The following is a 65,959-nucleotide window of genomic DNA, read 5'->3' on the forward strand; positions in this document are numbered from 1 at the left end:
GTGGTACAGTACATGCAAACATCTCCAATGTGAATTAGTAGATTATGTTACAGTGAAAGCAGCGACCGTTCGGCCGGCAGGTTTTTATTTGTGAAACAGGAATCTAACCGACCCTACCTCTTTAAAATTAGACATGCCGATTGAATTTCTTGTTTCTTTGCTCTGCAGATTAAGCCCGGTTTGTAAAACAAGAACATTAAATAATCAGTGGTCGATTTTGGCCGTTGAAGAGGAGATCTACACAAAACTCCACCAATCCATAACATCGCATGAAACTCAAACTGACTGGCCGAATGGCTGCCTTTTTAAAACAAGACCACTCTCAGGCCAAAATCATTAGTAAAGTAATCCATCAGCCGAACCCCGACCCAGCGACCCAAACCACAATGTCAGCCAACACAGACGGAGCCATTCACCGTTCACAAGGTAACACAGACCTTATCTGTCGGGATCACGAGAGGATGATCTCACCGCTGCTCAGACAGTGAGTGACAGCGGATGGACTCTCAAGAAAACAAAGTCTAACATCTCAAAGCGATAGGGCGCGTTAACGATGGAGCCGAAAACACTGGGACGGGAACATCTTGCGAAAACTCTGCAACCTTTTCTCCTGCTGCTCTCCGAGCTGCTCGAGGAAACGGCGGTCACACTAAACCGGGTTTTCCTTGGCCAGAACAGAGGAGGCTCGCTGCACACCGACCACTTATTGCACAAGATGCCAGTCATGGGCCGCCGATGTTTTTGTAGAGTAGTTTGGTGAAATGTCAGTCTTCTTCATTTCCCCCCCCCTTCGGTGTATATATATATATATATATGCTAAAAAATTTGCCACTTTGTTAGCCCCTGAACCTCACACGTTTACTGGATGTATGGGATTCATATGTGGGCAACTCAGCCAGGGTGCAGTCAGGACGGATTTACTAAAGTATGGAATCGGAAAAAAAGTTATAAATTGACAAGTTTCACGTCGTCTTTTTATGAAAACTATTGTTAAATATAGTATAAACACCATAATGCATCAAATGTAACGATGGAGGCAAGTTGTTTTTAAATCCAGCATCAAGTTGCATAGAGTAGGTATTTAAAGTGGGAGGAAAAACTTTGCCCCTGCATCTCGCCAAGTATGAAGCTGTGTGGTGTACAAACAAATAAGCCCAAACAAGTCCAAATAAAGCAAAGTACTTTGGCTCCATTTATATAACTGGGCCTCTTACAGTTGGGCCGGCCTCCTCTCCCTGACTGGCTTTGATCCGCGCGGCTCTGTGGCGCAGTCGGATCCCATCAGACACGCAGACACAACGTAGATACAGTGCACCTGAGCTTCTGACGCCGCCGCAGAGAAGAAGTGGGGAGATGTGCTGGTATGCAGGAAAAACCAGCTCTATTTCAAGCCCTTCGAAATCGCTGAGAGGGTTTCCTTGTAATCCCATCTGTCATATTTACTCCAACCCCCACACCCCCCCGAAACATTCACGACGGCCCGAGCCCACCCCCTCTTTAAACAAGCCCTCTGGATCCGAATCAAACATCCCGATACGAAGAGGGTGGGGGGTGAAAAAGGCTGCACGGTGTTGATCAGCGCGCGGAGATCAGCGGAGGGCAAGTACTCTCTCGCCAGCCGTGTGATGTCGCTCTGCAGAGTTTTGGTGAATCAGAGCCGGAGGCCTGCCTCTGCGTCCTCTGGGTCCAGCCAGCTCGGCAGCCTGTCAGCCAGTCAGACTCTTAAAGAGGTATTTAAATGTGTGCCTGCAGCAATGCACTCACTCAATGACCTCTTTATTTGTTAAAATAGATTATTTTAAATAAATTACAGAGCACTTTCGCTGAATAAACAGAGACTTTGGGGCTGCGGCCTGCGTTACATACTTACCACAGCCACAGAGATCCTAAATGACTAGTGAGCTGTGTAATCGCCTTTGATTTCACTGATAGGACTCTGATTCTTTGGGTAAAAGAGATGGAGCCATTGAGGAATCTGAAAAGCGACACCGCTAAATGGGGGGAAGGCAAAGAAGAAAAAAAGTCTCATGTGGGGAATATGAACTTATGATGTTTCTAACCCGGCCATGTCGACAGAGGAGTCCATTAGAAGAACAGAGGGGAGCTTGAGGGAATCCTGTCATTTCTTCCCCCCGCAGCCTGAGAGCTTTAACACTCCTGCAGCCTTGTTTCGGAGCCATAACGGAGACGCCACCCGAGTGAGGAAAAAACCGAGAGGGAAAGAATCAGACCTCGTTTCTTCTTCTTCTTCCTCTTCTTCCTCTCTCAACCTTTCCTTTCTTTTGTTCTGGACCAAGCGGAGGTTAGAGAAGAGCAGTTTCCAGCCTCAGAGACGCAGCATTAGGAGAAAGGTATTTTGCATAATTCAAGGCCATTACAAAACCACCACCCTTCCATTTACTAATTAGTCCATTTCCCCACGTGTAGCTGCACTTTTTTTTTTTTTTTAAAGCAAAAGGTGAGAAACACACACTCTCGCTCTGCTCTACGTCTACATGCAGCTAATTTAGTGTGGCAGGGCCTGGTTACGCCAGGATTACTGTTGCTCAGAAAGAAATCTAGAATAATAAAATGACAGGGAAAATACTGACGGCCCGACGCAGAAGAAAAACCATGAAGAAATTAGGTTTGATTAACCTTATGAGTGCTTGTTTCAATTCTCACAGGTCTATTTATTTTCGAACATGTGGTCGACATTCCTTCAGCTGCACATTTCCCGGCACGTCTATTACATCTAATCTGTAAGTGGTTCCAAAAAAATGAAAAAAAAAGAAAACTGCATGTATGTGCGCATACGTCATGCAGGCAATTTTGAAAATTGACAATTGAAATGGTAAAATGGCTCCGACTGTTGTTCCTCAGGGTGCAAAGATTATACGTAGTGTAAACTTACATGTCTGTATTGTTTCCCTATTTGCTGTCAATCATAAAGAAGGGCTGCTGGTAACGATTGTCATTTATAATAAGTCTGACAGTTATTTTCACGAAAAATCGTTTTGTCTTTCTTTTTGTTACAATAGTGAGATTTTCAAATAACTTGTTTTATGACTAAGTTTCTGAGTTTCACAATCTCTGAAGTTTTTCGAAACTGATTTGAAAATAAACAAAAAACTGATTTAACTTCTTCTCTCATTTATTGTCTGTTAAACTTAATTGTTCCCAAAATGTTTGAATCACCACCACTTTGTCATTTTGACCCCTCGTCATTTAGGGGGTGATTCAAGGTATGATGTGACAAGACAGGATTGTATTTTCCTTTTTTTAATTATCAGCAAGTTTTTTAAGTGAAACCATTTGTAGTAAAAAAGCAAATATTAAACATATTAAAACTGAAAAATCATTGTATGTGGCAGACATAAACTTATTTTTGTTTTATTTTGAAGTGGCATGCAGTAGAGACAGTTGAGCAAGAATGATGAATTAAAAATCTGAGCTACCTGCCAAAGAACAAGAGCAGCTGCTTTAATCATCAGTTTCTACACAGATTGACCAGATACATGAATTCATCTTATGTACTGTGTCTGACCAAATCTATAATCTATAATCTATGGATGGAGGATAGATGGATAGATGGACAGCACACACAGTCAACAGTCCTGTCAACTGAAAATAGTTCACTGAGCTCTTACACCCCATAAAAGTTAGTGGACTCACAGGTTTGGTTCAACTGAGTTTCTCCACTTGTCAGGTTAAGCTCATAAATGTCCCTTTGCATGACGATACACACCTGAAAATCATGTTTTATACATACATGATGCTTTACACATCATAATTGATCCTATTCGTAGTGTCTTTGATTGATAGTGGTGGACTTTCGGCAATTTTCTTTGACCGTGTTTTTTTTTGCAATACCACAAGCGACCACTGAGAAATGACGGACTGATCAGTTAATTTATAAATTGTTGCAGGATTATAATATCAAACCGTGTCAAAGTTCAAATATGTTTAGGTGAAAGTTGAACTACAAGAAAAATGTGTCCGCTGAAACCCAATATGTGATAAGGTCTTGTTTTTTTTTTGTATGCTTGTGTGATTACGAATAATTAGAAGGAAAACTTAATTCAACTTAATTCATAAGCCATTAAGTGTTATGAATAGCAATTTCTGTGACTCTCTCTGTGCTCTTTAAGGCCACTCTGAATCCAGCGCACAGAGCCAGCTCAGTTCTCCCTCTTTCTGGCAGCTATAATTGAGCCTAATAGCTGCAGCACAGACATAGGGAACCTCTTTGACACCTAGACCAAATTTTCTAATGAAACGATCAAATAAGCATCATCCAGCCCCGGCGTATCAAAGCTGCCGGCAGCTGGCAGCACGTCACCGTCTGACATTTGGGCTTTATAAGCGCTGCCAGGCCTGTTTCCCTCCATGTCCTCTGGCCTTGTATTAACACTAATAATAGGGAAAGTAAAAGAGATGTAGTGATGAATGGACGAGACTTTTGCCAGCTGCTGAGGAGGCGACGGAGGCTGGATGCATCTGTAATGGAGTGTGACAAGTCGCAGCATTGAGGCCTGTGTGTGTGTGTGTGTGTGTGTGTGTGTGTGTGTGTGTGTGTGTGTGTGTGTGTGTGTGTGTGTGTGTGTGTGTGTGTGTGTGTGTGTGTGTGTGAGAAAAATGAGGAAGTGGAAATCTAAAGACAATCCGTATTGCGGCATCATTATTTTGTAAAAAGATTTCAGAGATCCACAATGTATTTGGAGTTGAAATAATTACTTGATCATTGATCAATAATTGCTTTGATAACTTAAATCATTTTATAATTTACAGCTACAGTCTCCTGATGTGGCATTTATAATCAGCTTATAAACAATTAGTAAACTGTCAATAAAGACAATTAAACACAGCTACAGTGTATTACTGCATTTACACAGTGATGTAAAACATAGGATGCTAAGAAATACTCTCGACAGCTAGGTGCATACATGATAGTTTATTATAAACCACTTATTAAAAGTCTGTATCCTGCTTGTGAAGGATAAAATGAAATACTTAAAGCCTTTGGGTATTGATCACTAGAATCTGATATTTTACAATCGTTAAAATAAGGAAATAATTGCAACAATCATTGTTTGTCATTAGTCTTACTTTATTGTCATATTTGCTCCTTTATATTTGTTAAAATATATATTAATTATATTTTTTTTACTTAAAAATATTTCCCCTAACTGAAATGTAGTGAAATGGGCCTCACATCTAAGTGACTAACAACAATGATCAGTGTTTCCTTTCCTCAAGGTCGATCTGGTTCAAGAGAAACTATAATAAAGTGATTTCATCGAGGTTCCTCTTCCTAAGTTTGACACTGGGGCTCCAGCAGGAGTGGTTAGACCTTTGCAGGATTCCCCACGGGAGCTCCGGATGTCGTCAGCCCAGCCGCCTGCTTATTTTTCATGCTCCTATTGGGACTGCACACGTGCAGACCGGTGCCCGCTTTCTTTCCCTGCACTTGTTTGGTTACATTTGACTTTCTGCGAGATAAGAACCAGATTTGCCTCTCGTAGCGGGGAGCAGCCACTGGGTGAGAAGACGCTGACTGAGCGAGAGGCTGAAAAGCGTCTTCCAGGGGGGGCGACTGTGTAGTCTGCTCTATCTCTGCGAGCTCGCCCCTATTATGTTACCTTTCAAGTGCTTTGTCACAGGAGAGAGGGTGAGCTATTCTGGTTTGCTTCGCCTGTGGGCCGACTCCAACAGCCCCAGTGTTGTTTTAACAGCCTTATTTTAACGAGTGTGTGTGTGTGTGTGTGTGTGTGTGTGCGTGTGGGGAGAATGTTTCCACACGCTGTTTATCTATGGAATATTTTCTGACACCTACTTACACCATTATCATCCCCTTTTCTTGTAAAGGGTAAAGTGCTGCCTCTGCTGCCTGCTTCACGAAGGACTCGCCACCTTTGTCCAGCGCAGTCAGGACGGACGAGCTACAAGATAAAATGGACAATTAGCTTCTGAAAATACAAGAATATTCTGCTTTAAAATCCAAAACATTTTGTTTCCTCCCGTCGTTAAATCAGCGTCTGATGCTGCCCTGTGTTGTCTGTTCGTGCCACGTTTTAAGAATCTATTCCAACATTGAACGATGTGAAAAAATTACTTTTTTCCACGGCCGTCACTGCAGCGGTAACATCAGTGTAGCAACTCCAGAAACACACACACACACACACACACACACACACACACACACACACACACACACACCCATAATAATAATAGCTGGTGTAACTCATCAAACCACATGATTGATCAAACAGAAAAATTTTACTTTTTTAAAAGTAATCTAACGATTGGTAGAAAATGAAAGTAAAAAATATTAAAAGTTGGTTTGAGAGTTTTAACTCAACTCTAATAGAAACCAAATCCTGTAAGGTTGGACAGGTGGGCCGAGCTGAGGGCGGGGCCTGTTGTGTTGTGACATCACAGCGTTACAGAAGTCCTGACAGCTCAGTTTGAGCCTCAGTGTATGAATACGGCCTGTGTGCATTTTTGTGGATTGTGGGCTTTTCACAGTATTTATACAGAACCTGGAGCTGCTTTATGACAAAATACACATGGAAATTTCCTTTCCTACAATAAGGGACCTTTAAAGTGTGGATGCTGTAGTTGGCACTCACCAAACTAATATAACAACTGTATCTTTAAGTAGTTTAATTGCTACATAAGATTCAGGGTAGAGTCCCGAAAAGTATTTTCCGATAGAAAAACCTACAAATGTGTGTGAGCACCATCTACCTGCTATACTTATTGTTTATCGTCAGTGAGACAAACCAGACGTCCCTGTGTCTAAAGGCATCAAGTAAATCCTCTCGTCCATCATTCATCTATTTCTCTATCTAGTTATTTGTCTTGACTCCTGTTCTTCCAAAGGAAAGTAGTCCCACTCGTCCCTGTTTGGACAAGGCCTCCTGTCCAACACCCTGATTCACCAACAGCTCTGCACAATTAAGCCGTTTTCAGACATAACCTGAAGGTAAAAATCTGGAGAATCCTTTCACACCTGCACAACACAGCGGGAGGTTCTCTGCACAGTCGTGTTCACCACAGCAACAAATCCTCCACATTATTAAGGTGCAGCCGACAGAGACAGGAAGTGATGTATTAACTCCACTGCGGAGATCATGTGGTTTCCTTGACAACACACAGACGCGGGTGTCGGCTCTTATCACCACAAACTCTCTTGATATCTTCGTCGGAGTCCTCCTAGTGCGTGTCACCGCTTTCTCACCATGAGATATTTGTTTTCTTTTTGTTTTTTTAACTCGCTCGCAGGGGATCACATCGATATCTCCTGGATTTCTACAGACTCTATCTGCCTGACCTCCTGGTATAAAGTCTGTAGAAATCACACATGCACCTTCTCCAGTGTCTGAAAGCAGCTATAGTGTTCAAACTGTTTTTTTTAACAGGGAGGGATTTTTCCCCAGGCCCCTGCTGCTAACTTCTGTTGCTGGAGGGGAACTGGTTTGTCAGTGGACAGCTAAAGGCAGGAGAAAAACTCTGATACTCTGACATTGACAGAAGTCGTCTCTCTTCTCCTTTTTCTTTTTTCCTCCTCCACTCCTTCTCTCCTCTCCTCACCATCTGGCGCAGCTGCCAGGAGAGGGCTCGGCTCTGACCCCGTTGTCAAGGACACAGATGGGAATTAGGAAAAGTGGACTTGTTTCAAACAATTATAGAAATTACTTTAATATCTTAAAACAAAAAGACGGAGAATATATATTTATTTGAAATGTTGACTGTCAGCTTGAATTTCCACTGGAGTGTGTGTGTGCGTGTGTGAGTGTTTTCGTGTGACAAACTCCAGTAAAGGATGATGTGGAGATTGTGTCAGCCAGGTGTGTTTTGTATTGGATCTAATCTTTCTGTTTAGTCGCACTTTTTTTAAAAAAATCGAGTCTAACATAAGCACCTGCCTGAGACTTACGGAGGAGCGGGTCCTGACCTCCTGCCTCCAACTCTGAAATGGACACCGGTTAATAGAGACCCGTCTGTTAAATTGTAATTGAATGTTACACGGCACTCTGAACTCAGAATGGTCTTTTTTCTTCCCGTAAGCGTGCAGGATTTAGGCAGACGCTCCAATGACAACTTAATTTCATCACTGAGGAGCACCGCCGAGTGTTTTGGTTCGAGCCTCTCCCTCAAAATGCGGCTCTTATTAATGATAATTGGTAAAAAGGTGACACATGTCTGACTCTTGTTTATCTTACATTTTAGATAATTTGAGGCACACGTTTTTTTCACAAGGACAAATTAAAATTGGAAAAACTCCAGCACTATGTCTTCATTCCTGCAAAAACTAACCGGTGCTTTCTCGTGTTCTGCTGTTATTTCACTTTTAGTTTTTCTGTTTTTACTTGAAATACTACAAACACATGTACAACAGGGAGCAGAGTGCTTAAACACATTCAAACCGAAAAACATTACACATCCAACTTGAGACCAATTCCTCTGCATTTCTGCAAAATCACGAATTAGCTTTGAACAACTGCAGATATCATCTTATTAATAAGGTCACATTTCAAACTGATGTTGTTAAATCAAAGATGTATTCAGGTACTTCATTGTATTGTATTAATACATTCACCAACAGCATTATAAGGTTGTTATTAATAAAGCCCGACTGATATAGATTTTTTGGGGCTGATATATATATATACTTTCAAAACCGATATATAGGTCGACTTTCTTATAAATAACTGTAAATAAAAAGACAACACAAATCCAACCAAACATATAGAGCTTGAATTAAGAAAATAAACATGTTTTTTTTACATAGAAGTTTTCATGTCAGCAAACAAACACTAATACTTTGTGAAAGGCTCATATCAGACTTCAGTATTTATTCCGGGTGCTGCTGCCTCAAACTAAACGGGTCGCGGTTTTAAATCAGTTGATTGTGTAATTGTTTGTTGTGATGATCATTGCAAACTAGCTGAGGCTGTACATACAAATATTATACTAAATATTATAGTACAATAATACTTAAGAGCTCTGAAACTATTGGAACTCACTGTGTAAAAGCTGTATACTTATTACATATCTTAACACTTGATTTTGAGGACCTTTGATTGATTATGGTGAAAGTGTTCTGCTGTCCTGTATATTTTCAATTTGATTCCCAAAATGTTCCTCATACTGTCATTGATAACTTCCCCTCAGGGTTCTTCCGATCAGGACGCCTTAAAAGTCAGAACATTTAAATCTGACAGTTGAATAAATGTTACAATTTACAACTTTGTCTTTTTCAAGATGTAAACACTCGTCTCAATGAACAGTGATGTTGAAAACAAGCAGGGGGAGCTGTGTGTACAGAGGAGAGGCAGCAGAGGGAGTATGGCACTGTCTGTGGGGATTTGTGTGTGTGTGTTTGTGTGTAGTAGATGTCACTGAACAGACTTGATACTCTCACATAGACACATACAGGTCGTCTCGGAGCCAAATCTGCCCTTCATGTTTTCTATTTGGACTCAGTAAATGCTTCTTTTCCCGTCATCCACTGAATTAAGTCTAATACCTTCCTCAAGACGTCACGACTGTTTGACTGATTTCAAAGCCAAAGTCAGGCTCAAAACCAGTGAAGGTTCAAACCTGGGATTGAGCTTGTCTAATGTTTCCAAAACGGCGAACTGTGAAAGGCCCCATAATTGATACGCAGGAACCCAGAGGGCACGACTCCTGTCAGATCAGCAGCAGACAAGAACTGCCAGAGCCACGCACTGCGGGGAATAACAGCTAATTAGCCCCGTTTAAACATTTCCTGGTTTGAAGAACTTAAAGAGCCGGGGCCACAATCACACGAACAATAGCTGCTCACTTAGTGAAAACCCCCCTGAGTATGGATCAGACGGTTGGTAGCATTTAGAGAATCCAAACTGAACCAGATGATCAACAGATCACCTGCGCTCTGTCAAAGAGATTTTTTGAATCAGGTGAATGAGAGGAGAGCCGGACCAGGTAGTATTCACATGCTGCTGTTTGGATGAGAAATGTGAGGACTGGAAACATAATGATAAATCATGTAGAATTTTATGTCCTGCTCGTTAATGGCTAATAAATATCTGGAAAAAAAGGTTTAAAAAGTGTCCATCGCAGGTTTAAGTGTTGGAGCCTTGTTTTAGTTGTTTTTCAGTGTAAGGTTTACTTCTTAAATTTGAACATATACTGTTTAAATAGGAACCTTGACAAACTTCTCACCAATAACATTCAAGATAAAATCAACATACGTTATTGGTCCATTTTATTGGTTTCCCATGAAGTACTCACATATTCCATATTCCATTGAAAAATGTAAAAATAAACATGAATAAGGTAATGAAAGCAGTTTATAAACCAAAACAAAAAACTCACACACAACCAACAATAATATCTATCATGAAATAATGTGTTAAGTTGCATTTTATGACATCATAGCTGCTCTTTGTACTTGCACCCAACATGATTTTATTTTTAAGTCACTGGATAAGATGAATATGAAATGAACCTGGGACCATCCACAGGTGCACGCTGCATTGTGTCATTGTCTGGAAACTAAAGATAAATAATCATAAACCACATAAAACTGTTTGCACTTTATTATTTGATGCAGGTGAAGCTGTCAAAAGTGTTTTTAATAAGTGGTGATGAAACTGAACCAACTGGTTTGTTCGGGGCTGTTTTCTCTGTGTAAACAGATTAAACCCATATTTATGTAGATTCACTGAGTCTGGATTTATTCGTCGTATTCATATTTTATTTCATTCTTTTAAATTGAGCTGCAGTTTTTGAGGCCGTGTCGACAGTTTGAGTATTTTTCATTTTGTAGTTAATCACCTTGTGGATCTGTTCACGCTGAGATGTTTGACGGACTGGTAAGTGTTACCTTCTCACTTCAACAGTGTGTGTTTCCATGCTGTGCCCACAGGACAATGGCTATCAATAAATAATAGACAGCTGTACAGGGAGCTGAATGCCAACTCCACACAATACTCATCCTCCCTCACCCTCCCTCACCCCTCAGCTGTCTGTCACAGATCATCATTAACGCTGTCTTGCTTTGTCTCTCGGCTTAGAAACACACACACACACACACACACACACACACACACACACAGCCCCAAAGCAAATACACCTTTTCATCGTCTGCAGCCAGATTCTCTGTCACAAACATCCCAGAACAATTTACTACCGATATAATGCTGTGGTAATCTGCATCTTAATTAAAGCGGACAGAGACTGTTTACTCAGATGATTGCGTGTCTCTGTGAATTCGAGCTTTGTATTAAACCTTTAAACGTGAAACCTTTGTGATGTAAAGTCACTCAGAGAACATCGTGTGCACAGACACTGAGGAGGGATCTGACGGGCATGTCCCTAAAGGTTATTTTTATAAAATCTCTCAGCAGAGGAATCAATGTGTGTATGTAGATTAAATAAGAATGAAAATCCTCATGACTTTAAAATCATTACTTGTCCTCACTTTTAGTCGTCGTGCCATTACAAAGTTTGTAAAATGATAGTAGGAGAATTAGTGATATTTTATAGTTTCTATATTAAAAGCCTTTGTTTGATCAGATATAAAATCTATTAATACGTTTAGAAGAGTAGATAAATGCTCCTGAAGTGGATAATGGATCAACAGATTAAGAGAAAACAGCAAACACAGTAATATCCAAGACAAATTTGAATCATCACAATCATTAAAACACCACGTTTTATTGCAGTCCAACAATCTTTTTTTTTACTATTAGTCTATGAGGTCAACACCAGTTGGCATTTTTTAACCTTTAAGTCAAACCTCATAACATTTTTTAAAGATATTTTTTGGGCAGGTTTGCTTTTATTGATAGGACAGTGTTAAATGTGGAGATACATCTGTGCCCCTGATACCAATATATAAAGTTTTTTGAATGTAACATTTTCTTTTTACTCTGGTAAAAGGATCTGTCGACTAGTTCATTTAATGTCCGATGGCTCCTTAAAGTTTCATTTGTCTACATGTGAAAGTGACTAAACTGCAGTTTCTAATTCTCCTGTCGCAGGTTACACGTCATCTTTGGTTCTTTCTTCTCTGTTATTTTCATCATCAACACCTTTCACCATATCAGACACGTCTCCTCTGATCTCCATCCTGTTTGGATAATCTTGCTCCAAAGCTGCTTTGTGTTCCCACCTGGCCGCAGGTTAGCAGGTCGCCAGGTAAGCATTTAACAAGCCCTCTGCTGGCTTGTCTGCTCCACTTAACACCTGACATGCCCCCTCCGTGCTGACCTCTGACCCCTGACCCCGGACTGACAACTGTCGGATACTTTCCTTTCTCCGCTGCGCTCCTCTTTTCTTCCCGGCCCCTCACTGAGTGCCACAGAGTGAGACAAGGTGAAAGGTATCCAGGCGTTTTCTGAGAGGGGGGGCCGCACAGGTGTTCATGCCTCCGCACCTCTCAAGTTCAAAAGCCATCGAGTCCTTAGCAACCGGGTAGCAGTCAAACAATGTGTCACCTGCCCCCCCACCCCGAGGCGACAGTGTCTTCTGTTTTACTGTCAGAGCGCCAGGCTTTAAAGAGCCTGATCCACACGCTTCACAGTCAACGTCATCCTCAAGCACTGACAATGAAAATATACACATTAACCCAACTGCATGTGTGACATCATGTGATATTATTCAATCACACCAGTGACAAAAATAACCAGACACAAACATGAGTGAGGCTCGAAACTAAAAACACGGGACAGACAGGCGTGTGCTTATCTAACAACACGCCCCCTGTGTCATGTCTGAGTCTGTCACCTTGTTCAAGATTTCCCAGCTCCTCCGGGTTTATGGGTTAAAAGTGGGAGCCGGTCCAAGCATTACTAGCAACATCAGTGTCAGTAATTTAATGCGCAGGTGTGAATGGATTCTCAAACAAGCCGGGGAGGCCCCCGGCGAGCCCTGCGCAGGGCCGCCAGGGCCAGCGGCAGGTTTAAATAAATACGCTGCTGAGCAGACATGTCGGCAGCTGGGGCCCGATATGGCCGCCGCTGTTTGTGTTGTGGCTTTGAGAGGCACCGAGGAGAAAGCAGCGGGACTCTGGCATGTTTCCTGGGAGAAGAAGAGTTAAACTCAGGAGGAAAATAAGTGGCAGGAGAAGAGTTGAAAAAAAATACTGAGGAAAATAAGTGGAAGCTCGAGACGAGCGTGTGTGTGTGTGTGTGTGTGTGTGTGTGTGTGTGTGTGTGTGTGTGTGTGTGTGTGTCAAGTAAAGTTCATATGATGGTTGAGATATAACGTCTGTAATTCTCAGAAACTCAGCTGCATCATAATTTCCAGTTTGGGCTTGTTTGTTTATTTCTCTTTGTCAATGTTTTTTTAGAGAGTTTATTTATTCCTGATCAATTTACTAATCATTCAACAAAGGATAGACATTTTTAAATATAACATTAAGTATATGAAGACCACATTTTACTTTATTTAAAGCAGTTATGTGTATTTTTTAGATTAATAAATTAGTGAAAGGTCCATCCGTTCTGTGTTAACAGCACCTTTAGGCTGTCTCCATCCCCTCCCCCAGAAAAAGGACTTGGGGTTAATCCATAGAGTGACCAGCTACTGTACCACAGTCCAGTCCCAGTCATCAGGGAATGAGACGCGTGGGCTCGTGCACAATCACACTGGGCCAACCACGTATCTGTTCGCTGCTCAAGCAAAATAAAAAGGATTTCTCAAGGATGCACAATCCTCCCGGTTGCTCTGATTGTCAGGCCGACTACGGTCCGTCCCAGTTGCTCTGATTAGAGGTTGAACCAGAATAATTGAAATCTGAAATGTGTTTGAACAGATGGTTTGTGGGTTTGGTAATATTGTTTGTAGTGTATTTTTTTGTGTCATTCCGTCGTCAGAAAGGCTAATGGGAGGTAATGACCTGCAGTAAATGGTCCACCTGTCAAAGTCGAAACTGGGATCTGCTCATGTGATAAACGCCTTTTACCATTTGAATGTCAAGTCACACTTAAATCTAAACTTTGCCAAAACGTATTCTTTTTGGCAAAGTTTTTTTTATATATGGCTGATTTTGCTTTCAAAAGGAGTAGTTTAATTGTTCAGGTGTCAGTGTCCAAATCTCAAGGATCATATTAGCATTAGTTAGTTAATCGTAGCAGGTAGAGGTGATAGTGGATCTGTCATGTGTGAATAAACTTGCTGATTTTATTATTAAGCCACTGTGATGGAGACATGAGAAAAAAAAGAATCATAAAAGGTTTAAAGATGGACAGCAAAGTGAAATCACAGACACAGGGAGGAAAAGTCCCACGAGCTGAGAGGACAGGGAGGCGATGGGGAGGCGATGGGGAGGCGATGGGGAGGCGATGGGGAGGTGATGGGGAGGCGACCAGATGCCAGACGGGCCCGTTCATTTCAGGTTTATGGATTAAGAGCTGTGCAGAAAAAGGCCAAAAAAAGGAGCAGGATCAGTTTCAGTGTTTCTTTCCAACCTGCCAGAATTCCCTCATGATGTCCTGACAGTCATTAAAAGAAAAGCTGGAGCCATTGATTCCGTCAGGCGCGCTGCCAGAGGTGGTGTGAGGAGAGTGCACCTCTAAGTCCTGCAGTAAATCCCACGGATTCAAGCTGGGCCACAGACGGACACCTGCACGATATATGATACTGTATATTTCATCTCAGCCTTTGAGCTGAGCTACATCACCAGCGTTCAGCATTAGCTCAGCATTAAACCGGCGAAAGACTTTATCATCACCCACTGCCACGATGTGACACCTCCACACAGTGTCACATCTACAGAGCAGCTCTGAAATAAACCTTTAAACCATTAGAAACACTATAAAATACAAATAATCAAAAACAAAGCTGTATACTTTTAATTCTAAATACTCTTTTGCAGCTTATTAGGCATCATTTCTTTTGTGCTGTGGCCTCCTGTTAAACTGCTATAATGATAAGCAAACTGTGAATCTTATTCATTTTCAAATCTCAAACCAATTACTGTATCTACAATTAAACTCATTTTGAATATTACAAACTTTCCCAACACTAACATTTCTAACAAATCTTGTATTTACTACAAATCTTACAGAAAAGACAAAGACCTTTGTATTTTACAAAAAACTTTTTCAAGCAAAGCAACTGAAAGTCAAGATGTTTAAATTCTAGCAGGACTTAATGTTGACTAAATGCTTCAACTTACTGGAAACTTTCTACCAAACTTATTTCCTTATGTTTCTGTAGTAAGTTTCCTATTTTCCCTAAATCAAACTTTTTAAAGAGGAGCATGGGGGAACCTGCAGTATATTAATGTACATTTCTAGTAATATGTGAAGTTTAATATCTGCAGGAAACTTAGCAGAGCCCCCTCTTCCATTCAAACTGTCCATCACTCTGCATTTCAGTTGTGGAGGAGCTCACATGATCGTGAGGAGCAGGGCACAGCGAGCTTTGTTATTGTGACTTCATTGTGTTTTCAGTGAAACTCTCAGAGTGGGAGTGCAGAACCTTATCCTCTATGAATAGCAGGGCAGGACGGGGGGGATAACAATAGCTGAGGGTTTGGGTGTTCCCTGCATCTCACACTGTGACAGACCAACCTTTGGTTCATCCCAAGTCCCTCATCAAATATTAAAGCTGCTGTCAGTCAGCAGCCGCAGCACAGACGGACCAGGACGAGCAACACTTCTCTCAGCCGCTCGTCTGCTGTGAAAAGTGTCGCCCGTCTGCAGCGGAGGTGGTGAACTGAGACGTCTGCTGCAGCGCTGAATACGCTGTTTGAGAAAAAGTAGTTCTCTGCATGTTTTAAAATGCAAGATGTCCAAATTTCATGAAAAATGGAAATCAATGATGATATGAATATTATTTCATTCTTTGAGTCCCACAACAGGGATGTTTGAAAAAAGTAACAAAACACTGACATGCAATCTACATATAAGGAAAAATAAGAACAGTATTGTTATATATACAATATGTGAACAATATGAACTATAAACATATATATATGAGATATAGAAAAGTAATTTATGAATACTTGATGTAAACAGACATATGCGTGTAATAATTAACATGTATAAAATTTAAACATAAAAACTAATTCTTATTTTTTGTTTAAGATCTGGATCAATTCGTAATATACTTGATTAGTTGATTAATCAGCCATTATCTTAATAATAAAATAATCCTTTAAGTCATCTTTTACACAAAAATGTTAACAAATATTCTTGTTGCAGCTTCTCAAATATAAGAAATAGATTTTCTTTTCATTCTCCTACATAAATATGAACTGAATGTATTTGAGGTTTAAACTGTTGAATCTGACAAATTTACAACTTTGACTGTAAGAGATAAAAACAATTTAAACTATGACATCTGAAAGAAAACTCAATTAATTGATTTATCAAGAAAATATTTGGCTGATAACAAAATCAACTGTTATTATCCACTGGTATTTGTGTGTATTTTTCTGTCTTTCTTTTTGTTTTATTTAAATTTATCACTTGTAGCTGGATGTTGTTCGGTTTTCTGACTCTTGGTGATCAACAGGTTTAAGATGCAGTTCATCTAATGACAAGATCCTCCTTTGATTTCCCTTCAGCTTCCTGTCTCAGCTTTCTGATCTCTATCAAAACAAAGTATATCCACCAATCATCATTAAACCCCGTTTCATTGTAGTGGATGATCGGTGTGTGTCTTAAGTTTTATCCCCCACTGGTTTGATTATTGTTTTTGCAGAATTGGTTTAATATTGTTCTTATTCCAAGTGATTAGTTCTGTGCCAGCTGTTTGTTTATACTATTATTTGTTCACAATCTTAATTTTCCTCGTACAAAGAGCCAATCATCCTGCACTACTTATTCCAGTTGTTTGCAGTTAACCACCTTCACACTAGACCTGTATCATCTTTCAGTTTGACTTCCTCAGACTCATTTAATTACTCTTCAGTAATCTAATGAAATACTTTTTAATTTTGCTCATTGTTTTATGAAGGAAAATATTATTTATATAGAAAATGTTGTGTGATATGAAACAAATTGTTCAAATTAAGATTATAGTTAAATCAAGGAGCCGTAGTGGACGTGGTTTAGATCTTTGTTGCAGAATTCATGCACGGCCTTTAAATCAATACTTGCTCTAGAAAAAAATAGACAATTAGATGAAGACTTTTGCATCTCTAAATAAATGAGTGTGTTCTCCTGTGAATTTGTTCTCCTGTGAATGTGCTGAAGGGAAGCAGATGATGAGACGGACACGCTGTAAGACTCCTCTTATAACTCCCCCCCCCCCCCACCCTGTGTCATTGTGCCTGTTTTGGGATTAGTCACAGGATACTGCAGATATTAATGACTCCTGTTAAAATGACTATAACGTGTCATCAAATCCCCTGTTGCATGATTTAATTTCCACACCCCTGCACATAATGGCGGAACGTCTAAGTCCTGGACCCGTCAGAACGCCTGTAAGTGGCGTCAAGTCCTGTCAGGCGAACAAAAAGGAAGAATATATATTTTTTCGCAGGTTCCATCGTGGCGATAGTGTTTCAGCTGACATTCTCTCTCGAAACACCTGAGACAGGTGACTTTTGCGCTGAGGGGATTAACTGTTATGGAGTTTGAAGAGGTTCCTATTGTGCGAGGCCAGGAATATGAATAACCAACGAGCTGGCGTGGCTGAAGGGGGCGCTGACACGGAGACAATATTAGCTCATCAAAATATATGAATTAGTAACAGAGTGAGGACACTTTGGATGGTGCCCTGCAGCCCCGTCATCAGAGACACCTCCGACCATGAAACACAGCGATCGGTCCTGTTTATGAACAAGTGATTGGGTTTCCAAATTTGACTCAATAATTCACAGGATAATTGGCTCAGCTTAATTGGCGGTGGAGCATAAAAGATTCAAGGTGCCTCTTAAGTGCAGCACATGAGGTGCCACTTATAATGATGACAGATGGCTGTTCGATGGCTTGGGTGTCAGATGGGTCGGCTTTGTCATATTCACACTTCCCCTTGTTCGGAGTCGGATCGGGTTTTTCCTCCCAGAGCGTTACATCGTTTCTCTTTTTCATTTGCCAACTGTGGCCGCGGTGAATTATTGAGACGCAGCAAGCTGACGAAGTGCCGACCAGCGCTGCTCTGTCAGCGCGCACAGGACAAATGTTTTGTTTGTGAGCCTTTGAACTAAATCAGCCTCATGAAGCACTTCACGGAAAATGTCTTGTGTTACACACCGAGCTAAGTGGGGCTTTTTTCCTGCTAAATTTGTAGGTTACGCAACGTTTCGGCAACTGCACGTTCAGGTATAAACATGTGGAAACAGAAAGTCTTTGATATTAATCACGTAGGCGAAAGAAAATAAATATCACATGGATAAAATGATCAAATACATTTAATAATACAGCAGTTTCTATTTTTAAATGTTGTTTCTATTTCAACAGGCCCAAACCAGTTTTATTTCATCATCACACATTTCTTCATAGTGTCCTCATGTGTATGTGTGACTCTTCACACAAACTCAGACCAAAGCAACAGACACATAACTGTCTCTTTTCAGTCTGTGGTCATTAAGATGAAATGTAATTCTTAGAAAAATGACGTACACACTTGCAATAAGCTTTATTTCATTGTTATCATGAAGTTGGTTGGTTCATGGTCGTCACATCTGTGTAGCTTCATTCACAAGTCGACACCGGACTTTACTTTCTACAGATCTGACGTCCAAAACTGTACTGTACTGTAATTTCACTTCATATTTGTATCTGTCGGCTCTTGTGTTCCAGATCATTGGTCCTTCTGTTGTTACATAAATTGGATTAACAAACAAAGAGCAAACCTTGTTGTTGTCTTTAGTTTACCGTTGTTTTTTCAATGTGTATTTTTAGAAAGAGTCTGCACACTCCAGGAACTCTAGCAGCTGATGCACGTCTGCAGCCGTCCATTACTAGCATCCATAAGACTACGGCCATACGAATGTCTGCAGGTATTTTGTTGTTCATTTGCATCCATTTGCTAATTAACATTAAACAAAAAGTAGAGCTGAATATATTGAGTCATGACCTGATGATGGTGATATATGGACTCTTTGTTCCCGATGGGACATGAATTTGATGACAGTAATTTCGCCTAAAATAACATTCTGCTGGTCTCATCTGCTGGGAAATGTCTGAAGATCACAAACAACCAACAGATGTATCCTCAGGGGACCACGATTGTCTGTAAAAACTTGTCAAATCACTTCCATCCAATAGTCTTTGAGATATTTCAGTGTTTAACTGACCAGTGAATCACAAGTCGGAGTAAAAATATTTGGTTGTTACATTGTTTCATGGTTACATCACATTTATTATTCATACAATTCATATTCCTGTGATGTTTAAAAGTTTAGTTTCTTCTCAAAGTGACGTTTGAACATCTATCGCCCAACTCAAAGGTTTAAATCACAGCAAGAATAAATCCTCTGTGACACCAAACTCTGACCAATACCAGCGTTTAACTTAAAGACAAAATTAACTTCCTCACAAATGTATTTATTCATCTCCTAACTTTTGCCCTCCAGATGATCACAGCTCTCGCTCCCAGCAGCTTATTTTTATTCATTAGCGCGACGTTAATAAAAGGGTTAATGAACATGAATGAGGCTGTGGTCAGTTTTCCTCAGAACAAACATCATTTTGAACCTTTACACCATCAGTAATGATACATTTAGCATTGAAAACACACAAAAAGAGCTCCGCTGATTTTCCCCCTGAATCACACATGAAGACTCCACATTGCGGGAGTTTGCTTTGCGTGTACACACAACTAATGTCTTCCTGTGTTCAGCGTCTTCTACATTTCCCGTCTCTAATTGCCTAATAATTTAAACACACTTAAGTTGGCTCATTAGCTGTGTATGAAGACTTAAGGGGGGGAAACACCTGTTCATTTACTTAATGAACTCCAAAAAAACATGGCACCGTGATCGGGGGCAAGAAAATAAACCGAGACAGGACAAAGTGGTCTCAGGACATTCAGACCTTATATGGAGCTCCGATAGAAAAAATGTCAATATCTGCATTTATACTTTTGGTAATTTACCTGCTGACAGAGACAGGAGCTGCTTTCTGAGACTTTTAAATCCAGTGTTTCCTCCGTGTGGTCGTCCACTGAGAGATTAATGAAGGGATTCAAGAGGCCGAGGGCAAAAATGAGGAATAGATTAAATATGCAAAGTGTTTGGGTTTGTATTAATGATGTTTAAGTTTGGTGTTTGCCCCCGAGGGAGTGAGACAGAGCTGCGGAGGAAAATGACAATTTGTGCAAGTGATGCGGAAAACTGGAAAATTGAAAGGGGAGGGTTATAACTGCAGAGCAGACAGATTCTCCGTCCAGTTAAGTTGAGTCGGCCTTCCAACGTTTTGCCTGATCCTGCACAGGAAAAGTTCAAGATCAATAAAATGATGTAAATCTGTGATTCACATTTGAAAGAATCAACAATAACACAGACCATGTGGACACCGTCCCTCCCTGAGCACTGTAGCCTCCAGACGTCTTACTTACATCTCAGGTTTTACCCTCAGTTGTTGTCAGTATTCATACTGTCTGTTAGCACGACAGTATGAATACTGACTGACCAGTATGAGGGTCACTACTTGAAGTAAAGATACCATCCACAAACACGAATGGCCTGAAGAGTAGGGGCTTCCTGTGCTGCTCTTGGTTTGCACATGCTTGTAGTACCAGTATGACTGAGACCGTCACGTCATGTTTTTCACACACGACCTCGCAGCTCCTGTCATCGGTGATCGATGTGGCGACTAACGGTGGACTTTGCCCTGTGCAGCATCTCTGCCATCTTCGCCAGCACCTAAACCTCTCTGCTGGAAACCCAAGCCCGCGGGCCACAAAGGGCCGTGTAAAGCATCTCCCCCTTCCCTCTCAGTATAGTAATTAACCCGCCTCTCACCTCCCTGTCCAGCAGCGTCCTCGGAGCAGCCTGGCAATCACAAGACACTTCACACAACAGCCTGCACACGGGAACCCGACCCTCATGGCTCCCTCTCTTCTTTTGTGACACTTTTCTCTGCGGCACTTCTCTTTCCAAACGGTGGCGGCAGGCCATAACTCGCACACACGCAATGTCATCACAGTCTGTAATGAGCGGTCTCGATTAAAACGCTTTGACGGATCACTGTGAATTAGTGGCTACTAGCAAGTGATTTCATATGTTGTAATACGTGGACAGAAGAAGAAAATGTCCTTGATGTGCGGCTCAGGCGGCTGGCGTCCGTAAATCACAGGCTCCACTCTGTCCGTGGGCCATTTTCAACGTAAGAAAACATTAAAGACTTATTAACTTTTAGTCGACTTTCAGTGCGGGTCAAGAAATGGAAATAGACTAAACAGCCAATAAAAGCATGAGCCCCTCTTTGGCGTAAGTCATGACAAAAGCAGCCCTTAAATCAGACGGGAACAAGTCGGGCTTGTTTCCGAGCGCAGCCTGTGCAGAACCTCCACATCCTGCGTGTTTGCACGTTGAACCTTTGTTTCCATCGATAGTTTCTCCTCCTTGACTGATGACCTCGGAGCCCTCGGACCAGGCTGGTTTGGATTAAGCGTGCTGCGTTCTAAGTGAGAGCTGCAGGGTTTCTGACGCTGTGATGGATTCTCTGAAGAAAGTCACACCGTCCAGGTTTTCCACACTGCCCACATTGTGTTGGACAGAGAAAGGAATTCTAACGTCACCTCGCATTATATCAACGCTCTCGTGCTTCTCAACATGAGGCTGCTACTTTTTCCAGCGAACAATTTTTGTTTCTGGCAAATCCAGGGAGAGAACATTGTCTGTTACCACCATGAAACGACCCACACTCTGTCGCATGACATTTCTTTCAAACATAAAAAAAAAAGAAAACCCTTGATTTAAACATTCGAGGTGCTGCTCTGTGTCGTGCCAGTCCCACGTTTGACTTTATATTGTTGTTGGCTGGCCCAGCAGGGTGGTGTTGTGATTGGTGTCGCGGTGCTTCAGCCACAGGGCCTGTGTTCAATTCCCCCTGACAGCCCAAAATCCACCCTGCTGAGGTGCCCTTCAGCAAGACATAAACTCAGTCCGGGCTGACAGTAGCTCCGCGTGAAACAACGCAGCTCTCGTTCAATTCACTGAGGTATCACGGATGTTTTTTTTTTCCTCAACATGATAAAATAAACCATACGATTCAAACACAACAGGTAAAAGTTCCTTTAGAACAAAGTATGACTGCAGATTTATTTCTCCTTTTCTCTCGTCTAGCTTTAGTTTGATGTAATAAAAAAACAAATCCTCCCCAATCTCATACTTGTAAAGCTGCGACTAAAATCAACAATCATTTTCCGTCTCACTACCAGTTTCCATTTTTTGTGTTTTGCCGCAAAACAGAACACAAGCTGACGACGTTGATTCTCCTCCATGTTTGTTTTTCTTCTGAAGTCACGTTTGACCACGTGAGTTTCATGCAAGTCTCTGTGTTTGCCACTGTGAAATTGTTTCCTACATACGACAAGTGTGTGGTCTAATGTTCCGGCCAAATCGTTTAGTGTGTGCGTTCTGATGATTATTAAATTAAAAATGGGTTAAATCTGTCATTATGTCTGTGGTCTCCAATGTTTTCAAATTGGTCAAGAGTTGAAAATCGTCTAGTGAGCACACAACGTTCTTCCATGTACAACTGTAAACACAGTAAAATGGAAAAAGGAATAATATGTTATTTTTGCTCTCATATTTATATATATTTTTATATATTCTTTCTATATCTCACATTTATATTTCAATTCTTATCTTGTCTTGTATCTGGAAGGAAAAATCTTGGTCCCACCTTCATTGCCGAGTGGTGATGAATATTTCAAGTTTCTCTTTATTTCATAAAGCTGTGAGGACACACACACACACACACACACACACACACACACACACACACACACACACACACACACACACACACACACACACACACACACACACACACACACTTGGTGCTGTGGCCCTGCAGTGAAGTCGATCCCCTGGATGGAACACGTCAAATAACCTGTGGAAGTCTGCAAGCTGTGATTGGTCGGGGTCCAGGGTGAAGCTGCCGCGTCTCTCGGCCAAGTCCCGGCAAGTGTTGAAGATGAACTGATAAGACACAGTGACCAACTCAGAGGACAGAAATATCTTTAGCTCAGACTTTGGCATTAATCTCTTGGAAAAACTACTTTTGGATAAACCTTTGCAAGAGAGCTTTTTTAAAAATTCTAAAAATATTTGCTCCATTTATCAAATATTGTGCAAAACTCATCACCTTCATTTTCATTTTCACCTGAGATAAATGTATCGTTCTATTTATTTTACTTCTTCGGGACGAGGATATTGAAACTCTCTTAATTCCCATCGGAGAACATGAGAAATGCGCTGCCATCGTTAAAAATAAACGTTTTCCTTGATTCCTGAAGAGTTGACATTGAGGAGGTTCACTGATGATACAAGCACGTCGTCTAGCTTCTCTTTCTTTTCCACAGACGCCTGCTGGAAAGATTTGTCTTCCTGAAGCTTTTGTTCTTCCCGAAGAGACAGAATAGACAAGACGTCAGATTTTCAGCGCACGTCGACAGATTCCCTCCGTCTGATTGATCGTCCCCGTAGAGAAACGAGCACCTGAAGCAGTCAGTCGTGGACGTGAATAAACGTGGACTGCTGCTGCGTAACAAGTTGTCTTCACACACCATTGTTTCCCCACTGAGGCCTGAACAAGAGGCTCATTTTCGAGGTTCCACACCGAATGAACTTTCCAGTTAAGTTCCACTCTGTCGCACGTTAAATGGGACATAATTTGAGGTACGGATCAACATGGAATTATCATATTTCCACAAATCCAGAAAGGATGTGCCCTCTGTAATTAGCAATAAAGCGCAATTCAGTTTGGCTATGACCGTTTTTTCACCACAGAGGCGCTCACTTAATTTCCTGAGCCAAACTTTCCCCACCTCAAAAAAAAAGAGAAGCCCACAGTGGAACGTCTCCATCGACATTCACACTTTTCAGCGTCTCAAAGCGCGGCAGCGTCTCCTAAGTAGTCTTTTGAAAAGCCTCAAAGTGTCATCTTTGGATAAATGCTCTTCAGTGGGCTGTAATGAATAGCACTTAAAAAACTGAATGGCTCTCGTATCAGGTTTGGTACCAAAAGTATTTTGGGGAACAATGCGGGAGGATTCACAAAGCGAGGTGAGTAACGACCTGTAATCTGCCTCCCTCCTGATATTCTCCCTCTGATTATTAACTCCTTTATGTTTATTTATCTTCCAACAGATGCGGGGAAGTGGTGAAACCCAGCTTTGGTCCCACCCAGTCACCGGCTCTTTGTTTGAGGCACAGGCTGGATTCAGGCTTCGGGAGAAAAGGTACGTGCTCAGGTGCTGGATCCTTACTGTCATTTTTACATGATGACATCATTGTGTTTCCTTCTAACGGAGCAGATCCTTTATCCAACACATGATCTACAGGCCTGCGAGTCAGAGGAGCTCTCAGTTATCATCTCTTTCAAGGCCGACTTCATTCATCACCTGCTCCTCAGGAGAGAGACGACCTCTGACCTTCATCATAATGTGCACACATGTGTCTGCTGGTGCTGCAGAGATTTAACCCTCAATCACTGTCTTAATAACTTAGATTCGTACTGTTTACTTATTTTTAAGGAGAAGTTATTGTAGCTGTTTGTGTGTTGTGTCAAACATTTGAGAAATTTATAGGCTCTTCAGTCAAGTTTAGCAGGAAAACATGTTTATGTTTCCCCCCCTCGAGGTATTTGTCCCAGCCTGTATTAAACAGTAAAATGTAAACTGAACTTTCTCTCGTACGAAGCGCTGATAAAAACACAGACCGTCACAAACTCCAGTTTTTATATTTGCAGAGCTCTGATTATTATGATTGGCTCGTCTGGATGATGCTGTCGTATGTGCATCAGCATGTTCGATGTGTTTCTACACACACGTGACCTGAACAACGCAGCCACAGCCTCGTCCTAAATCCAGTCTGTTACCGTTAGTCCCATTTAAAGGTTAACAGAGCAGCATCAGGAGCATTAAAAACACTCATTCAACCTGATTTTCACTGAACTGTTCCTTTAACCAGCGATAACAAGAATGAATCCATCACTACGGGTGATTGTTTCTGTATTGCCTCATCAGAAGTGTTTTTACAGTGAAAGAATATCTCTTACACTGAGGCTCTTGCTTTGTTATTCCTCTCCCCCCCCTCTCCCTGCTGCATCTAAAATCTGATACAAGAGCCATTCAGTTTGAAGTGCTATTCATTACAGCCCACTGGAAATAGCAATCATCCATGGCCTCTAAAGGAGAGAGAGACTTTAGGTTTTCTGTCCCCGTTCCTCTTTTTCAGAATCCGTGCTTTTACTGGCAGCTCTTCTCAACCAGACCGGCAGACTAAAAATATGACCCCTCTGAATGCCCACATCCTTCGCCCCGAAAATAAATCACGTGCCTTTCAGCCTGAGCAGACGCACGGCACCTTCCAGGACGGTGCCGTCTGTCTCCACGAGCTGCAGCCTGTAAAGGAGACACGCCGAGTTCTCAGATCACAATCTACAAACTCGCACACACACACACACAGACACACACACTTCGGGACACCCACAGACAACAGGCGAGAGCAAACGTCTGAAGTGCCCTGGGAACTGAGCTGCGCTGGCTCCACCTCGGGCCTCCGAATAGCTGGATGCCAGCTCTGGCCCAGTGCAGGCCCTGTTTTGCTTTGCCTGTCACTCCTCTCGCTGCTGGCTTGCCTGGTGCACTCCGGCAGAGAATAGGAGCCAGTGTGGGGACCGGGTTGGGGGGGGGGGGACTGGAGCTCATCAGAGGGGTTGACTCAGTCCTGCCTGCTCCCTCAACGCTGTGGGTCTGGCACTCTGCTCAGGTGGAAAACGGAAGAGAGTGAGTGGGTAATCACGAGGGTGTTGGCTCCGTTCTGCCCACACACACAAAAAAAAAGAGCCCGGCCCACAACTATGGCCCTCTTACCAGTTTGTCGTGTGTGGTTTTCTGAGACTGTCATCGCAGGGTTTGTGCAACGAGGAACACAGACGAGGGAAGAGGAGGGAGGAGAAATACAAAAAAGCTTGTGCCCGCTGCAGTAAAAACTTTCAGGGACCAGAAGTGTTTTGGTTTCTGACGGAGCCAAACTTATTCTGAGACGACAAAGTACCGAGCAAATTTAACGTGTCACTGGGGTTTAATATCAACAAATGCATCCCACAGTTTGTCTGCCTTGCTTCTGCATCTCTGCTGGTGTGTGTACCTAAAAGAGTGAGCAAACACCAGAACCAACACACACACACACACACACGGTGATTCACCGCAGCTGCCAAAGGAGCAGGTAGACAAACTCATTTTGATGCAAATCACCCTTGACTTTTACTAATCTGTCAAAAGCCTCACCCTCCTCAGGCATTATCCACGCTGTGATATTCTTTCCTTCCGTCTTCGGGTGGGGGATCTCTGTTGTGTGCGTCTGAGCTGGAAACGGGCTGCGAGTTGTTTTCTTTGCAGAAACACCTGTCTAAACAGCAGCAAAGCCAAGGGCAAGTCTCGCCTGTCAGCGGCGGTGACAGCTCCTGACAAAAATTCAGCAGAGACGATCCCTAAGACGTCCACTCAAGCGAAACAATGCACGTGTGCTGGAATGACCCCAGCTGGGCCGCCTCACTCGCCATTCAGTGTCTCTGCAGAGGACGGGCGGTGACATTTAACATCTGAATGGAGATAAAAAATGTGAGATGTTCCTGGAAAGATAAGAGTCTTTGTTTTTGTGTCTCTGTGGTTTTGAATTCACTTAATCCGTCTAAATATATACGCCGGCGGTTTCCGTGACATTGAATCCAAAAACCAGAACGTACAGAACTTTGTGTGACAGCAACAAAAGACTGGACTGCTTAAGTGATTAATTAATGCAGCTTACAACCATTAATAAAGTCGTTTGTATCGCCTGTCCGGAGTGGGGTTAGGGGCTGTTTCAGGGAGGCTTTACTGAACAAAGACCAGGTGGCTCATTAGCTACTGGAGACTTAGGAGGGGGATCTGTGGGCTGGTCGAGTTTCAGTCTTATGCTTGAATTTCAACACACGGATGCTTAATCTGCGACGCCTTCATCAGCTCTGGTGCAGCTCCCATCACCCGCTGCAGCTCCGGGGCCTGTTCCTGTTGGTTTCTCTTATCGTCATGAGAGAGAAAAATGACTGAATCTGGCAACAAGCTCACAAAGGCTGAGTAATGAGAAGCTGCACATTCATACAGCTCGTACTTTGGTAAAACTACACTGCTCCAACTCATTTGCTAATTGAGGATATCTTCAACTGTCTCCACCAACAGTACAAAAGATGCAGTTTACTGTAAATGTGATGAAGCAGCAAATCCTCAGAGTTGAGAAGCTAGAAACAGCAATTACTTCAGTTTCTGTCAGTCAACTAAATGTTGCCGCTCTGACGCAGTTCAATACACTTTTCATGGTAAAACAACCAAAGTATGAAAGTTTGATGGAAAACCAATTTTCCTAATGATGTAAATAATTAACTGAATGTAACATTTGAGATGTCAACACTGGGCTCTTTGATTAAAGAACAGTTTTAATTGTTTATTTATTTATGAAGGTTTATTTAAGGGTTTGATAAATTGAATCATTCTTTAGATGAGTACAGTATCATGTGAGCAGATTACAACCCTACCTTTAAAACAAACTGTCTACCTGTTGCTCCCTGGTTGAAGGAATAGTCCACTGAAAATCTCTTTGACTAGAAATCCACTGAAAATCGTTTAAAAATCTAATTTTCATTTCATTAAAGTTTGTGAGGTGACAGGTTTGTAAGTTTGCAGCTTTCCAGATTCACAACAGTGACTGGTGCTGACGGTAACTCCACAACATACATGTAGGATGGAACAGACTCCTGCAGACATGTATAACATCTCCTTATATCATTTTATACATAATATTACTGCCTTCAATGGGCTAAAGTTGTACAAAAATGTATTATTAATTACTTGTTAAATACCTTTAAACTCCTTTTCTGAGGAATCAAACATCAGTTCTTTTCAACTCACGCTGGTACTATATTCTATATAAAATCAATTTCTGCACAAAGGATATCACAAACACTCACAGATGCACAAATCACGACTTGTTTTCCATGTCGCATTTTTTATTCAGAAACACAAAGCTGTTTTGCCGTATAACATCAACTTAACGTCTAAATGTACATTCATAATATTTCAAAAGCAAACGTTTTGTTTAAATGATCAGAATTCATAAAATGTGATGATTTCTAATCTTGGAAACAGAGCAGACAGGTTTTTACAGTACAAACATTATGTTGCTCATATGACCGATGAATCTGAAGTTGGTCAACACATGAAATCCCATCACGCCGTCATGTGGACAATAGTTTGACAAACAAGTTTAACAGACAACATCTACATCAAAACTAACAATTCACAAACTGTAAAACAAGCTCATGAAACGTGGTCAAAATGAAGATCCAGTTAAACATGTAATGTTTCATAACCATTCATCAGATCAAACTTCTGTTCTATAACGGACAGTTGAGTAGGCTACGACCTAAGTTTACTTTTAACTTCAGCTCATGCTCAGCTGGACTCTGGTATAGTTCCTGTATCATATCCATCTCTCTTCATCAACACTTTATCAACTCAGTGTCTGAACTGTTCTCTATCTGTGAATATGAAATACTTAAACATCAAACTTCTAGAGAACGGACAGGCTACTGAAGCAAAACACATGATTCGGAAACAAAATCAAAAGAATATAAAATGTAAATGTTGATTTGAGGTTGTAAAACTGAAAGATTTCTCTGTAAAATAAAAGTACATGGTTCACATCACAGCCCCTAATTGGCAACGTAAAGAGATTCTAACGACTACTTCCCTTCTGTTCACCTGAGGAGCACCACAGACATTAAGGAAACATTTGGTTTCACCTCCTCTGTGTCCCATTCGTTCACTTTGCAGTCGTAGGGACAGAGACAGATTAAACAAGTGCAGATAGTATTTTTATAGCTTTTATTTTATATATTTCATCATTGAAACATGCTCCTAGTAGCAACAGTAGAGTTTGATATATATATAAAAATATTGTCAACTACCAGAGTGAATGATTATAGTAGATTTCTTCCTCTCTTTAACAATCGGCTTCATACTAACACTTAAATCAAGTAATTGCTTAAAGAGTCTTTATAAAAATCATAGAAATGGAACGAGAGCTGCGTGTAAACACAAACAAATTAGGTCCCTTTGCCTTTTTTAAATATTCAAACAAGAGGCCAAGGCCTCAAAATCACACAGTCTGTTCTTCATCTCCCCCGAACAACTGGCACACAGGAATACAGAGAACACACTCTCCAGAAACTCTGAAATAAGGAATACTGACTGAAGAATTTTAGATATTTAAGTGTGTGTGTGTGTGTGTGTGTGTGTGTGTGTGTGTGTGTGTGTGTGTGTGTGTGTGGTTGTGTGTGTGTGTGTTGTTGGGGGATGTCACTGCACCACACACATGGAGCTGCGTGGGGGGTTGACTGTCCTGGCCACGGTGTCCTGACTGTAGTTCACAATGTCTGCCTTCACCACACGCTGAAAAAATGCAAACACACAGAATTGAACATGAACAACGGCGTTAAATGCACAAGGATTTAATGACATAATTTAAAGGATGTTTCTGAAACCTCGGATGCAGCAGAGTTCTAGAGACTGAGGAAATATCCTATGAATAATAATAATATTAGCTGTTTATTACAGTTATATAACAAACTGCACACTACAACTTCAATTATCATTGTCAGAAATTTCTACTTTATCAAAACAATACTGCAAGAATAGAGTTAGCTTAGCTTAACACTAAAAACAAGGGAAATGAGCTAGCCTGGTTCTGTCCTAACCGTAACAGGGTTAGCGACACTAAGCCTGATGGATGATGTGAAAAAATGTGAAAAACACAAACTCTGTTGTCTAACCCTGTTACTGTTTATAAGTTCCCAACTGGACTATTGAAAACAAATCTGCTGAACAGTTGGTTGAGAATTTGATCACGTCCAGAGGATTAATTCAGTTTTTACTGTAGATGAGCACCAGGAAACAACTTTGTGACAACAAAAATGTTGCATTTCTGTAATTTTTCCCAATAAAAGCATCCCTTCAGATCCCTTCAGGAGAGCTTTTAAGCATCAGCAGGAAATTTGCAGTAGCAGTTAATGAACACAGCTCTGATATGGCTAAAGGAAACAGAAAAACAAGTACAAGCAATGAAACCAGACTTTAAACCATAGTAATGCAGGTAGAAGCTGAAAGAAAACGTTATCTGGATATGAAATGTCCTGTATCAGGATGTGAGACTTTGGTCATGTCACACAGTCATGAGCTAACTGGCTATAGCTTTATATGTCATTGATAAATATGAGATAAATATGATAGAGATGCAGTTTTTCAACCTTCTCATCTAAATAAAAGATCTTAACAATCCTGGGTCAAACTCCAAGTGGTGACTTAATGGTGAAAATATTTGTGCACTCCTGATCCAAACAAGTCAGGAGGAAGATAGAGGTCAAACTCGTATCTGTTCCCATCATCAAGGGTTTTCTCAACAAGCTTAACTTAAGACACAGCTTAGATTCAGACGACAGTTATTATAAACTCTGGGATAACTCAATATAACAACAGATGTGATGTGATTATGTCGGGTTTTCTCTACTTTTTCTAGAGCTCTAATCTAAAGGCATAAAATATGTCCACTACCGTGATTCCACTAGTTAATACAAAGCTACTGTTTAACAGATATATGACCGAGGGACTGAGATATATCTGTGAATACGATAAAACTGTGGAGACATACTTCAAGCTACTGAACAGAACATATTTTGCTTTGCTGGGTGTTTTCTTGACTAATGGGGCCTTCGTCCTGTGGGTAGTCCACCAGCTCAGCCTTCACGATCCTCTGAGCGGGTTCAACACATCAGAGCAGCCGAGCGATGGATGTAGGCAAAGAGACAAAAAAAGAAAAGGGGTGGGAGAGGAGGATGAGGATGAGGATGAGAGGAATGAAGACCAAAGTCAGACAGGGTGAGGACAACCGGGAGGAGAGGGTGATAGAGTGAGAGAGAGAGGATGAAATGTGAGTAAAGGTGAAGCATGCATCAACTGACAACAAGCAGACACAATGAAAAAAATAATATGAGGCAAGAATAAAACTCAGATTGATAAATTAGTCTTTAGCTCCCACAAAGTGTTTTTTGTTCTTCCTGGAGATTAAACTTATCGAGCTGCACAAGGAAATGTTCTTTTTTACTTTGAAGAGGAATCCCGGAGAAAAACTCTTAATGCAAACAAGAGCTACAGGCAAATAAAAAAAAGAGCTCAGAAAGATGGGTTAGTGTAAGAAGTGATGGATCCCTCTCCCAGGAAAATCAAAGTATAACAGAGCACATTAACAAAATAACAACATGTAAAACGTTCCTGACTAATGACAGTGTCTAACATACATGGAAATTGCTCATTTTGTCCTAAAGTTTTCAAATTAACAGTTTACACGGATATGAAACATCACACACATATACACAATCTGGAGATTAGTGGCAATTCAAGTTCAAATCAGTGTAAATTAGATTATAACGGTGAACCAGGCTGCTGGACTCTTTGCTAAATAACCGCAGGGGAGACGGCCACATGGCTGAATACCAAGTCCTGGTTGGCTGCCTGATTAACGAGCTGCCGAAGCCTGTTGTCGGAGCCAGTGAGTGATCCGCGGCCTCTGTATCTGATCCTGCAGACAGAGGAGCAAGATGGAGAGGGCTGCCAGGCAGAGGTAATACTGTCAGGGGTTGTGACCCTCATGTTCAGCTCTGTAAACCTGACAGCTGATAATGAGGCTGCGCTGGCCCCACAGCAAGACCCAGAGCTGTGAAGTGTTAAAAGCTTCTCTATGACGTTCCTTCTCCTGTGCCACAGAGTTAAACAACAGACATGTGAGATTTGGTGTAGATCCAAATGAAAATCCAGCTCTAGTGAATTTAAACTGGGTTTTATATGGGGACTGTTGGCTCCTGGTGGACGTACTGGGTGCCATTCTAGTTTATCTTGATGGAAACTGATCAAATAAAATGATTACATTAATCAGTAATGGAAATAACACTTGGTTGCAGACTTATCATGTGGTGTGTATTGAATGCAGTCAAAACAGTACAAATGTATAACTTAGAATTTGGAAAAATAATGTTATAATTCTGTGAATTTTGTGTGTTTCAGTGAACTGGTGTTTGCCTTTTTCCTTGAAGAACAACCTTGTATCTATCCACTCAGCCGGCTTGATTAGCCTGGATTAAAGCACTTTGCTTCTCTGACCGAGCTATCAAGGGAGGAGAGGACGGGGGAAGTAGACAAACAGCTCCATTAGTCAACGGTCATTTATAGTTCGTCAGCAGTTGATGAGAGTAGAAGGGCTTGAGAATTTGGCCGGTCCTTCCCCTCCATGCTCTCCCTTCTCCAGAGGTCCTGACCTCTCTGTAGACCCCAGGCTCATCAACCACTACCCAGCCAGAGTGGCTCCAACTGGTCATATCAGACCCAGGATTAATGCTTCTGGGGGAGGTGACCTTGTAAATTCTACAGCTGCCACCACTGGGCACCTCGGTCTGGCTGGCAAGCCGAGACGCTGCTTTGGCCCGAAACAGCGGGAGATAACCCAAATAAATCAGACAGACAATTCTCACCTCCTCACCTCTACCACTGCCTACCTTTAACCTCTGACTTCACGTGTTAATGTGGTCAATGTGGGCGTATTTACAGATGGGCAGTGTCCGCAGCACGTAGACCATCACCGGAGGCAGACGTAACAAACTCGTGTTTACACAACAAGAGGTCCTTTACAGTGTGTGGTGACCTCCACTGACCTAACACACTCCCCGTGACCTCCCTTTAGTTCAGGCATAACATGACACCTAATACCAGGAGAGGTGAACCCAGACACATACTTTCACTCGTTTAACATTCAGCTACGAGTAAAAGTGGCTGGATAAGAGCAGAGCAAAATCATAGATAGGAGCAAATAAACTATTAAATGTTGCTGAAGAGGGAGCTGCGTAGACATTTCAGAGAAGTTTAACAGACATCGATGTTTCATTATAGACGTTTTCAGACAAGAACTCCAGAAAAATGTAGCAGGAGATTGTCTGAGTCAGAGGCATTCACCACTACAGAAGAATCTCCAGAGCGTTCAGGTGGCGTCTGTGTGGAGCATCCCGGAGGCAGAACAGAACATTTAAATTGAGCTACGAAAATAAGATGCACATTATCTGCCCTCATCACCAAAAGCCCTCCATCTTGTTGTTTTTCTAAGTTGATATTTCAAGGTATCTGCTACATGTTTGGCATCTTTGTGTTTGTTTGTCTGCCAATTGTTAGAAACATCAACGCACCCACTCATAAGCGATGATTTGTCCTACTGCATTCTCACATGGGCTCTCTCAGACATTCTACTTTACTTTACTTTACTTTTAAACTTTAACAGTCACTACCAATAATTTCAGGAGAAGATCTAGAGTTCGGTGCTTGTCTAAGCAGCGTATGTCTTACCTGGGACTGCTCTATTTCTGCTTTGTTTAGCTTTACACCAAGAATCTCAGCAGCCACCCTCTGGAAACAAAGATTCACCTGGAGAAAGAGATAACAAGAGAGAAGTTAAGCATCGCGATCGTCTCATTCTGTTTAATTCTTATTGATTGAGCTGGTACCTACCGAGTCGCCCGTTTTGGCTGATACAAACTGACTGATGAGGCTGTTCTCTTGGCAAAAGCGCTGGTGTTTGTCAGCCTTCACTGTCCTCATGTGCTCCAGGTCGACTGTGGATAAAACACAGTGTTACACGTTAGAAAACCTACAAGAGATAGATGGATAGATTTATGCAGTGGTTACACAGCACTCTCGCAGGGTTAACTGTCACATATCAGAACATAAACACAAAAGATAACTGTTTACACTTGAGTTAAGATGGGAGGGGGTCTGCCTAGTGTAGGAGGATGGTGCAAATAAAGAGATGTGAAAACAAAGTGTAATTCAGCTTCGGTTTCACGGTGCTGAGACTGACAGTGGTCAATTCAGTCGCCTGGAGCTTCCCTCCCCAGCTGGTATGAAAGCTTGATATGACACATTCCTCCGTGTAAGACTAGTACAGTTGCACCCTGAAGCCATGAACCTCTGTTTGACCCGAAACAGACAAACCAGCCAGCTGCAGAGGAATACTTAAGAAACAATACGCGGGTGACCGAAGTCTTCAGGCTACACTCGCAGTGAGAGTGTATGATGGAGAAAACAGTTTGACTTATGAGCGTGCCGGTCTTTAAGGTGGGTACGCAGGCCCAAGAACTGGGTCTGTCACCTCCACGCTGATTTACTGAGAGCACACAATGACAGCGCCTTCCTTTTTAGCTATTGTGATCGCGTCTCAGTGCATTCGACTCCTGTGCACTGATACTAGGTGCTTTGCTTCTCTCCTTCCTCACTATGGGGTCACGCTGGGGTCGATGGGGAAGGTCACCCGGGGGTCTTGCTGCTGAAAGCAATAGCTTCACTCTTTATTTCTGGCTTTGTGCAGAAAGGCGGCCACACCCGCTATCTGGTGGATACAGGCTACTGTACGGTGTTGCGTTTCTCTCGTCCCCCCCGAGTTTTTCTCTTTGTGTGAGGTTTCATTGAAGCTGTCAAGGATTTACCCCGTTCTCATGCCCTTGTGTGTGTGTGTGTTTGTGTGTGCGTACGTGCGTGCATTCGTGCATTAGGAGGATAAAGCCAGAAGCAGACAAAGAAAAAGAAAGATACATATCAAGGAAGAAATGTAAACACTGCACTAATCCAGTGTTATTAATATCTCAGTAAGTCATATGACCCAAAAATGTTAAAGGCCAATCCACAGAGACAGAAAAATGTATTTTTAAAAATTGCATTGGACTAAAACTAATATTACCATCATCATAAGTGACATATAAACACAAACCTTTCTGGGCAAGGGCTGACACTTTTACAACTACTCAATATCCAGGGCAGACTGTCACGTCTCTGCCTGGTGCATAAACACTGCTGTCTCATAGGCGTCAGCGGGTTATTAATTCCAGTCATTAACAGCGGAGGTACCCAGCATGCTACTAGAAGTAAACTCGACTAATCCTTTGGATCCTGCACACTTGGGAAAGGTTATCAATCATGTGTCACAGTCAGATTAGCCAACATTAACAGAGTGGCTCAGGCGCTATGAGGTAGGCACGTTACTATAAGTTTTTTTTAAAAGGGTTCTGTCCGTGGGCACAGGTTGAGCATCAGGTGGAGCGATACACTCCACCGATGGAGAATCAGTCTCAGATATCAACTGTGAGGTTTCACCTGGTTGTTATAACATCAAAATAACTTATCATATCAAAATTTACAAAAGAAAATGAACACAAACAAGCATCAGTGCTTTGGCTTCACTTTTGGGGAACCGCCATGTTGTCCATCTTTATATACCTTTTATGTTCAAGACAATCATTTTCCAATACTATGTTGATCCAAAACATTTACTTGCTTCAGTTCCTCAATCCTCCACTTTGGTGCACAAAATAACTAAATAAATAATATTCTGGATCTAGTGAACTTCAATGTGGTTTCACGAGGGGATTGATGTGCCCTCTACTGAGTGCCACTCTAGTTTTGTGCATGTTCTTGTTACTGATCATGATTTGTGAACAAGTAAGTAGCTCCTTAGTTACAGAGTAATACCGTTAATTCACCCACATTCTCACAAAAGAATTTAAAAGCATGTGGCATCTGTCTGTGTATCCTGAATACAAGACTAATCCCAGTTTCAGTGTTATGCTCCATTTTTCTCCCTAATGTACCCATTTCTACTTATCAGGTCAAAACAATCTTCCTCCGATGATCTGGTTTCCCTCTGTTACTGTCAAACTGTACATCAGCTTAACAACCCCTAGGAAGTGACTGCAAACACGAAATACACTGTTTAGGCCTCTGAGCGCATAGAGATAGTGGAGAGGATCATCACTTGTCAGGAGCGATGGCTCTCCCTCGCTCTGGTCACCGTCAGTGTTTATTTAAAAGGTCTGCCTGTCACTGCACTGGACTGCAAGACAACAGTTAAAGATTAATATCTGCTGGATGAATTAGGCTTTTACCGTAAAACAAACCCCAGTTTGTTATTGTGGTGACCTATTACGTAAGTGGGAACACAATCAAATGAGAAGAAAATATGGACGATCTACTCCACAAGTTAGTGTATGTGGGGATGGAAGCTTAGATCCTTTATGGAAAGAATCCTCTTCCTGGCAGACCTGATTATCCTGAAACCAGACAGACTTGGAGAGAGGTTCACGTCACTAACAGACCTGAAATTAGTGAGGGGGTTGGACTTTGGTTAGATTGATCTGCCTGAAGCAAGCTTTGAAACCAAAATCCTCGCTAGTTCTAATTCACTGAGATGAAGATGCAAAAACTGCCAATGACATAAATTAAATATCTAAAAAAGCAATGATGAACATTGTCACTATTGTTAAAGTGACTTTAATTGAGATTATGAGAGGCTGTTCAAATGCTCACAAGTAATCACAGGTGGCACAAAGCCAAGGATGGGGGGGGATTTGGTGGAACATTTTGGGGGGATCCCTGTTGTTAAAATGACAAATCCAGAGCACTCTGGTGGCCAAACGGTTACAGTGCATGCCACAATAGCACGGCATCCATGGTGGTACATAGCCCTGCTTTATTCCTGGTTTCCTGTCTGCCTTGTAAAGACAACGCCACAACAAACACCTGACAGTGTGATTGCACTATCCAAATCTCTGACACAGAAACATGGCACTCATCGGGACAATAGGTTCATGTTATGGCCACAGTTCCTGAGAAATTGTGGTTTGTCCATCATTAGGCATCACAGACAGGTCTAAATATTACAATACCCATGAGACTAGTTTGCCATTGCCATAGGAAAATAAACCAGTCACAGGCATCAATCAGAACAGTAGGGTCACAGTAAAACTTGTTAAAGAAATATGCCATCATAGGTGCTGCATTTTATCAAAAGTGACACAGAAAACAATAGTGACGTAATTTACGATGTCAATTTTCTTTTATATTTCTCAACTACGTCATCTTTAGCTCTCGCCTGCTTATGGCGGGTCACATGATGCACCTTTGGAAAAATTCTATGTTGACAAATTCAAGGATGTGTCCTCTTTAGACTTCACCAACACATTCAGCAACTTCAGCAACAATAAGCTAACAGCTCTTTATTGGCTAACAGCCCCACAGTCCTGCTGTGGTGTGGTCTTCAGGGGTCTTTTTAAAACTACGCTGTGATAACAGAGACACCTACTTACTGCTCTGCCAGGTCGGCTGCTGGGGACCAATTGGAACAGTTTACCCAGCTAGCAACAGCCAGAGAATAAGCTTGACATAACACAGTTAATTGTCGACAGCCTCGCTTTAAACTAAACAGCAGTTGGTGCAGTGGGGAGTTCGAGGGCTGCGAGAGGAATGTGTGAGCCGTGTGTGTGTGTGTGTGTGTGTGTGTGTGTGTGTGTGTGTGTGTGTGTGTGTGTGTGTGTGTGTGTGTGTTGTCAGAGACCTGGGGCTCTGAGGGGTCATATCCCATTAAGTGAAAGTTACAGGATTGAGCCTAATCAACCCCAGGGGAGAACCTATCACTTCCAACATTACCTCACACTATGCCTTTAAGACCCTGTTAAGAGGGTTTGCCTCAACTTCCCCTCAATGACGACCATGAACCAATTCAGACTGTATCATGAGGTGAGGATTATCAGACCAGGTTACAAGCATAGACTGGATATACAGATGGACCACGCGTCTCCACTTCCAACGCATTGTACAAAAATATAGCTAATTATCCTGCATACGGGTGCTGCCATCTTGCACTTTAACAACAGCCACTGACTGCACACTAGTGATCAGGGTGTGGCAAAAGCAGGATGCCTCTGTTTGGTCAATATTACACCCATCACCTGTGAAGTGTGTGACATAAGTCTATATTTAGTCTTACAATCACAGTGTAAAAGCTAACGTTGCTTATTAGACCGTATAGAAAACCTTCACCATCAGTCACTTGTACATTAAATGTCCGTATTACTACTCAGCTGTTTTTGGAGAACAAACAAGTGAATGTCTCTGACGTCTGCTGATCACATAAGACCACTGGAAGCTGAGACTAGTCTGACGCCTCTGCTTTTGTATCACATATACTGTTATGTATGTTTACCTCATTGTTTGAAACTTTTAATATGGACATAAAACATTGCAACATTATACTATATTAAATATTATATTAAACTTGATGGGAATGAGGGCTCAGACTCTTGGACACCACTGTATTGACAGAAAATAAGGAAAAGGCTAAGAGGTCCCCTTTAAAAAGTCAAAAAAGCATAATGAATCATCCAGTGCGATGTCTGATTGAATTAGACTTGCATTTAACTTTCACAGCACAAGTGGCTAATAAAACAAATGACTGGTGGAATTTATGTGAAGCATTTAAATGCCTGAGTCCAACTGCTCTACATGACTTGGAGAGAGCTCATAAACACTGAGGGTTTTGAAATATGAAGGACGGGAGACGTCTGTACCTGCATTAAAATATGGACCACAGATTGAAAAAGGCATTCAATAAGTACTTTTTCTCCCTCGAAATAACCCTGGCTACCAACCACTTTAATTCATTTTTGTCATGAGTACAGTATCATACAGAATTGCACAGAAAATGTCGTGTTTTCTTTACTATTCAGACGCTACGCAGCCATTCAGAAGTCAAACGGTGCTCTTGCACATTTCATTAGACCTGAACAGTGTGGTTATTGTTTACAGTAGGCAACGTTTATTCTCTGAAGACTGGAACATCTACATTTAATGAAAAAAAGAACATGACATTTGAAATTATTTTAATATTACCTTTGGCTTTAACAGATCATAATTCCAGCATCAGTGTAGTTTTGCAATACTGCAGCAATCTGTAGAAATTGTATACGGCTATTATTGCCTCTGGACATTGTACAACTTGTGGTGGAATAATTAGAAATAATAATCAGGATATTACATTTTCAAGCTAAGCTAATAATATTATCAGGACTTTTCTGAGTGAGTACAGACAGATGAAGTGCTGTTACTAGCCGGGTGTTGTCGAGGTGAGCAGGGCCCGTGCACGAGTCCTCGGGGGAATCCTGACAGAGACAGAGCGCTCTTTGTGCTGGGGAGCCCCTGCCCCGGTGGCCTAAAACGGGCTGGGACCATCAGGGGACTCGCTTTCCACTAGGTCAGAAGTGTTCTGTCGACAGTTCATTGATCACAGCTCATCTTGTCATTCGATCGTCCTTCGCAAAACGATGTGCAGACACACACACACTTGTGCAAATACGCACACAGGCATTCACACTTTAAAACATAATCAGATACTCCACAGCGGCTAGTAAAACAATGTGGTCTTCCTCCTTGGTCAGGGAATTTAAAAGACACAGTGTCCTGCAGTAGCTCTGCAGGCAGGGAGAGAGCTGGAGGGCCAGGCTGTCGCTGCGTCAGTAAAACCTGGGGCAGAGAGCCTCGCAGGCCGGGTTAACGGGCTCCCAGGACTCATGAAAAGTGAACAAAAGACCCAGTTCTGAGCCGACCGCACAAGACGCTGCCCGGGGTTTCACTGGCCATGTCCTCCAAGCTCTCCTGTCGCTGTTAAACTAAGTGGACTTTTATGGGTGAGCAGTATACATGCCTCTGTGAGCCGGCAGCGTAACTAGGAGCTATAATAATTATACGGAGCACAGGGGAGCCTTCATAATTGTATGCGTCGCATCACTATAAGTCTACTTATAATTATTAAGTCCATCTATGAGCAATAATGCATTGAACTGGCCTAAATATCCAACAGCAGCCAGAGCAGTGAACTGTAACGTGGAAAGAGCGTTCTGCTCATGACTGCCTGAGCAAACATCAACCAAGTTAAAAACCTGAAACAGAAGCAGAATGCAAAGACAGTGATGTAATAATTTAACACCACAAAAACTAGATTTAGCACCAACAAAAAAAGAGGGGAAAGCTGTGTTGATATCCCGCATACATTTATAATATATGTGGATCCTGTGGATCCAGATCAATCGGTTATTTACCCAACCCTGTGTCAGCAAGGCCCCTTCCAGGAATTCCTCCATATCAATGTTGTGGAGCAGCAGAGAAATAAAGTACAGGCTGAGCGTGATGAGGGTTCCAGGCTGCCTTCAGGTCAGGTGGCTAAGCTGCGCTGTGCAGCTCAAATGGCCCATGACATACCACACAAGAAGGTATTCGAAGACTGATCATCTACTGCATGTGCAACAATATTTGCTTTATGGATGACCAATATGAATGAGGACTTTCCAGGCTTCGACAGGCATGAGAGTCAAGAGAGATGAGTGCGGGGACCAGAGCCGGGTCAAACAGTTGCTACAATTAAATGTCAGCGTAGCATTCATTTATTTGATCACCAGGTTGGCCCTCTGTGGTATTGCTCTGTGAGGGAAAGACCACCTATCTGATGCCTATGTAGGCTTAAATTAACCCTTAAAGTATTTCTTAATCACTGCTGGACACGTGTCAGCTTCTGCAGCTGGGATTTTACACTGACTTATCAGCCTCAGTGAAATACAGCTGTAATTCTTCAGTCATCCCTCTGTTTCCTTGGTGTAACCTGAATCTCTATTTCCCATCTTTTCCAGACTCACAGAAAGACAGCAGGCTACAGTCAGTGCGGTTACTGAGACAATTTGATACACACGTCTCGGCTGACCCTTTACCTTAAATAAAATGTGAAGAGAAACAGGAAACACTGGATTTGCTGTAAACTGTAAACATTCCACATCTTTACCCAACCATACACTATGCCTTACTAGGTCTATATACTGTATATATAAGGTTTTACAGTGTCGGACCTGTGGTCACACTACCCACAGTGCAACACAGACACTGCTGACGTGTTCATCTCTTCTATCTGGGGAGGGGTGTGGGTGCTGGGATAAGAGTACTGGGCTTTTGTCCCACCACATGTCTATTGTGGCTAAACCTTTCCCTTGGGGGCAATTAGGACCTTTTAGTTTGTTGTAAGAGGACCTAAGTAGGAGTGGGTTGAGCCAGGAAAAACATTTTTGAGCTAAACCAAAAACAGAAGCACATTGAGCTCCTCTGCGCTCCTGGACTTCTGAGCATCTCTCTATTAAGAAATGTGCAGGCCAACACTGAACAGACAGGAACTGTGGCAGCTTTACTGGGGCAGGGAGGTGATGGGGGTGAGAGAGCTGGGGAGGGCAGGGGGCTTCAACTCCACCTGAGGCCTTGCCAAGAGGGCAAACAACTCAAGACCAACAATGTTGGTGGTAAGGACATGCTTCAGGAGAATCAAGAGTTAGGGGAGATCCATGTTTCGCTTTGGCTTTCTCATGGATGGATGGAAAACTGCAGAGAGAGAAGTGCGACTGGTAACGGTACGTGGCGAGATCTGCTGTAGCGTGCAGAAAGCAAACACACGCATGTTGTTTGACACAACAGGGACAAGGAGCCAATGAAAAGACATTACTGTAAGTAAAGGCAGCTACAGACGAAGTGTTAGTCTACACATGTGAGAGATAAGAGTTAAGAGTAGGTCTGAGAGTGTGATTGAAAGAGTAAGTGTTTGCACAGGGGTGAAAATGAATGTGCAAGTATGTTTGAGAGATTGTGCGAGATAGAGAGCTGGAGAAGAAAGAACTGGGGGGAAAGAAACAGAGCCAGAAGAGAAAGGCAGGTGAGACAGAGTAGAGTCTACAAATTGTCTTGATGCGGGGACCTTATCTCCCTGCTGCAAGAAACGTTTCCCATGGCAGGCCTGAGTGGATCGGCAGTGAACGGTGTTCGAACCTCTGAGTAAGAAGCCATGAGTGATGAGGAGGGGTTAAGAGAACTGAACCCATTTAAGTCACCCAAATAAGGGCTGTACAAGCCTATGATGGATGCTCTGGAGTTCCTGAGGGAGAGAGCGCTAGAAATGGGAAGCGAGCAGGGGTCCTGCGATCCCCACTTAATAAAAACAAATTGGTTTGATAAACGACACAGGCTTAATGTCTTACGAAGAAATATGGGCACTAATTTCAAACAGCAACGCGAGTCATTTTGACATATTGATGATTCCATACGGTGATAATGTGTGTTTGTTATGGCACACGAAATGATTCCAAATGTGTATTAGGACGTACAGTTACTTCTGAGGAGGTTAAGTTTACGCGCCAGTTACTTTGTTGGTTGGTTTTGTTGTTTTTCAGCAGGATTACACTAAAACTAGTGACCAGATTTCAATAAAACCCATTAAAGATTTGGGTTGGATCCGGACTAAGGGGATTTTGTATCTCTTTCTTTAGCAGAGATATGGTATTTTGTGATACAGGGGTTTCACACACATTTCACAGGGAATTATTAGTGTGTGAAATTCTGTGCATCTTGATTAAAACTTAGGGGTATTGCACTCTACTGAGGGTCATTCTAGTTTATTTAAGTGCCCTTAAGTCCATCTCTGATCTAAAGAACAAACACTCACTAAAAGGCCACATGCAGCTGTTGTTCAGCAAAGAGCAACATAATTCATAGTTTGAGTGTCTTGCAAAGAACACAGTACTTTTTAGACGACTAAAAATTAAACAGTTGAGTGGTGGAGAAGAGGACTGAGCACTCATCTCTTGAGAGATTCCTGTGTACCATATGGTGTTACGCTGGGCTGCCCTATAATAAACAGTTATAGTATGTTTAAACAGAACAAGAGCTTAGCATTCTTCCATTAACCATGTGTTCCCAGAAACTCCACAAGTGTGTCGCTTTACAGGAGTGCATGTTTCTGTGCACAGCTGCGACTGTGTGTCATTGCATAAATAATTGTGTGCACATATGTGTTCCCTCAATAAAACATTTCATTGGCTTCCTCTCTGAATTGTTATTATTGTTATTACAAGTGATGCCATTGTTTTACACGAGGCTCTGGGCAGCATGCAGAGGGCATGGGAGTCCAACACACTGGGTCTTAACAAGCACACTTAACCTCAGCCGGCCACACTGCTCCAAAGAAAGGAAAGGTTGTTCCCCGGCAGTGACATGGCACAGGAGGGCAGTCAGGGCAGGGTGAGGAGAGGAGGGGACAGCATCATTAATGAACTACTCGTCTGGTCCATAGGCTCAATTACAAGTACACAGTACACTGTGTAAGGAAGAAAGTGTTTGAATTAAACTAGGAGACAAGCACAAGGTAATTCAGGAAAATTAAGCTCAATTCATACAAAAATGACATGTACTGTTAATAGGTAAAACAGAGTCATGTTAAATTAAATGAAAAAAAATACTTAAATGTTATAATACTGGATCAGGTCTTTTAGTATATGATTAAAACGCTTTCTGCTGCAGTCTGCACTAACCAGCAGTGTTCACCTTAAGTTTATCGAGGTGGGAACACTAAAGATTCTGAGTGGTGAAACAACACAATCTCCCCCAGGACGTGCCCTCACAGAGACATAAATCTGTTGTGTTTTTATAAGCTCCTTGTTATGTCTGTGCTTCTATTTTAGTTTCAGTCAAACATCATGGGAACAATAAGAGGGAAAATCTAAATTCTGCTCTCAAAAGAATGCTGAGTATTCATATGTTACGTTCTTACTGTTAATGTATACCAAGTACTCATTTTGAGTAAAAAAAAACTGAAGCGGTATGATACAGAAAAATGTCAGTCAGGGGGCAGAGGAAAAGTAAAACAAAAATTTAGGTGTGGACATTTCTAACTTGATAGCTAGACTAACTTTCTTCAAGGTCCCTGAAAAAGAGGGAGTCAATGGGAGGGCCCTGGGATCCATAAAGTCTCACAAGGTAATTGATTGCTCTTAGCGGGGCAATCTGTGTGGGATTTTGTTTTTCTTTTTTTTCAGCCGGCAGGAACAGAAAAAACACACATGGGCCATTTTCAGCAATAGAGCCATTAGGGGGAGAGTGAGTGTGCGAGTGTTGGGGTGAGGAGCCTGACAGCGGGATGTACACTACTTAAATATTACAGTACACACACTCACCCACACACCCAAAACCTAGCCTAAATACAGAGGCGCCCACCGTTAAAGCCGGGGCATTAAGAGATGCAAACGGATGCGAAGACAAGAGAATCTGCTCCAGACAGGCGAATTAAACCGTGACCTATGCTCCCCGTTGAGTAACATTAGCGAGAGCTTCCTGTGTGCAGGCACCACTCTGTTGACCGTTCATCATCGCCCGGGAAGGTGGACAGTCACCATTACACACACGCACTCTGACGCCTCACTTTACAATAACACGGCAGCAGCCATGACTCCACATCTGTCAGGGGGATGTTTAAAAGGAGTCATCATTATTACTCTTTATTTTGGAGATAGGTAGAAGGTGCAGGCCGATAGGAGGAGAGCCGTCTGGTTAACGTCGAGTTCCTCTTCTTAACCGACGACTCTAGTCAGGAGCACAGGCTCGTACTGGGGAGGGGGGGGCAGATGGGTACTGACTGGGGAGGAGGGAGGGGGCACAGATAAGCGGTGCCCCAGGTCCATTGGCCCGGGAATCTTAAATCATCGGCCTTCACTCCCAAGATTTTCCTAAACATCAGCTCTCCCATCGCTCTGGAAAGCTCACTTTCTTATCAACTGGCTTATCAAACCGATCAGTTATCTGCTGCTCGAACAAACACGTCTGCTACCATCAAACACTCACTCCTCCACACACAAACACAGACACGCAAAATGAAACATGTGTCAAGGTGAAGTGGATAGGGAGAAACTCTCTTCATTTTAATTTCTACTGAGTTCAAGTAAGTAAAGTGCTATCCAAACTTGATGGACTACACCGACATTTTTAAAGTACAGTATTGTTTTTTCCCTGCTGAAAAACTATTACTTTGTGTGTGTTTGTGTATTTATATTAAAACTCACTTTTGTTCCCCACTAAGGAAACAACAGGCTGGACGTCAGATTCCTCGTTGGCCTTCTTCACCATGCTGAACCAATCCTCCAGATTCTCAAAGCTCTGGTAGTTGGTGATGTCGTACACCAGGAGAACTGCCTGCGTTGGAAAAAGCAAGAGGAACAATGGTGAAGGATGTGTCTCACATTTACAATCATCCACTGGTAAATTATGGATGCGAGTATACAGTTTCACTTCATATTCCTTCATGTTAACATTAGTTAAATACTGAGTGAGCATGGGAACAGTAGGTGGCACTGCTCCTCTTTTTACAGTCGGGGACACACTCCCTTACTCACACATCATCTGTGGTGCGTGACACTGTGTAAATTCACATGGATCTGATTCAAAATGGAAATAGTGGTTTAAATAATGAACAATTCACAGTTTTAAAAATGCACACTCCAATTTCAGTGCAGAACATAGGTTAGGTTTGGTTATCTACTGTCTGAGCTAATGAATTAAAGCTGTCTGGCGAGAGACGTTTTCCTCCTCCCTTAGTTTTCCTGAACACTGCACTCTACAGAGACAGTGCTGCAACAACAACCAAAGCCAACACTGAGACTAGAAACTGTTTACACATAAATCAATCAACGAGTAAACACAGATACAAGAAGTGTTGGTGTGATTCAAGGCGAATCATCTCATTCCTCAACTATCTAACTATAACTTCTGCTTTTTCTTCAGGACGGGATGTGAACACGGGCCAAGGTAAATGGCTCTACTTTTACTGCGTGATGCAACACGACATAAGGGGTGTCTGCTGCTTTTTGTTCGGCAGACACGCGCTGTCACAACACGCGAGGATGGTGACGACAGCTCGCGCCTCTGACAATTACGGCGAGTCTCTCCGAAACAGCTATGATTGATTACAGGACGCACAGTGGTGAACAATAGGTGTGAAAGTTCCATCCGACGCCGACGAGAAACTCTGCAGGCAAAGTGTCGTAATGTGGTGGTGATGTGCGGGAGACTGTGAAAGAAAGGCTGGAGACTGGAGAATATACACACTACCAGGGTGCAGTTTAGACAATGGCTCAACAAACACTTCAAAAAAGGTGTCGCCTCCATAATTTTCATGGCCATGTAGATTCATTAAAAAAATAAAACCTACAATTATTCTTTTCTCTAGCGTATACACCAAGCGTTTCCTTGAATAGAGCTGGTGGACGCGTCTCTTTCTCGTGCTGCACTACGCTTTGTGGATTTGACAAACCACGGCCTTTAAGTTGGCCTCTTCACACATGAGATGTTCTGGAGGTGACAGAAAGCACTCCTCTAAGGTGACACAGCTACCTGTCCATGCTGAGGTTGTTGGCACATAAACAAACTGGGATTCAATGACAAAAAAATATGTTGTGTTTGCCGAAAGCTCAGCAGTATATTTATCTATTTCCCTGTAAATAGATAATTTTTTTCACTCTACTTTTTCATTACTAAACAGCAGCATTACTTTAAATAATTAGTGTATAAAAGTTTAATTAAATTTGGATGTTTTTACAAATTTGGGGAAATAACAGTGTACACGATTGAGAATGTAGTTCAGAATATTTCTATTGACCTTCAGTGTGCAGTATTATTAATCATCTTTTGTCCGGTCTGCCAGTGAACATCAACAGTAACGACTCTGAAAGAGGAGAAATATGCTGATTCTTGAAGCTCTCTTGACCTGCTTCGCCCACTGTGAGTCCAAATGACGGTTTATTATGATTTGGCTCCACAGGTAGGGAGTGGCCGGCTCTGAATGAAGCTGCCAGAGCTGTAATAATAACTCAGACAAGAGTCCTGTGACTTTTTAACCATAGTGACAAACATCTGTAACATTTTGTTTTGTACATCTACACATTTTTGCTGCATGTGCGAGGAAATAAAAGACTGAAGAGGCGCATGAAGATGTTTGTGAGGCAGAATAAAAAAACAACTTCATAGGATTATGTGTGAATTTGTGTGTACTTACATGAGCTCCGTATACGTATTTATCCAGCATCTTCCCTCCTAACGTTTGGCCTCCAATGTCCCACACCTGCAGGGTCACATTCAAATTGCCTACAGTGGTGGAAAGAAAGAAAGAAAAAAAAAGAACATCTTACTTTGTTTTCCTATATATTCTTTCATCTGCAAATCACTTAAATTTAAAAACTAATTCAACTGATAATACTGCAATTTGTGGGATTCCATTGCAGATGTTTTTGTCCTTAACTTGTTTGTTTTAACAAAGCTCATAATCCTTAGGAAATAACCAGTCAGCGGTAACTTGACTCTGTATTTTGGCCGTGAGAGTTCTCTAATGAAAGTCCACCTTGTCGATATACATAATGGAAACAATAAATCAGCGATTAATGTTTCATGCTCCGGGCTCTCGCCTGGCAGGTCACCAACACCTCACGTCCAAGAATAGCCAGCTCAAAGATCGAAGGGGGATGAATGGGTACAGTTACCCTCTAATTTAAACATCCTCAATACTCAGAAATTACTTCTTATTAGCCTGGGAAGACCTTTTTGTATTGTGCCATTTCCTGCCAAGTGAGGAAAGTGAGGAGGATTATGTGCTGTTAAGGAAAATAGCAATAATTAAACAGAAAATAGGAGGAAAAGAAGACAAGTCCTAATGCTTGTGGAAAGAGAAGGAGTGAATGAGAGAGAGAGAGGGGGAGAGAGAGAAAGACGGGCACAAAAACCAAATCCAAATAAATATTTTCTTCCTCTGGAAAATGAAAGGGGTGGTTAAAAAAAAAAAAAAGAGTCAAAAAAAGAGGAGGAGGGCGGACCAGACAGCGAGGAGTTTATGTTGGTGTGATGAGGGCCCTGCGCTGGGCTGGAGCGGCGATGGGGAGCAGAGCGTACCCTGTGGACACGGCTGGACGATTCAACCCTTCATAAGTCCCCTTTATAAAGCGAGGGAAGGAAACGCTGAGGTTCACAGTCGCTACATCCAGACTATACAGTGTCAATGTAAAGCTACACTGAGGAGTGCAATGAATAACGGTTAAAGAGCCATCCCCGCCCATCCTCAGACTGGAGCTTTATTTATGTTAGAGATTCACGCTGACTCCACCGACATTTCCCTGCGTACACTTTGCAAAAGCAGAAACTGCAATTGTGAGCCCCATAGACTTGTAATGATAAAGAGGTCAAAAAAGGAGCATGTGGATAAGATAATTGTTCTCTGGGTGTGACAGAATCGATCAAGTGAATTTCTCCTCAGGTCAGTTCCCTCCACCGCCTGTACCTCAGTGTTTTGCACAGGCATCTGGAAGAGGCATTGTTATAAGAAGCCCGCACAGAGGAGGCTGTTGTGTGCCAGTCGGCCTATCCTCACCTTTCCCTGCATCGGAAAATGTACATTAAGTTTGACAAACCGGGCCTTCATGGAGAGAGGGGCCAACGCTGGCTATAGGCTACTCTCCCCCCCCCCACTGCAAAAGACCCGTACGGCCCCATAAGAACCCGGAGAGCCACACAATCTCTCCAGTACAAGGCAGGGTGGGGGTCCTAACTAAGTTTGGGACCACCCAGCTCGCAGAGCCACCCTCCGATTCATCAGCTCATCAACACCCAATTCCCTGGAAAATGGGACATTTAACAACTCCGGTGTTCGTGTTGTTGCTGCCCCGGTGATACATGTACACTACATTTAAACAAAGCTTACAGTTACACACTTGAGAGAGCACTGATTGTTTCAGGAAAGAAACTTACTGGAAAGAGAAGTCAAACGATTAACAGCATTCAAGTTCATTTTTTAAGAAGTCAAGCCCAGCCTGTGCTTTTAGTTGGCTCTTTCATTCTGACTCCACCACAACATTTTTGGGGGTTTAGTTCTCCTAAGTCTCATAAGCTGAAACTGACACAAAATCAAAATAGAATCCTTCAGCCAACTCACAAATCAGCATAAATTTTACATTTAGCACTTAATTTGCCCTCGCTTAATGTTGTTTTATTAGTAATGAAAGAATGGAGCCACTTTGCAGATTTCTGGAGCTTAGGCCTTGGCAGAGTTTGAGAAATGCCATTTAAGATGCTGAAAATCCCCATTTTCACATGGTAGGAAGTAAAACTGGGATCTAAATATAGCATTAGTCAATAAACATATATTTTACAGATCTAAGGGGGATACAGAGTGTGGCTTTATTTCTGCGGGTTCAACATAAACAAATAAAAACATGAATGTTTTATGTGGTGCAGGACAAAGATCAGCTGAACTGGGGGATCAGCGATATGGATATAAAATGTTAATGTATTTACTCTGTACTGTGCCCACAGAATTATGAGCAAGGCTCGCCCATTTGGACATAAGCTGTCCATTGGCCTTGTGGAGTCAAAAAAAAAAGGTTTGCTGTAAGCTCTGGAGAGAAGAGCTTTCAGAGTGAATAACCCTGAGAAGTGGCAGACACTCTACAATGAGGAGCGACCAGAAAAGACACATTCAGCTCCTGAGTCAACCTGAAGAAAAAAACTGCAGAAAACATGACAGTTCAGTAAAGCTGGAACAACAGGCCTCTTTGTTCGATTCAATACTTTTTCTGGCTCTTTTTTAACACTGATAATTTTAAGTACACACAAACCTTAAGGTCAAAATTACAGTAAAAACAAACAACCACTAACAATCAAGGCAGTCTCTCTAAATACAATCATCCCAAATTATATTGAATAAACAAGCCTGCAGACCGCCACTGCGCGCTTGTGCAACACGCGTGTCCGTGCTGAGTCTGTGCACAAGCGAACACTCCCAGAAGATTATGAAGGTGTCTCACCTGGAAGGCTTATTCTCTTCAGAAAGAAATCAAGGCCGATGGTTTGTTTGTATTGCTTCCCGAAGGCCTCCTGTGCAAACCTGGTGGCGAGTGATGTCTGAAACACAGAGACAAAGGGAGAGAGAGAGAGACGGACAGGAAATGAATACAAGCACGGCTCTGCAGCAATAGACAGGACTGAAGATATGTCACTCGAAGTAATGTGTTTTGAAAAGAAAATGCTTTCAAGCTAAAGGAAAATCTGTGAGTCTTTGCACAGCATTTACTTGGTAAATAATTTTCACACATATATGCACACTTCATAGCATAAAAACCAAATGAAAATCATAGCATGGCCCAGAGCAAAATGTTAGATGCTGCAAAACTCCTTCCAGAGAAAATATACAGCGTGTTAAAGAACTTCCTGAAAAAGTGATATTTCAGTGGTGAGCGGAAGAAGAAGAAGAAGTTTGATTTCATTCACACAGAGGGAGTGAAGTGCCAAACTAAGCTTTATACAGTATTTCAATTTCTAATATTTCTAAAAATACACAAGTATAACTTATCACATCACCACACTTCCATGTGATTCTTTTCCACAACAGAGCGTAGCCATAATTCACAGACAGAGCCCCGGTGAACTATGCTCCGCGGGGTTTTCATTTCATCATTACCAATCCATTTTAGGCACCGTCAAAAAACGTAGTGATTGACTTGAAGGTACGCTGATGTAATTGTCTGCCTCGTCTGCCGTCTCCCCGCTCAGCCGCAGTTGTGACAGTGAAAATCAACGTGAATTACAAAAACAGGTGCTGGAGTATGTGTCATGTCTCCAGACGGCAGACCTAATAATTGCCACAAATTATAAAACCTCCATCACTGTCACCGTTGTGTTTGAGGAGGAAAAAAATAGCATGTTAGGGGCTCTCCTGAAATCCATGGGAATCCATCGCGCAGGCTTGACATGCCAAGTTTAATTCATTTTGATGGATGAGGATAGGGGAAAAAATGAAGTGCTGAATGTCTATTAGCTATCTTTAGAGCAGTGTGCTTACATAAACACAACAGAAAAGTGAAGCAATGGGACTCTCTGAGTGTTCATGTGGCAGCAAATGCATTTTAATGTGGTACTTGACAATCACTGAGGGTTAGAGGATTTAAAACTAAATTCTTTCTTTTAGTCCACTAAGCTTTCACTTGAGCCGGTGTCCTTATCTACCTCCATCATGCTCAGAGAGTTTAGATTCAACCAAGTAACGCTTCAAATTAGACTGGATTTATTTCAAATCACTCCTGGGCAAACAGAGAGTAATTTAATTGAGAAAACCCTTATCACTGTTTACCCAAATATTTGTCTGTTTGGATTTTTTGTCATGATACCTTTAATATAAAAGCATTATGTTTACTCTAGCATGGATTATTAAATGTTATCTTTTAATTTAACCCATTAAATATGTAATCCTGACTTTTACGAATGGCTTTCTTGATTAACTTGTCCTTAGAGGTGCAGGATCAAGTTTAATCCACCTAATTATTTTTAAAAGTTCCCAAAGCTGCAGACTTTTTTTTAATCACAGTCTGCAGAGCGTGTCACAGGCTCGAGAGTGACGGAAAAATTACTAGAGGTGACTGACGCAACAAGGAGAAAATCGTCCATTTAAGTAGCCCAAACAATCACTGACAACACAGGAATAACAAGCTCGGACAGCAAAAATGTATTCCACATGCTCGCGTTGGCCTAGTCGGCCATTTGTCTTGGCATTCCAGTAGCTTGGCTCTCGTCCCTCAACGTAGACCTTTTTTTTTTCCCACCGTACAATTGGAGCTAACCAGCGAATGTAAAAGCTGGCGTAACCCTGACACTCCAACAGAGAACAGCACAGGGTCACCAACGATACCAGTGCCGGGAAATGGGGGAAGTTCTACTGTAACAAGAAACTGAGAGAGAGGGAGGGAAAAAAATATGGCAAGCTGATTATGTCCATGTGATGCAATGCATATGAGGGAGGTTGTGCATTTTTGGTATCAAAACTGGCTCTTTATTCTTCTTAAACAGTCAAGACAGACAATAAAGTTGGTATTCTGCAGAAGAGCTCCTCTGTAAAGATCATTGCTGGGACACCGGTTAAAAAATAGACCTGTGTATAAGTTCGGCCTTAATATGTGAGCCACCATGTTGTTAAAACATCTTGCTCAGGTGGACAAGCCTCCCCAGATCTTCCGCTCTATTTCTGAATGGACAACCAACCACAAGCGAAAATACCGCCGAGAATGCTGTCCAAGAAAAACTGATCCGATTGCAATTTGCTCAGCAAATTGACATTAATAAGGGGGGAAACGGCATTCAAGATGTCAGTCAGTGGTTCCTACTCAGAATGGGGGCAGGGCTCCTGTTTTCTGCCCAAAACAGACAAGCAGGTAAGTCATTCAGACAGTGACGAGCTGACACCTGGCAGCCGCGTGGGGAGGGTTATTAATGTAGCGTATCTACTGGGAACTGAGTTGTGTGTGTTCTCCGCATGCCCCCCCCCCTTACCCCAAAAGAAAATGTCCAGAATGAGAACATTCATTTTTCTCATTGGGTCTCACCATTACTGCTACATTCATTTTCTTTCTCCCAGAGGAAGCAGAGATTAGTTATGAAAGGGGATGTGTAGACGAAAAGCACTTGACGTCTCCTCCCTTGCATTCACACGCACTCATCTGGGGATTCAGATGCAGTGAAGAAGAAACTTGGCTGGATCGTCATGACAACCTCCCTGCTTTGCTGCAAATAATTGTTTGGTGTGGCGGGGGGGAAAATTCCCCTGTTGTGGATGTTACCAGTCCCTTTTTAATCTGCCTCTTGTACTTATTTTAATGAACATAGAGAAGAATTCGGTCCAGTGATTTTGAAAGGGAAGAGGAACAAACAGCCGGTATGAGCACGGAGCAGATTTACCACAAAGAGACACAATAAAGTAAGAAAAAGTATATTTGCTCACATTTCAAAGTGTTCGCCCAAAACTCTACTCCCAGTATTCTTTTATCCTATCAAATGAGATAATAGCCACGTGTCTCATTAGGGTCGTCCAGATACAATTTTCTTAAATGGAGCAAATTCCATACGGGGAGAAGAGAGGTACACTGACGGACAACAACCACCAGCTGCCAGAGCCTGACTAAGCACTAAACTGTAGCCTTCCTTTATCAACTAGCACACTCTGTTAAACACCAATTCTACCCCGAGTTCCCTGAGCAGCAGCCGTGTAGTGTTAAGAGTTTGGGAATGTGAAAGTTCATCAAACTGCTTTATTTCCTATTCAACACAATTCAAAGAAACATTTAATCGAAACAATCGAAACTTTAAAGGGGAAAGTTAAGTTGATGTGTGTTTTTCTAAAATGTTTTACTTGTCTGTGTCATTTGAGCACATAAGTCTAAATTTAATGGCAAGTAGAGGCATGGCTTGGGCAAGATATTAACAAATGAGTGTGCCAACTTGTTATAAAAAGAATTAGCCCTACACATACAGGGCTCTGTATAAATATATAACAAAAATATATATGCACCTTTTGACCAGTAACCAAAAACAAGTAACGGCAAATAATTTCTTCAGTGTATTGAAGCCTATAGGCTCAGCTACAACAAAGCACCACAGGCAACTATGTCCAGTAGAAAATGCAACATAAGACCTCGATGGATCTTTATAGGTTCACAACAAAGCATTTAAATCCTTATTGCTAAATTTGAATAATAAACAAAACTACAGATGTCCAATAACTTTTGTAAAAGACGTCACTGGATTTATAGAAAGTGAATACAAAGTGAGAAAAAACTGTTTTTTAAGGTTACATTTTTTTCCCCTGCTGTTCACATGTATTTCACCAATTAAAGTTTAAATTTAAATTTGCTTTACCAATAAAAAGCAGGAGAAATACTGGGTTATTTGACAACATTATTTATTAATGTTACTGTTATTGTAAGCTTATTCCTCTGTCTATTATTTATTACTACTATTATTATTTATGTTAAGGATTTTCCATATTTTCTCATACTTTACTCTCTCCTATCGAGCTTTCAGCCACCTGGAGCTCTAACTGAGATCAAATCTCTCTACCTCGTTTACACTACGTCTGAATATTGACCAACCCAAGATCAGTGTGAATGAGCGACCTCAGGAAAACTATATTATGTAATACACAAGTGTACTTAACACCAGGACTTACTGGAAGCTCGGGCTGGTGGTCAGGCGTGAAGTCAGATTTTGTGTCATTAAACTATCGCAGTGTTTTTGTATGATTTGTGCTCAAATTAGTAGCTTGCTAGTTTAGCAGCTAACAAACTGTTGCATTCATTAATTTAATGAAGAGTAAACAGCTATTTAGCTTCAGTAAATGTTGGATTAAGCAAGAAAGGGAATACGGCACAAATTGTGCAGGCGACTTCGAGCGTCTTTAACCGTACACGTCTCTCACTGCAGACGTCTGCTGACATCAAGAACGTTGCAAGTTCCCGAGTGAAATCTTGTCAACCTCCATCCATCATGTGGACTTTCTCCTCACGATCGAGTTTCTCCAGTCTGAGAAGTGGGTCCTCTTGTAGGTTACAACTCAATAAACAACCAACCTGTTGAGTTACAGTCAGAAACACAGGAGGCCATGCTAACAAATATTTACATCCATCTGTGCAGAGGAGCTTTTAATAAATAATAATTTAACAAATGGCAATGAAGTGAACTGACTATTTAGACAAAAGCAAGGCTCTATATTATTCCTTTTGTACAATATGGCCGTTACCTGTCCTTAGTACCACTAACAACTGTCATAATCCACATAAGGTTTCCAGTGCTGAGTAGTTTTATGCGTGTGGAAATTGCTGAGGCCGAATCAGAGATGTGCATTAGTTCTGTTTAAATCAATTTTTTATAATTGTGTTTTTATGTTTGGTAAGTATCACAACTCAAGTATGATAAACCTGCTGATAGTAATAAGACTCCCCCTTAGCCAGGTGTTGACTATGCGGTGGTCATATTATTCTTCGGGGTTGTGTGGCTCAGGAAACATGACACGAACAGAGGGAAGAATTCAGAATGTCACAATATTCTAGATGTGGATATAATGCATCAGTATTTGAACGTTGTGTGTATTTGCTGTGCAAGGGTTGGGGATGTTTTCTGTCGTTTGTTTTGTCCATTTGCATCATGTACTCAATACACCCTGTATTAGTCATGTAGATAATACTTCAGACGCAGACATTTTACAGTACTGTGAGTACGTTCTTGTTGTGTACCTCAAGTCCATTTGCCTCATACTACAGTATTACGTTCGGTTATATAAGTAGTGAGGTTTTAAACACAGGACATTAACTTAAAATACTACATATTTGTATATTTAATGACTTTACGGAGCTACATACGTATTTCTCCACTGGTGTACTGGGATTGTTGTTAGCTTGTAGCCGGGTTAGCTACATCAGCGTCGGTCACCATGGCGACAGAGCGAGCTTCAGGATGAGCACCGTGAAGCAGTGTGTCTGTCTGTGTGTATCTGTGTGTGTGTCTGTTTGTATATAAGTGTGTGTGTGTCTGTGTGATGGTCTCACCTTCCCACAAGCACCGTCTCCAATCACTACAAACTTAAGCTGCCTGTCGTGACTTTCCTCCTCCGAGTCCGACATGACGCCGGGCACGCTTCCCCGGCTGCTCCGGTGAATCGAAGCGGTGAAACAACGGCACCAGTCCCCGGTCGCTGAATCTGAGTATCGGGGAGAATCACAGACGGATTAAACGAGCGTTGAGTGGGCAAACAGACGCCATTTTGACTCCACCGACACAGACTGCGCCGCTCGGCCTGATCCACTCTCTCTCTCTCTCTCTCTCGCCGCTACCGACGCCGCTCACCGACTTTCTAACGGTTACGACGAGGACTTGATATCTACGGAGAAACGAGCCGCGCGTCCCGACTCGTTGTTCCGGTTCGGGATGTTGTCATTACCGCTGCGAGGCCGTTTGCAGTTTCTCGTGGGGAAAAGAGCAGAACCGGAAGCGGCAGCCAGGGTCCGTGTGGTCGTGTGTGTGTGTGTGTGACGCGTTGCAGTTGCCATGGTAACAGGAGGGTCAAAGTGCGCGCACGTGAATCATAATAAAGTAAAAACGAGCCAAAAATAGAAAACCTGGAGAAATTGATTGAATATTAGAATTATAAAGCTTAAAGAATTTTCTTTTCAAATATACTACATAGTGTTTAATAAGCTATTGTATTCTTCTGTATACTTTTACTCAACCACACTCCAGAGGGAAGTATCACATCTTTTATTTTAATAAATATACAACATGTACTACAGCTATAGGTGCAATTTACACTCAGAGCATATTATCAGCTTGTAAAATAATATGTATTGTTAATATCAGGAGCTCTGCCTCAACCACCTGCAACAACACAATGCTGCTTATTTCTTATTATTTCTTAATGCAGCATTAGCAATAATCTTGAACGTATATTCTGTATATAGGCCCTTTCTACATAATAACGTTTTTTAATTTATTTCCATGCATATTACATGGAAGTGACATGGGTGGATTAATGTCCCAAGGGGTCCTAAGGCCTCATTTAGCATGAATGTTTCATTATTTTCTCAGACACTCAGAAACCATTTAGTACAGTAGGATTAATCAATTAGTCGACTCAAAGAAAATACAGTCGCAGCAATGATATAGTCACTTTTATGCAAAAATGCCATAAATTCACTTTTACCAGCTCATTTAATTTCTATTTTTAAACGATATAGACATATATTGCTGTAGAGAGTTGTGACAAAAGAGCAGTTTGACTGATATTTTATACACTGATCAGTCAGTTATTTAAGATGTATTGATGATAAAAGCACCTGTTGGTTGCAGCATTAAAGTCTTCTAAGACAATGTTACCTGAGGTTCTGTGTGTTAATTACCTAACACAGGGTCAGACATTTGATCAAATACAAGTGAACAAAATACACCACAACAGTTTAGTTTATAAACCTAAATGAGCCCGAGTCCCTTTACAAGAAGATGGAGAATGGGGGGACCTGTTTTATTTTTAATTTTACCTCTGTTGCAAATCTCAAACTTTGTGATTAATGAAATAATGTAGACAGAGACGGTGTCGACTGAATATGAGGTGTTACTTCTTTTACCTGCACAAGATATAATATTATCTCTTTTCTAGAAACTGAAATTTACAGTTATTGATTGCCTATCTATTAAAAAAGGATGTCTACAGTAGCTTTTTCTCAATATTCTTATGTTATGGGCTACGCTTCTTTTAACTTACACATGCACATGTCTTCGTGTGCACATTGAACTGAAGGTTACGTCAAACTGTAAAGGCCTCTCTGGGGTGAGCCGACTACGATGTCTATGATTTTGGTTCACCTGAATGAAAACAATGATCTCAGTTATTAAACTGTCAAGTCTGAAGAGAACCAACAAACACATTTAAGTATTTTCTTTTTGCCCTTAAACCACCTTTAACCATCATAGACAACTATTTAAATCTCAACATTATTCCTGAGGAGACCTGCTCAGAGACGGACATATGTCCTTTTCTTCCACTGCTCAGTTCACAGCAGACAGAGTCTCTCAGACCGACACAGTTCAGAGAAATTCCTCAGCAGCTGTGTAATGTGATTGCTCCGGATGACACACTGATGTATTTCCAAAAAGAAGGCTGAGTATTATCACATATTACAAAATAGAGCATTTTAAACACAGTTATTCTGTGACATTTCTCTCTGGTGTTTTGTGAATTAAACCCTATTAGTTCAAGAATAAACTCTACAAACACATGCAAAAAAAATGTGTTTGTATTGTGCATGACTTTTTTTTTGTTTTGTTTTGAGTTCATGAGCATACATACAAATATTCACCAAACGTATTCTGTAATGTAAATGAAATAAATTAGAATACAATAATTAAGTTTGAATCACCAGGAATAACCTGTGTGTCACCAGGTTGAAGTCTTATAAACATAAATCTGTTAAAAAGGAGGATAACACTACATTCTGTACAATAACTCACAATTAAAATCTACAACCTGTGGAATTTGATATTAAAAAAAGGCATTTTAAGGAAAAATATCCCACTTTATAAAACTGTTTCTCTGTGTGTGTGTTGTAAGTCGAGTATATGCACACAAAAAAGATAATGAATGTGTTTCCACTCATTTCAAATCCACAATTTCATGGCATAATGTTTGGAGTTAGGTCTGCTAAGTTTATGTCTTCTTATTGTATCTCAGTCACATTTCCTCAGAAAATCAATGGTGGTGTTGAACAAAGCAGAGGCTGAATGACGGTGCTCGTCTTTCACACGGTGCAGGGGGAGGATGTGTCGCTGGGACGTTCATGGGGGACGAGGAGGAATTTGCACCTGGGCCCCAGTGAAGCAGGTGGAAGTCTCTGTCAGGTCAGTTTCACTCAGTCCTGCAAAATGCTCATGGGGGTGTGATTGACAGCTTCCAAACCGGAAGTCTGATAGTGTCCTAAGAGGCTGCTGTGGAGACGGATCGGGATGATGAAGACTTTACCACTAAAAACGGTTTGTGGATAAATTCTGCTCCTTGTCACCGGGTTAGTTGCGATAAGTGAATTAAACTTATCCTGCAACCTGCTCGTCTAAAATAAGTTTAACTTTTCTATTGGGCCAAAGGGATTTAACACAAATTAATGAATCAACAAGGAAAGAAGGAAGAAAATGTGGGAATATTTATCGTAATAAACTTCACGAAAGCCCCACGAAAATGCACAGAAATAAACGAAAATGAAAAATATCCTCGTGTAATTTGTGATTGGTTAGTTTATAATTTGTGTTGCTTGTGATGAAATCGTGATTTATTTAAAAGTAAAATCATAATAAAGCTCAACTGAACCCAGATATGCAATTGACCCATATGGGCTTTTCAAATTGCGAAGCTTCACTGCTTCAAACATTGATGAATAACATTCATGCAAATAAAAAAAGCACATGCAGGTTCACAGAAAAGGTGTTTAAAAGAAGAGCATTAATCACCACGTAGCCTAAATATATTATTGTAAATTGTGGCGCAAAATAGATCAAACTACACGTATTTCAATTTTATTGCTTTAAATTGTATTTGTTGGTTTAGCCTACAACACAAAACCAGGTTAATAAAACGCTAAAGCATTCATGATTTAAAATATTCTATTCTTGCTTGGTTTATATTGCAAAAAAAATCTTTAAATAATTGATTGTTAAAATAAACCATTTCATCCAGTCTATAAATAAAAAGGTGTAATTGTGGAGTGACCCTGTCGCTTGTGTATTTCACTTGTTTCGTGTTCGGACTGTCACAATAAAATGACAGAAATGTTTCATTCAGAAGTTATTCCAACAGGTTGATTTGTACCTACACTAAAACCTAATTTATCACGGGAACGAGATTTAACAGCTAGTTAAGTGGATCGTTTAACAGTGTAATTTGGTGGTGAACCGTTAACTCCTGCTGTGTTGTGACATTTAAAGGAAACGAGTGTATTTTAAAACCATTCCCTTCCCCACATTTTCTTGTGGTTTCTGCGCCACAAAGCAGACGCAGATCCAGAGGAGCTCGGCAGTGACTGCGCATATATTCAGTCTTAGACTTGAACCATAATGGTCTTCAGTCCATTTAAGTCGAGCTAAATAAGGCTCAGTTCAACTCAGACTAAGAATATCTATTAAATGTCAATTTTCTGTCATCCATCCTGTAACCGGATACAAACCAACAACTGCAACAACTGAGTCTGTGCAAATGAAAGTAATTACAGCTCAGTACAAAGGTCAAGAGCAGAACTGTCCCTGACTCAGTTCGGGTCAGACCTCGTTTACGGAAAGAGCATAGTAATCCGCCTGCAACAAGACAACCCAAATAACAATGAAATCATGAAAGTTTGTTTGGATTTCTGCTCGTTCAACGTCAATTCCGGCTATGACAACTCCACGTTCTCTTTTTTCCGGCACAACAGACTTTAAAAAAAACTAGAATAGCAACTTTCCTCCTGATATTTAAAAAGCCAAGAGATTAAAAATAGATGTTCTCCTTTTTATTGAATAAGAAAATGCGTTACTTGTGCGTAAACCTCCTCGTATGTGCGTTAGTTTGCTAATAAGGTACATAAAAAAAACACACATTCTGGGGAGGTGTACCCGTTATCTATTTTTTTTTTTTTTTAATCAGTTAACAAATACAATGTATTCATATCCTTATTAAGAAATACAATATGTGCGTTACCGAGGCAATAAACGTGAAGTCGAACAAATCACGCCGCTGGAATGGGGTTAATGCACAACCGATGGGGGTATTTGTATTTCAACAAACGCAGGTTGAGAGGAGATATAGAGATGTCTCTCTATATCAGATATCTCCACATGCAGGTATGAAAGGAAGTCATGTGGGACGGTCCACTCCTTAGTATCCGTCTCTGTCCTTTCAGCTCCAGAGGAGACAATGAGGAGCATCAGTGCCGCTGGAGCTGCCCTCGCGTGGCCTATATATACCTGCATCGAGCAAATCAGATTTTAGGACATATAGGCGCCATTCGTGAATGTTTGTACCATTTAGGGTTAAAGATGATGGGGCGCGGATCAACCAAATCCCTAACTATGCCAAAGTGTTGGTGCGTAAAGCCGCCTGTACGCACAAGCACAATGTCATTACGCAGAGCTGGCAGCTCTGAAATACAGAGGTGTTCACATCTGGGTCCCAGGATATGACTCAGTGAGCAGACATGTGCTGTGATAATCTGTGACCGTGTCTACGAAATCCCCAAATAGAGATTTAATTTCCTCCTCTTCACGCTGATCTGTAAATCTTACATCTATTGCACAGCCACACCTTTTTATTCCTGATTTACAGTATCCGTGTACGTGTCTGTGAGGGGTGTAGGTATTTTATAAGGCCGGAGATGGATGGCTGATGTGCGGCAGCTCCCTACTGACCCCCGACATAACACTCAGGCTGCTACTGCACACAGAATAACACCGAATAGTTCTGCTACTCCCGAAATACTTCAACTTCAGCGTTGGGCCCAAAATTATGAAGACAAGCTACAAGAAAACGTTCCTGTTTGCTGTCTGTAAACACCACAAAATGAGAAACCGTGTTTTCCGTCTTTGGTTTGAATGTAGGCGCAGTGACACGGGCCTCCTTAACCCCGGAATACTCCTCTCCTTGTGTTGACATGCAGCGCTAAAGGTAGCTGTCAGTTCACCCTGTCCGGGAATCACACCGCTATTCATCATTCCTTGACAGGTGTTGTTCGGGAGGAAAGTCATGGTGGCCCAGGGGATAAATACGTGGTCTCATAATGGGAGTGAAATTAAAGACATCAATTCAGCATCAATACCAAGTTTTACTGGTAACGTTGCTCACGAAACGGTTCAAATTCAATGGATAAATCCGTTTCTGTGTATTACTTAAAGGCCAATTACTTTTAGTTTCAGTTTCCTTTGTGATCTCATACCATAGAAAAGTTTTCATAAATCAGTTTGGCCAATAATAAGTCATATTATCAGTCTGTTTAAACCGAAAGGACTAAAAGGAACGAAACGATGCGACACGTACAGGTTTAAAACCCGTTTGAATCTGTAACCATCGAGGTTTTACGCGATAAAGTCAAAAAAAGCGATAAATGATTAGTAATTGTTTTTACGTGCAGTTGTCACTATAAGTTAATTTGTAAACCAGCGCTGCGTAAAATATAATTATAAAGTATGTTCAGTTTATAATTATTTACCGTTTTATTGGTGTTATTAAAATATTTCTTTCCGTGTCCCCGTATTACACATCATAATAAAAACCTTAAAATAAAATTGCATCCATGTAAAAGTTATGCCTGATATGTTTTTAATGTTTTTTTCGATCTAAACAGTCATTTAACACGAATAACATGTACATGTACATTTCATCAAAAGGAGGTTGGTGTGTTTGCTGCCACACGAACACTTTCAGGCCAGCAGCACAACAAACTGCCTCTTCTCAGTCTGACACTGTACATGTCCAATAATGTTTCTTACATTGAAATAATGTAACGTATATGATGAAAAGTGCTGAAATATCTTACCTTTACAAACACAGCAAGAAAAACAAACACACACACACACACACACAACCTGTAACAGAGACAGTTTTTTGAAAAGTCAATGGAATATGTCGATTTCCAATCACTGCAGAGGTAGGAAGGCGCATGTAAAATATAAACCAGCATCAGGTGACATTTTTCAGTCTGTTTAGGCCTCCGGGTCCTAAAGTGGGGTGTTCAGAGGTCCTTGAGGGGCTCCCGGGCACAGAGAGGAATACTTTACTGTTATTACTGTGTCACTCCTCAGAGGTTAACATACTGACATTTAATAAAGACGTCCAGTCTCCCTGCTCCCCCACAGCTGAGACACTGAAAACCCTAAAACGTGAAAATATATTTTTCAACAGGGTTCCTCCTCCTTACTAAAAAAGAATAAGGAGTCTTTTAAAAGTATTTGAGGATGTGGAAGATGTCGGGGAAGCCCTGGTCTGGCCTGGACAGCACGACGAGCCAGTTCAATCAGAGAATTCTCCTCCTCTTGTCAGGAAAAATAGTTTAGTTTGTTTTTTTGCTCCCAGGAAATCAAACAGTCAAATAAAACAATAAATACAGTCACTGAGCTGTCACTGGTTCCCCGCGCACGCAGAGAGTGTCCACGCAGGGAGGCAGTAGGCGTAGGGATAATAGTAGGACGGCTGCAGGGAGAGCAGCGGGGGCCGCAGGATCTCTCCCGGGCTGTACTGTCTCTGGTCGTCCCGCACCAGAACCTTCACCGCCACCTTCTTGGCCGCCGGGGTCGACGCCATCAGGTCGGCGGCCATCTGGCGGCGCTTCGTCTTGTACCGACGGTTCTGGAACCAGATCTTGACCTGGGTCTCTGTGAGCTTCAGGGAGGCCGCCAGGTCCGCCCGCTCCGGCCCGGACAGGTACCTCTGGTGGTTGAAGCGGCGCTCCAGCTCGAAGACCTGCGCATGGGAGAAGGCGGCTCTGGAGCGTTTTTTCCGCTGTTTGGGTTGATCCAGGCTCTTTTCGTCCAGGGTGCTGGAGTCTGGGGAGAGGGGGGCACACAGACAGGGCATGCAAGTCAATACCTGTATTTGTCTCATGTTCTGAAACAACTGGAATCACATGTGTTAATCAGGTGATGCATTTAAACAAAGTACAAATGAAAGGGGAGTAGACACATGCACGGTTTCTATTTTCTATTTTAGCTCCTTGTTGTGAATAAACTATGTTAGCTTTTTCTTTATGTCGATTTGATGCTGTTTTTAAATAAAACGTGAAATATATCAGATCGAATTTGCTACAGGTCTGAAGATCCAAACTTTTAAAGTTTATTTTGTAAAACTGGCTTCAATCATCGCTTTGTTTACAACTTATATCCAATGTTAAATCTGCTCAATGTAGCATTAGTTAGATTACAACAGTAATGACATCTTATAAATGCTTATAAACACTTGTGGTACAGAAACAAATCCAGGGAATCCACTACTAAGCGTGCGTAAAAGTTGAACAGTTTGTGCGTAAAGGTTGAACAGTTTGTGCGTAAAAGTTAGCAGGATGTGGATAAGTTTAGCCAACAGGCCTGATACGCTACGAAAACACAATCACGGCACTCGTTGATCCCACACAAGTGTAACAGCAGTTTAAAACATCAGCATTAAAGGAGTGTGAGGCTCTTTAAATCAGACTGTTATTGCGTCATTATGGTTTTGGTCAAATCCGAGAATCGCGGTGTATTTTTGCTTTGTGTACAGCTGCATGTTGGTCTTTCTGTCTTACTCACCCGTGGCATTGTTGGGTTCACTGTCACTCTTTGCGTTTTCCGCAGCTGCAGACTCCTGGTCCGTCTCCTCCTGCATACTTTCCTCCGGCACATCCGACGCTGCGTCCCCGTCCTTCTCCGACTTGCACGCGGCCGGAGTCTTGCTGTCGTTGTCGTCGCTGAGTCCCGAGTCTGAGTCGTAACTTTTCTGGTCCGTCGGCTCACAAGTTTCCCCGTCGTCCCTCCTCGAGCCGCCGTTCATCTCCCCAAATATTTTCCAGCACGCCGTCTTGGAGAAGCACATGTCCAAATCTGGCAAGTGTCGGCTGTCGTCCTTTTTGTTCAGGATGGCTTGGATCGAGAAAGGCATCAGCGAGTTGCCACGAACGGCCATTTTCACTAAAGCCAAAAAACAAAGTTTGCTCGGTGTTGAAGTTGAGTGATTAACCAGCCCGGATAATGGAGTAAATGTCAGTTCATCCACATTTTAAACTACTTCCTCCGTGGAGCTCTGCTGTCGCTTCACTTGTTTCCCCCTCTGGAGCTGGTTCCTGGTCGCATCCCCGCGGGAGAAGCCGTGGAAAAGTTTCTGCTACATCCGCAGGCACGATGCTGCTCCTCCGTACAGCTCTGCCATCAGCCAGGGCTCGCTCCAGTCTCTGGCTCTTTTCACCCAATGTTTTTAACGTCCACCCTCACCTGTGACTGACAGGCACCCCTCGCCGTCTCCCATTGGCCCGGAGAGGAGGAAAGCTCTTTCACTATTGGCCACTGTAAACGACGTCATGCCACTTTCAGCCGGGTGGGAAAAAGTTGAAGGAAAGTTTGGTGGACGCTTTTCACAGGAGGCAAAACTGACATGAAGTTTGCAACAACACACGTGTATTTCAACGGAAACAGCCCAAAAACCGGAGAGCAAACTGCGGGACTTGTGACAATAAACTTGTTTATTTTATTTGTTTAATTTTTAAGTATTTGAGGATTAATGTGACGGATTTTTATCCTCTAGTCTAGTCAGTAAAAAAACGTCGTCCCGTGCGTAAAAGTCTGGGATCTCTAGAAAGCAGATTAGCTGCAGCACCAGTCGAATATAAAAGGTTAAAGTCGTGTCTCCCATTTTCTCTGCAACACCCGAATGCAGCATCAGGACAGTAAATTATGCGGATTTGTCACTTTTTTTTTAGACTTAACCCTTCATCATCCAGTCAGGTCTGCTGGGAGTCTGGCGCGTAAAGGTCACTTTTTACCTTTGCATTTCAGGATCTGACCCACGCGTCCGTTTGTTCTAAAATCTCTGAGTCTACGTTTTGTTCAGATTTTTTAAACTCGTCGATGTGCACATCCTCGTCACTTCCTCGACAGCCTGCATCATGGATCGCCATGACCAGGTAGGCCTCCGCTTGTGCGCAAAACCAATTTCCACGCATAAACACTTTTGACTCTATTAAGTGTAAAGCAGTGTTTCATTAAACGATGAGAGTATCTGAGAACAGGTTACTGTCATTGTCTCAGTAGATCAGATTGTGCAAAGCCCCAGAAACACTGACAGCTATTTCAGAAAATAAATAAATAAGTGCCACAGTAAAACAACTGAAAACACTTTGTTCTAACCAGCAGAATATTTAACTGAGAATAAAAAGGTCGATTTTCATATTAGACCTCTCATAATAAATTCTGGCACCTTTTGCATCATAAAATTAAAGCTTGTTTGTTTTCGTTTATGACGTTGACCCTTTGTTTTTGTAGAAAAGTACGATGATTTATCAAAGATATTATATATATAATATATATTTAGATATTACTATAATATAGTATTATCAAATGAGGAGTGTGTCACTGCAGCTGTGTGTGTGTGAGGAAGTGGACAAACATCTGTCGCTGCAGATGTGGATCGTGACCTATGCCGTCTCGTGTGCACGCGGCAGGACGCACAGCTTTTTCTGCAGCCTGGAACATCACACATCCTCAATATCCTGCACACTTATAAAGTTTAGAGTTTTTGAAAATATAGATTTTCTTTATGTATTAGTTTAACTAGCCCCGACAATGTAGTACTGAAAACCTAAGCTTATATTGGAAGTTTGAAACGGTATTAAAGAAAACATTAATCTGAAATTATAACTCTCCTGCTGCATCAATAAAAGTGTAACCATTGGTTAAATAATTATTATAATTATTTATTATTATTATTATAATTATTTCGTATCCTAAATGAACAATGTGTCCTTATATTGACTTTAACAAATTCAAAAAATGAGCAGACTGTTATAACGTGTTTCTATTTAGTTTTTAAGTCATTTTAGTGTCAGTGGGGAGTCTTTGGTGAATGGGTCTATTTTCTGCACATGAATCTTCCGAGCCCGGACCTTATTATTAAAGGAAAAGTCACCTTTAACTAGGATAATTTTGT

General features: G+C 41.7%; 2 protein-coding genes across 5 annotated transcripts; both read right to left on the reverse strand.

The window, feature by feature from the left end:
• Positions 1 to 28,136: 28,136 nt before the first annotated feature.
• Positions 28,137 to 55,810, reverse strand: rab28 (RAB28, member RAS oncogene family). 4 transcript variants are annotated; one of them, XM_035162018.2, is made up of 9 exons: positions 55,721 to 55,810; positions 55,329 to 55,480; positions 49,767 to 49,863; positions 46,973 to 47,061; positions 44,985 to 45,114; positions 33,751 to 33,854; positions 33,589 to 33,666; positions 30,854 to 30,955; positions 28,137 to 29,598 (listed from the first exon to the last, which is right to left on the reverse strand). In XM_035162018.2, the coding sequence occupies exons 2-8, from the start codon at positions 55,401 to 55,403 to the stop codon at positions 30,860 to 30,862; spliced, it is 669 nt and encodes a 222-aa protein (XP_035017909.1). In that variant the 5' UTR covers positions 55,404 to 55,480; positions 55,721 to 55,810; the 3' UTR covers positions 28,137 to 29,598; positions 30,854 to 30,859. The 4 variants fall into 4 exon arrangements, with proteins under 4 accessions (XP_035017909.1, XP_035017910.1, XP_047196606.1 ...); XM_035162019.2 differs by having other exon boundaries at positions 55,627 to 55,783; XM_047340650.1 differs by having other exon boundaries at positions 55,329 to 55,783.
• A 6,210-nt stretch (positions 55,811 to 62,020) lies between these two features.
• nkx3-2 (NK3 homeobox 2) lies at positions 62,021 to 64,174 on the reverse strand. Its single transcript, XM_035161748.1, has 2 exons — positions 63,571 to 64,174; positions 62,021 to 62,832 (listed from the first exon to the last, which is right to left on the reverse strand). The coding sequence occupies exons 1-2, from the start codon at positions 63,941 to 63,943 to the stop codon at positions 62,408 to 62,410; spliced, it is 798 nt and encodes a 265-aa protein (XP_035017639.1). The 5' UTR covers positions 63,944 to 64,174; the 3' UTR covers positions 62,021 to 62,407.
• Positions 64,175 to 65,959: the final 1,785 nt, after the last annotated feature.

This window comes from Hippoglossus stenolepis, chromosome 7 (assembly GCF_022539355.2).
Source record: "Hippoglossus stenolepis isolate QCI-W04-F060 chromosome 7, HSTE1.2, whole genome shotgun sequence".
Classification (NCBI taxonomy): Eukaryota; Metazoa; Chordata; class Actinopteri; order Pleuronectiformes; family Pleuronectidae; genus Hippoglossus; species Hippoglossus stenolepis.

Excerpts from the sequence above, each read along its gene's own strand:
- rab28 (XM_035162018.2), bottom strand. The coding sequence starts at position 55,403 with ATGTCGGACTCGGAGGAGGAAAGTCACGACAGGCAGCTTAAGTTTGTA. Across the intron at positions 47,062-49,766 it reads GAAGAGAATAAGCCTTCCAG|GCAATTTGAATGTGACCCTG; the intron begins GTGAGACACCTT and ends CCACCACTGTAG. Across the intron at positions 30,956-33,588 it reads CAGAAATAGAGCAGTCCCAG|AGGATCGTGAAGGCTGAGCT; the intron begins GTAAGACATACG and ends GAACCCGCTCAG.
- nkx3-2 (XM_035161748.1), bottom strand. The coding sequence starts at position 63,943 with ATGGCCGTTCGTGGCAACTCGCTGATGCCTTTCTCGATCCAAGCCATC. Across the intron at positions 62,833-63,570 it reads TGAACCCAACAATGCCACGG|ACTCCAGCACCCTGGACGAA; the intron begins GTGAGTAAGACA and ends CCCTCTCCCCAG.